The sequence below is a fragment of the Nicotiana attenuata genome, unplaced genomic scaffold (genome assembly GCF_001879085.1).
Source record: "Nicotiana attenuata strain UT unplaced genomic scaffold, NIATTr2, whole genome shotgun sequence".
NCBI lineage: Eukaryota > Viridiplantae > Streptophyta > Magnoliopsida > Solanales > Solanaceae > Nicotiana > Nicotiana attenuata.
In genome coordinates this window covers 56,750-128,838 of record NW_017670980.1, presented here as the reverse complement: position 1 = coordinate 128,838, position 72,089 = coordinate 56,750, and the positions used below count along the sequence as shown (strand labels likewise).

Below are 72,089 nucleotides of genomic sequence, written 5' to 3'. Positions count from 1 at the left end.
TGAGTACTCCAACTCAATGAGTAATAAAAGTAAATAACAACTGAGCGGTTAGAAATCACGTAAAACATATCGTCATGCTGTATAGAAGCAAAGAAGAACCTTTAAATGGAGAAAATCAGTGAAAACTGTAAAAATCTTTAGAAAATATCTTGGCTCAGTTTTAAACCCTCTTTTAAAAATGATCTTTTCAACGGTTGCGAAAATACTTTCAAAACAATTTGTGACACTATGCACAGAAATCCGCCCCTCGGGCAATACCCTTGTTCCTGGTCAGCCACTCGGGCCCCAACACTCAATGATCAGATAGTACCAGCACAGTAGATAAATATCTCAAGAAATATCACAAACAACAAACAATGAACAAATGCATGAATGCAATGCAATGCATATGATGGTACATTCCAGTACCCACTGCGGCGTGCAGCCCGAGCCATCCATATTTATTTATCGTCGACGGCGCTCACTGGGGGTGTGTACAGACTCTGAAGGGTCTCCTACAGCCCAAGCGCAATATCAAGCCATCTCGTGGCATCAAATCTAGGCTCTCGGCCTCAATATCAATATAATACTGCTGCGGCGCGCAGCTCGATCCATGCTCATATCAACATAATACTGCTGCGGTGCGCAGCCCGATCCATGCTCATATCAATATAATACTGCTACAGCCCGATCCATGCTCATATCAATATAATACTGTTGCGGCGCGCAGCCCGATCCATGCTCATATCAATATAATACTGCTGCGGCGCGCAGCCCGATCCATGCTCATATCAATATAGTACTGCTGCGGCGCGCAGCCCGATCCATGCTCAGTCCAGAAATCATCATAAGCCCCTTGGGCATTTGTAAAACAGTAGTTCTCAGCCCGAAATATCATTTAAAATATCATTTGCGTTTTCAAAACTTAGAAGTATGGCTGAGTTTGCAAAACAGTATTTAAACCTTGGACAGAGACCAAATGATATGCAAAAATATGCTAAAACAGTAATATCAATCCCCGAAGGATTCTACAAGTCGGCACGAGGCCCCAAACATGGCAACAAGCCCAATCAACATCGATAAAGTATGTGAATCAATCACCAATATAGTAGAAATATCACTCGGGATGGACCAAGTCACGATCCCCAATAGTAAACGACCCCGCACTCGTCATAGAATGCGTGTCACGCCTCAATATAGCGTTACGATGTGAAATCCGGGGTTTCAAACCCTCAGGATATCATTTACAAGCATTACTCACCTCGAACCGGTGAAATATCTAGCTCGCGACGCCTTTGCCCCTCAAATCGGCCTCCACGCATGTCGAATCTATCCAAAATCAGAGCGAATACATCACAATAGGCTAAGGGAACATAACCCAATCGAAAAGAATCGAAAATCACGAAATTTGCAAAACCAGAGCCCCGGGCCCACTTCTCGAAATTCGACGAAACTCACAAAATCCGACAACCCATTCAACCACGAGTCCAACCATACCAAAATTACTAAATTCCGATAACTATTCGGCCTCCAAATCTTCAAATCTTATTTTTAAATCCCTAGGTCCAAATCCCCAATTTACACCTCAAAAACATGTAATCTAGTCGGATTATTCGATGATAATTCAATATTATGGAGTAGAAATAATCACAAGTGACTTACCTCAAGATTTCCCATGATTTCTTGCTCAAAAATCGCCCCAAGCCGTGTTCTTTCACCAAAAAAAAAGGTCAAAAATGAGCAGAAAACGCAGCAGCTTTATTATGCCTATTCTGGTCGCTAAAACCCATATCTGGTCGCTAAAAGTGCCGGATCTGGTCGCTAAAAGGTGCACACCAGACCTGATGCACCAGCAATCTTTAATTTCACTAAAAAGGCTCTAACTCCATCATACAAACTCGGAATTCGATGATTCTTGTTCCTATGAGTCACAAATAATGATACAAACATAGTCCTTCAATCGAAACTCAATTCGGAGCTCATTTGCTCAGTGCGATATCCATTTCGCTCGTTAAACAATTACTCATGATTCGCGTCAAAAACCCAATTGCGACTTGATAAAATTAGACCAAACTTTCCAGATCACTCCTATAATTCATTATCAAAATTCAGGAAGTCTCAAAATCAAATTTCGATCTCTAGAACTAAAAATGGACCGTTGGATCATTACATGCTTATAATCAAAACGCCAAAAATCTTTCAAAAACTCTTCCAAAACATATCCGAACCTCATGGGACCCCGACCAAACATGCCAACATACCCCATAACATAATTCAAACTTGTTCCAACCTTCGGAACGCTCAAAAAAACATCAAAACATCAAATCACCCTTGGATTCAAGCCTAAGAATTCCAAAACTTCCGAAATCTGAATTCGATCAAAAAGTCGACCAAACGACGTCCAAATGACCTGAAATTTTGCACACACATCACAAATGACCTAACAAAGCTACAGCAACTTTCGGAATCCATTCCGACCCTCGGATCAAAATTTCACCTATCAACCGGAATTCGCCAAAATACTAGTTTCGCCAATTCAAGCCAAATTCCACACCGGACCTCCAAAACCCATTCCGATCGCACTCCTAAGTCATAAATCACCTAACGGAGCTAGCCAAATCATAAAAACTCCGATCCGAGCTCGTATACACATAAGTCAACTTTTGGTCAAATCTTTCAAATTCAAAGTTTCCAAATGCAACTATTCTTTCAAATTCATCCTGATTTTCCTGAAACGTGAAACCAACGATCCATATCAGTCATAATGCATAACACGGTGCAAGTCATGCCCGAGAACTGGCGATAAAAATGCAAAAGCTCAAAACGACCGGTCGGGTCGTTACATCACTAGTCGTAAATGCAGTCACGTGGTCTCGTGGATCAGTTGTGCCATCATATTTTGGAATATCGGGCATTTTGAACTTCTTCGGGATTAGCACTAGAGCTGCACTAGGCTTCCATAGTTGTTGTGAGTACTTATCCATGTCTATTCCTTTGATTACAGGTGGAACTCCGGCTATTTGCTCTATGCGATCACTCTGCTCCTTGAGCTGCTTCTGCAAGGTTAGAACTAAATTTTGTAAATCAGAATTAACTATATTACCTGGTTCACCATCACGAGACTCGCTTGGAGTTCCACCAGTGCCTAAGTTAACGAGCCTAGAACGTGGGTTTTCCAAAGTATTCTGATTCGGAGTGGGTGTTGGTGGTGCAACTGGTAATTGGCTGGTAAAAGCTCAGAGAGCATTGCTGACTTGTTGAGCAATGAGATTCTTTAAGGCATCATCGAGTGCAACTTCAACATTTTGATTTGCCTCGAATCCGTTTGGATTTGCGATCCCATTATTTATTTCAGAGCCATTTGGAGTCCCTTCTCGTGACTGACGTTGTGAATCACGCGGTGAGGGAAGTGGGGTCTGTCACCCGTATCATTCTCTTGATGTTGAGGATCTTGTTGATTGTTGTCGTTGTTGTTCAAAATAATAAATGTTTTTGATGAAAAAATTGATTAAGAAAGCAAACAATTATCAGATTCCCGGTAACGGAACCAATTTGTTTAACCAAAAATAGTAATTTCGGTCAAAGCTTTATTTTAGAAGAACTCAGGTTACTGATAATTAATTAAAAATGAATAAAAGAAATTGGCTTTGGTAATAATAAGATAAACAGAAGAAAACAAGGTAAATCAGTATATTTCAGTGGTATTTTTTTTTGTCATTACAAATGATCCATCTTCTCCTTTTATAGCTATTTCTAAGTAATACGATTCGTTCATTCTATAATTGAGCTATTAAGTTATAAAATAAAAGTGTAAGTTCCTAAAGATGGTCATGACTATTGGTTGTGTATAGCTAACTCAATAATTGAAGAAATTATCTCAGAAGTCTTGAATCATCAATAATTCAACTTAATATTTGTTCCAGGTTTATAATTTCATAATTTTAGTTTCACGACAAAAACCTTGAAAATCAAAGTAATCTAGAAGGATACAACTTACAATATATAAGCAGGCAACTAATAATCTACGAACTTTAAATAAACACAAAAGGTTTATAATTTCATAATTTTAATTTCACGACAAAAACCTTGAAAATCAAAGTAATCTAGAAGGATACAACTTACAATATATAAGCAGGCAACTAATAATCTACGAACTTTAAATAAACACAAAATCAAAGTAGTATAATTAACAAAAAAAAAATTAAAACAATAAAGTAAGCTATTAAGAGAATCTACTATTGAAAGCTAGCTAATGAATCCACTCATATTTAGCTAAATGTATCATGGATTAAAAGTAAAAAGATCTCGTAAATTATCTTGTTATTTTTGTGCCTATTATTGATTTCTGTTAAACAATCCGCATAATTGTAATAGTGCATTGAAAACTTTTAAAAGTTAAAAGCACAATATTGAATAATTTTATATATTTTTAAAAAGTGAACTATCTATGATATTGTTCAAGAACCCGTACCTCTTCTTTCTTAAATATTTTATTTTTCCTTTACCTATTTTTTATAATTTATATATAATTTAAGTGTAAGACATATACAAAGTAAAATCTAATAAAGCTATAATATTATAACTTTCTACATATTTCAAAAGGGAAACAATTAATTAATAAGTAAATTCTAATTAATTTTAAACTCCTAAATATTAAAAAAAAAGTAATTAAATGACTATTAAATGAAGTATTTCTTATAATATTTAATTTTTACTGATAAAGAACAAGTTTGAATAAAAAGAAAAAAGTTAGTGTTAAATTCTAGTCTTTCATTCTAGGTAAATATTATTTCATTAATAATGTTTTATTGGATGGTAATATGTACTCACGTTTTTTCATTTGCTCAATATGTTATAGTGGCTAAAGGCTAAAAATTAGGAGTTCTTATTTAGTTTAATAAGAAAATACTTAATAACCAAATTTTAGGTAATTTAAGTGTCCTAAATATTAGGAAAGTAACTTAAATTATAATTGTGTCCAATATAAAATATAATTTTAGAGGATAAAAAAGGCGAACGATATTTCGCTAAGGGTCTTCGTGCTTTTAATATAGTATAGAATAGATATCTAATAAAATTTTCGGACGACCCTTTTTCTGGGGGGTTAAAAACGTAATTATATTTTTGTTTTATTATGCATCCGATACAAAAAGAAGTGCTACTACTAGCAGTGTGCAACATAGTTTCATTAAAATTCTCAAGTTTTGCATTTACGTTGTAGGATTACAAGATAAACTTTAGATGCCATTCAAGGCTGTGTTTGCTTTTGGAGATTCAATTGTGGATCAAGGAAATAATAACAATATAACGACGCTAGTAAAGTGTAATTTTCAGCCTTATGGTAAGGATTTTATGGGTGGAATGCCAATCGGAAGGTTCAGCAATGGCAAGACACCGCCGGATTTGATAGGTAGTATTTTTAAGTCGGTATTTACATTTTATAGGTTCAGTATTTAAAGTTCTTAATATTAAAATTATTGTACTTTTGAAATTCATAACCTAATATAGGTTAAAATATTACTTTACATATATTCTGTGTCAAAATATTGGATTCAGTTGAACGCCTTCTATCAATTTCAGCAGACGAACTAGGGATAAAAAAGCTCATACCGCCTTATCTAGATCCAAATTTAAAAACTGAAGATATAAAAACTGGAGTAAGCTTTGCATCAGGAGGTTGTGGATATGATCCTCTAACAGCTACTCTCGTGGTAACTTTTTACTCATTATATTATCGATTCAGTTAAAGTAATTGTTGTTATAAACGTCAATACTATACAAGAGGGGGGTGATTTATGTGGTACCTAATTTTCGCGTTAGAAGAACCTGGTTCTTCTAAGTGTTCTAACTACAGCAGTTTGCGGAATAATAAATGCTGAAAGTAAAGTGCACAGAGATTTTTACATGGAAAACACCTGACTCAAAAGGTGAAAAAACCACGACCTACTACTCAGTGGATTTTCCCAAACTCCACTAAAATCACTGAGCCAAAAACTGCATTTACAAAACTCTTTGTAAACCTAAGGATTAACTCTAATCCCAGTGTAGCACACAGCCTCAACTGTTGCGACACTTTCAAGTTAACTCTAACTTGAATACTCAATATACCTATTACAATTGCTTCTATGAAAGCTGAAAGGTACAATATGAAAACCTACTACAATTGAACTAGACTTAGAATAAACACAATGATGAAACTGGTTCTTCTATCTTAGTTCATGTAGCTTCAGACGTGCACAATTGTATCTCGCATATGTTGCTTGCAAATCAGACTTGATCTTTTTGCTCTCAAATATGCTTAACTTCTGCTTATGTGCAATCACCTGTAAAAGAGAACAATCGTATATTTATAGAGTTAGTAATCAGAGTTTGATAAGAACTCGAATTGTGGATCCTTTGACAATTCGAGTCCAAGAACAACTCTAACTCCTAATCCATATCCTTGATCCGGATATAATTCTCTTTTCATAAGGAGACTTCAACTCCTTATCCTATATGCAATCTTTTCGATCAATTCAGAAGATATTGTTGCTGATCCTTGAGACTTATCTTCTTCACGCGTATGTCACATGTGTAAGCATATCAACACTGTGTCTCACATGATGGACCTGGTTCATGACTGAGTTCATTTTGTTAATCTTCAAAACTTCGTCTGAACTTGAGCCAACACAGTGGTATTCCAGCTCCTCCTAGACCTCAGGAGCCTTATTATGCGCCACCAGTATCTAGTGCGCCTCCTACACAGGGTGCTTCCAGTGGTCAGTCCAGCAGACCCGGCCCGAGCCAGTCACAGCCGCCACGCCCTCCCAAAGCTTGCTTTGAGTGTGGTGACACACGCCATATGGTGAGGGATTGCCCCAGACTTAGGAGGGGTGCACCTCCACAGACTTCTCAGCCACAGCATGCCCCGTAGAGTTCTCAGGCCATGATCACAGCACCAGTTGCTACCCCACCTGATCAGCCAGCTAAAGATGGAGGTCGGGGAGGTAGAGGTCGCCCTCGAGGGGGAGGCTAGGCCAGATACTACGCCCTTCCTACCCGTACTGAGGCTGTCGCCTCCGATTCTGTCATCGCAGGTATTATCTTGGTCTGTCACGGAGATGCATCGGTTCTATTCGACCCAGGCTCCACTTATTCGTATGTGTCCTCTTATTTTGCTCCGTAATTGGGCGTTCCTCGGGATTCTTTGGGTTCTCCTGTTTATGTTTCTACTCCTGTTGGAGATTCTCTAGTTGTATACTGTGTTTATCGATCGTGTTTGATTGCTCTTAGTGGTTTTGAGACCAGAGCCCATTTGTTATTGCTCAGCATGGTAGCCTTTGATGTCATTCTGGGCATGGACTGGTTATCGCCCCATTATGCTATTCTTGATTGTCACGCGAAAACTGTGACGCTAGCTATGCCAGGTGTACCGCGAGTAGAGTGGAGGGGTACCTTGGATCATACTTCCAGTAGAGTTATTTCATTCCTTAAGGCTCAGCGTATGGTTGAGAAGGGGTGTGATGCGTATCTAGCTTATGTGAGAGATGTCAGTATTGATACCCCTACAGTTGATTCTGTCCCAGTTGTACGGGATTTCTCTGCTGTGTTTCCAGCCAACCTTCCGGGCATGCCACCCGATAGGGATATTGATTTTGGCATTGATCTGTTGCCGGGCACTCAACCCATTTCTATTCCTCCGTACCGTATGGCTCCTCCTGAGTTGAAGGAGTTGAAGGAGTAGTTACAGGAATTACTTGATAAGGGTTTCATTCGCCCCAGTGTATCACCTTGGAATGCTCCTGTCTTATTTGTGAAGAAGAAGGATGGTTCTATGCGTATGTGTATTGATTATTTCCAGTTGAACAAGGTTACAATGAAGAACCATTATCCTTTTCCTCGTATTGATGATGTTTGATCAGTTACAGGGTTCTTGTTTGTTTTCTAAGATTGACTTGCGTTCAGGCTATCATCAGTTGAAGATTCGGGAGCCAGATATCCCGAAGACTGCCTTTAGGACTCGGTATGGTCATTACGAGTTCCTTGTTATGTCATTTGGGCTGACTAATGCCCCAGCAACCTTCATGCATTTGATGCACAGTGTGTTCCATCCATATCTTGACTCATTCGTTATTGTCTTTATTGATGACATTTCGGTATATTCCCGGAGTCGGGAAGATCATGAGTAGCACCTGAGGACAGTGCTCCAGACTTTGAGGGAGAAGAAATTATATGCTATGTTCTCGAAATGTGAGTTCTAGTTGGATTCCGTGGCATTCTTGGGTCACGTGGTATCTAGTGAAGGGATAAGAGTGGATCCGAAGAAAGTGGAGGCAGTGCAGAGTTGGCCCAGACCATCCTCAGCTACAGAGATCCGCAGTTTTCTTGGCTTGGCGGGTTATTATCATCGATTTGTTCAGGGGTTTTCATCTATTGCAGCACCTATGACAAGGCTGACCCAGAAGGGTGACGGAAGAGTGTGAGGAGAGCTTTCAGAAGCTCAAGACAGCTTTGACTACAGCCCCAGTTTTGATATTGCCTACCGGTTCGGGGTCTTATACTGTCTATTGTGATGCCTCGAGGGTTGGCCTTGGAGCGGTATTGATGCAGAACGGTAGGGTGATTGCCTACGTGTCCAGACAGTTGAAGGTACATTAGAAGAATTATCCTGTCCATGATCTCGAGTTAGCTGCTATTGTTCACGCCTTGAAGATCTGGCATCATTATTTGTACGATGTGCCTTGTGAGATTTATACTGATCACCGGAGTTTGCAGCATCTGTTCAAGCAGAAGGACCTTAATTTGCGTCTGAGGAGGTGGTTAGAGCTGCTGAAGGACTATGATATCACTATTTTGTATCACCCGGGCAAGGCCAATGTGGTGGCTGATGCTTTGAGCCACCGGGCAGAGAGTTTGGGGAGTTTAGCTTATCTACCAGCAGCAGAGAGGCCCATGGCGATGGATATTCAGTCCTTATCCAGCCAGTTCATGATATTGTATCTTTCGGAGCCAAGTCGGGTTCTAGCTTGCGTGGTCTCTCGGTCTTCCTTGTTTGATCGTATCCGGGAGTATCAGTTTGATGACCCTCTTTTGCTTGCCCTCAAGGACAAGGTTTTGCATGGCGATGCCAGAGATGTTACCATTGGTGATGATGGGGTATTGAGGATGCAGGGTCGGATTTGTGTACCCAATGTTGATGGGCTTAGAGAGTTGATTCTAGAGGAGGCCCATAGCTCGCGATATTCCATTCATTCGGGTGTCGCGAAGATGTACCAGGATTTGAGACAGCACTATTGGTGGAGGCGGATGAAGAAAGATATAGTTGGGTTTGTAGCTCGGTGCCCTAATTGTCAGCAGGTGAAGTACGAGCACTAGAGACCAGGTGGATTGCTTCAGCGGATAGAGATTCCGAAGTGGAAGTGGGAGCGGATCACCATGGACTTCGTAGTTGGGCTCCCACGGACTTCGAGGAAGTTCGATGCCATTTGGGTGATTGTGGATCGGTTGACCAAGTCCGCGCATTTCATTCCTGTGAGTACTACCTATTCTTCGGAGCGATTGGCGGAGATTTATATCCGGGAGATTGTCCGTCTGCATGGTATTCCGATTTCCATCATTTCAGATAGAGGTACTCAGTTCACATCACGGTTCTGGAGGGTCGTACAGCATGAGTTAGGTACTCGGGTGGAGTTGAGCACGGCATTTCACCCTCAAACGAATGGATAGTCCGAGCGCACTATTCAGATTCTTGAGGATATGCTCCGTGCGTGTGTGATTGAGTTTGGAGGGTCTTGGGATCAGTTCTTTCCATTGGCGGAGTTTGCCTACAACAACAGTTATCAGTCCAGCATTCAGATGGCACCGTATAAGGCTTTGTATGGTAGGCGGTGTAGATCCCCGGTGGGTTGGTTTGAGCCGGGTCAGGCTAGATTATTGGGCACAGACTTGGTACAGGATGCTTTGGAGAAGGTTAAGGTGATTCAGGATAGACTTCGCACAGCCTAGTCCAGGCAGAAGAGTTACGCGGATCGGAAGGTTCGTGATGTTTCCTACATGGTTAGAGAGCGGGTTCTACTTCGAGTTTCGCCTATGAAGGGCGTTATGAGGTTTGGGAAGAAAGGGAAGTTGAGTCCGAGGTTTATTGGCCCTTTTGAGATACTGAGGCGTGTTGGGGAGGTTGCTTATGAGCTTGCCTTACCTCCCAGCTTGGCAGGAGTTCATCCGGTATTTCATGTTTCGATGCTCCGAAGGTATCACGGTGATCCGTTGCACGTGTTGGATTTCAGTTCAGTCCAGTTGGACAAGGATCTATCTTATGTTAAGGAGCCAGTGGCAATATTGGACAGGCAGGTTCGAAAGCTGAGGTCAAAGAACATTCCATCAGTGAAGGTTCAGTGGCGGGGCCAACCGGTCGAGGAGGCGACCTGGGAGACCGAGTAGGATATGCGCAGCCGTTACCCTCATCTTTTCACTACTTCAGGTATGTCTCAATGCTCGTTCTAGGATGAACGAATGTTTAAGTGTGGGAGGATGTAACGACCCGGCTGGTCGTTTTAAGAATTTACGCCCCGATCCCCTATTAACTGCATTACTCGTGTTTGTCTCTTCTATTGTGAGTTGCCGGGAAGATTTATTTGGAAATTCGGAGAGTTTTGGGAAACTTAGTTCCTAAATGAGAGTTTTAAGTTTTAGAATTTGGACCGTAGTCAGAACAGTGTGAAGATAGCCTCGGAATGGAATTCCGGAAGTTGGGGTAGCTCCGTAGGATTGAATGTGACGTGTGTGCAAAATTTTAGGTTATTCGGACGAGGTTTGATAGACTTTTTGATCGAAAGCGTATTTTGAGAGTTTTGAAGTTCTTAGGCTTGAATTCGATGCTAATTGGTTGATTTGATGTTGTTTGAGGTGTTTTGAAGGTTTGTATAAGTTTGTTAAGTGGTATTAGACTTGTTCGTGCTTTTGGTTGAGGTCCCGGGGGCCTCGGGATGATTTCGGATGGTAACGGAAGAGTTAGGAGTTTGGTTTGGCAGCTGAAGCTTTTCCATTGCTATTATAACTACACCTGCGGCTAGGGGACCGCAGCTGCAGACTCGCAGAAGCGAGCATGGAGCCACAGATGCGGCCACACGCGAAGGCAGCAGAGACCGCAGAAACGGAAGAATAGCCGCACCTGCGGGACCGCAGATGCGAAATCTGGGTCGCAGGTGCGGGGTCGAAATTTTAGTGAAAACCGCAGAAGCGGTTCCTTCAACCGCAGAAGCAGTAGCGCAAGAGCGGGTCTTCAACCGCAGGTGCAGATTTACTGGGCAGAAAATCAGAATTTCGAGGGTTTAGTTTCAAAAGTTAGAAAATTGATTTGGAGCTCGGGAGAGGGCGATTTTGGGAGATTTTTGAAGAGGAAATCAGTGGGTAACGATTCCTTATCCCTTTCTAGTTGTATTCCATTAATCTATTGTTAGTTTTATCGTTTAATTTCGGATTTGAGATGGAAAATTGGTGGGAAATTTGAAGAAAGTTCTTAGACCTAAATTTCGAGTTTTGATTGGGAATTTGACGTTGGATTTGGATAATTTTGGTATGGTTAGACTCGTGAGAGTATGAGGATTTTGTAAATGTAAATTTTACCCGATTCCGAGATGTGGGCCCGGAGGGCGTTTTGGTCATTTTACCTAATTTTGCGTATTAGCTTAGAATTTATTTGTAGAATCAGTTACTTGAAGTGTTATTTACATTATGCAATTGAATTGAATAGACTTGGGCCATTCGGAGTCGAATACTCGTGGCAAGAACGTGGTTTCGGGTTGATTGTGGGAGCCGGTTCGAGGTAAGTGGCTTGTCTAACCTTGTGTGGGGGAAACTCCCCTTAGGATTTGGTATTATTGATGTTTGAAATGCCTTGTACGTGAGGTGACGAGTGCGTACTTGTGCTAATTTTTGAAAAATCCGGATTTCATTAAGTCCTTAGAATTGTGGTTCCTTTCCTGTTTATACTACTTGCAATTTAAGCCTGTTGTTAGCTTAGGGAAGCATGTCTAATTGATTTAAATTGCTTATTTGTTCTACTGCCCTATTTGAATTATGTGCAGCATGCTAGGTTAGAAATGCCTGCTTTATCTTGGTGTGAAGTTTGATTGAATTGAGTATTCTTCTTGTTGCTGCTGTGTATTTACTTTGGGACTACGGGACGGTATCCCGGGAGATCCCCCTGTATGTTCACTTTGGGACTACGGATTTGTATTCCGAGAGATCCACCTGCACTTTTACATTGGAACTACGGGATTGCACCTGGTAGATTCCCCCAGTACTGAGTATTTACATTTGGGACTACGGATCGGGATTCAGGTAGATTCCCGCGCACTATGAGTTGGATTACGGGACGGTATCCCGGGAGATCCACTGGATATTTATATTTGGTCTACAGGACGGTATCCTGGGAGATCCCCGGTTGTTATCTCTGTGTGAGCTTTATTCCTTTCCGTGATTACTTGTCTCTGTTATAGCTGTTGTTGTTCTTTCTATCCTTTGTTACTTCTTACTGTTGCACTTAACTATACTGCTTTATTTGACACTGTTATATCTTGTAATTCCTTTAGCCTCAGTAGGGCCCTGACCTTTCTCGTCACTACCCGACCGAGGTTAGGCTTGGCACTTACTGAGTACCGATGTGGTGTACTTGTGCCCTTCCTGCGCATGTTTTTCATGTGCAGATCCAGGTTCTTCCACTCAGACTTATCGCGCTTGAGGCGAGGCGCTTTGTAGAGACTCCGAGGTATATCTTCCGCGTTCGCAGACCGAAGAGTCCCTTTCTATTCTCAGTACTAGTATAGCCTTTTCTGTATTTCCCTTGTTGGTAGACAATTCTGGAGTTAGAGCTTATTATGTAATCTTTTAGCTTGTGATTCATGGGATTCCGGGTTCTTGGGAAATGTTCAGTTTTTGAGATCTTGGGTTGGTACATACCGAGCGCCATCTTAAACACTTCTAAAATTGTTTATCTTCAATTTTTTATTTGTTTTCCGCATTTTGTTCCTTTTTCCGCAAATTGTTAGGCTTACCTAGTCGTAGAGACTATGAGCCGTCATGACAGTTCACGGAGGACGAACTTGGGTGGTTCCTTTCCTGTTTATACTACTTGCAATTTAAGCCTGTTGTTAGCTTAGGGAAGCTTGTCTAATTGATTTAAATTGCTTATTTGTTCTACTGCCCTATTTGAATTATGTGCAGCATGCTAGGTTAGAAATACCTGCTTTACCTTGGTGTGAAATTTGATTGAATTGAGTATTCTTCTTGTTGCTGCTGTGTATTTACTTTGGGACTACGGGACGGTATCCCGGGAGATCCCCCTGTGTGTTTACTTTTGGACTACGGATTTGTATTCCGGGAGATCCCCCTGCACTTTACATTGGAACTACGGGATTGCACCCGGTAGATTCCCCCAGTACTGAGTATTTACATTTGGGACTACGAATCGGGATTTCGGTAGATCCCTGCGCACTATGAGTTGGACTACGGGACGGTATCCCGGGAGATTCACTGGATATTTATATTTGGGACTACAGGACGGTATCTTGGGAGATCCCCGGTTGTTATCTCTGTGTGAGCTGTATTCCTTTCCGTAATTACTTCTCTCTGTTATAGCTGTTGTTGTTCTTTCTATCCTGTGTTACTTCTTATTGTTGCACTTAACTATGCTGCTTTATTTTACACTGTTATATCTTGTAATTCCTTTAGCCTCAGTAGGGCCTTGACCTTCCTCGTCACTATCCGATCGAGGTTAGGCTTGGCACTTACTAAGTACCGCTGTGGTGTACTCATGCCCTTCCTGCGCATGTTTTTCATGTGCAAATCCAGGTTCTTCCACTCAGACTTATCATGCTTGAGGCGAGGCGCTTTGTAGAGACTCCGAGGTATATCTGCCGCGTCCGCAGACCGAAGAGTCCCTTTCTATTCTCAGTGCTAGTATAGCCCTTTCTGTATTTCCCTTGTTGGTAGACAATTCTGGAGTTAGAGCTTATTATGTAATCTTTTAGCTTGTGATTCATGGGATTCCGGGTTTTTGGGAAATGTTCAGTTTTTGAGATCTTGTGTTGGTACATGCCGAGCCGTATCTTAAACACTTCTAAAATTGTTTATCATAAATTTTTTATTTGTTTTCTGCATTTTGTTCCTTTTTCCGCAAATTGTTAGGCTTACCTAGTCGTAGAGACTAGGTGCCGTCACGACAGTTCACGGAGGGCGAACTTGGGTCGTGGCAGAGTATTAGGCAACCACATGGGTAGATGACCATAATCGCTACGAATAAAAGACCATAATTGAAGATGATCAATTGTGTTCTTCGGTGTCATCAAAAGGTCATAATCACGATCGGAATTAGAAAAAGTTCAGAAGTGATTTTGATAGAGATCGGAAGTCATCCAAGAGTCATTTCCAACCTTATAAAAGAGATAACGTACGTGGACCTAAAGGTTTTCATTCATCAAAAAAATTTGAATCGGATAATAGAACGGGTAATGGTCGGAGTATCAAGGCTTTGCAACATAAAGAACCATCAGGGTTTCAGGATTCAGGGTGTCCCCAGTTGTCAGATTATAACTTCAACATTAGTTCTGTAGAATTGGTTCCAATTATGAGAAATATCAAGGAGGCAAGATTATGCCAATTCGATCAGATCCTAATCAAAGGGATCCTAGTTTGCGGTGTGAATTCCACGGAACGCATGGCCACAGGACTGGGGACTACCGGCATACCCTTGAAGAGGTTGCGAAGTTGTTAAAATGATCATCTTAAAGAATTTCTAAGTGACCGGGCCAAGAATAATATGGGAGGAATCGCGAGATGCAACAGAACCAACGAAACTAGCCACAGGGTTCGTTTAACAATAAACATGATTTTTGGTGGGGTTAAAGTAAATGGGGTGACGTTTTCGGCAACAAAAAAGACAAAGAAATCGGTGACTTATGCAAGAGAATCCAAAATCATTAGAAGATGATAAAATCACTTTCACGGAAGAAGACGATGATGACCTTATTATATCACACAGCGATGCTCTGGTAATGTCACTTAATGTTTTAGATTTAAAATTAAACATGTGTTGGTTGATCCAGGTAGTTTAGCCAAATACCCTCCAATTGAGGATTTTGGAACAAGCAGAGTTAACTAGAAATATAGTTCCGACAACAAAGCTTCTGGCCGGGTTTAACCTAACAAGCGTAACGACCCAAGGAGAGATCGTGTTACCTACCCATGCCGAAGGAGTGTCAAAATCCACCTTGTTCTAAGTTGTGGATAGTAGTAAGGGCTACAATGTAATCCTTGGCAGACCATGGATCCATGAAATAAAGGTTGTGCCGTCAACTTACCACCAATTGCTGAAATTCCCTACACCAGATGGGATCAAGCAAATTAGAGGTGATCAACCTACTGTGAGAGAAATGAATGCAGTCACCTTATCTAGTAGCAAGGCAGAAGGAACAAGCAAATATCAACTATAGGAACCGATGTATACTGCCCTTCTAGACTCGGTTGAAGTTAGTAGAGATGAGGAGACATCGGATTACTATCAGGTGCCTAGATACTTCCGAGTACTGGAAGAAGCTAATGCAACAAATTTGACTGTAGAGGAACTTGAACAAATCGCTTTTTTTCACAAAGTTCCTAGATAAAAATGTTTACTTGGGAACGAGGTTGAGTCCCCAACCTAGTCTTAAATTTATTGAATTTTTAAAGGCTAACTTCGATTGTTTCGCATGGTCTCATTCTGATATGACAGGTATTCCACAGGATGCGGTTGTCCATAAGTTAAGTTTGGACCCTAATTTCCCTCTAGTGAAGCAAAAGAAACGGATGATAGTTGAGGTCAGGAATAGTTTTGTTAAAGATAAGGTAACCGGTTATTAAATATAGGTTCAATTCATGAAGTGAATTACCCTAATTGGTTAGCTAATGTAGTGGTTGTACCTAAAAAGAATAATAAGATTAGAATGTGCATTGACTATAAAGATCTAAATAAGGCATGCCCTAAAGATTCTTTCCCGCTGCCAAACATTGATCAAATGATCAATACTACGACTGTGCATGAATTGATGAGCTTTCTTGATGCGTATTCTGGGTATAATCAAATTCAGATTCCCCAGGAGGATTAAGAATAAACCTCACTTATCACAAATTTTGGCACTTATTACTGTAATATGATGTCTTTTGGGCTTAAGAATGCCGGAGCCACTTATCGGAGGGTCGTTAATAAGATGTTTGAACGTTAAACTAGTAAAAATATGGAAGTTTATATTGATGACATATTGGTTACGTTTCTTAGTGCAGAAAATCATTTGACTCATCTACAAGAGACATTTAATATTTGAGAAAATATAACATGAAGCTCAACCTTGAAAAATGCGCTTTTGGAGTTAGGTCCGGGAAGTTTCTTAGCTTCTTGGTTTCTCAAAGTGGAACTGAAGCAAATCCCAACAAGATTAAGTCCATAGAAGATATCCTTAACCAACTGACAAGTGTGAAGGAAGTGCAAAGGTTGACTGGTAGGTTGGCGGCCCTTAGAAGATTCATATCATGGTCATCAGAAAAATGTCATTATTTCTTTTCACTTTTTTGAAAAAGAAGAATGACTTTTTCTGGACTCCGGAACGCCAACAAGCATTGAGAGACATGAAAAGGTACTTGTCCAGTCCTCCTCTAATGTCTAAACCAAATGAGGGAGATCAATTATTAATTTATTTAGCTGTCTTCGAAGTTGTGGTGAGTACAGTCCTAGTCCGAGAGGAAGAAGGTGCGCAATTCCCTGTTTATTATGTTAGTAAATACTATCAGGAACAGAGCCACATTATTTGCACTTGGAAAAGCTGGCTCTAGCTCTCGTAGTTGCCTCTCGAAAGCTTATACCCTACTTTCAATTTCACCCTATAGCCGTTGTGATGACATTTATCTAAAGGAATATCCTTCATAAACCTTAAATATCTTGTCGAATATATAAATGGACAGTTGAAATTAGTGAATTCGATATAGAATGTAAACCTCAGACTGCTATTAAGTTATAAGTTTTGGCCAACTTTGCGGCTGAGTTTATTCCGATAAAGAAACAGTTTTGGTATCGGGAACCATCTTCGGTGTATGGACTTATTTTACGGATGGAGCTTCCAACGTAAAAGGGTCCGATCTTGGGATATTACTAATCACTTCTTCGGGAGAGACCCTGAGACATGTTCCTTTGAATAAAAATCAAGCTGAGTATAAGGCTTTGGTGGCAGGACTTGAATTAGCCCGGGGACTAGGCTCTAAGGTGATTGAAATAAAATATGACTCCCAGCTAGTTGTAAATCAAATATATGGAGTCTTTGACACCAAAGAAGAGCACATGGAGCAGTACTTGAATAAATTTCAAGTTTTACTTTTTTGGTTCAAGGAGTGGTCGGTAATTCACATCCCAAGGGAAAAGAACATTGAGGCGGACGCGTTGGCCATTTAAGGATCGTCCACGAAAATAAAAGGAGTTGATTTTGGTGCAGTTGTTCAGTTGTTGTATTCAGTCTTGGACGTGGATGGGTATTTTGCGAAGTTAACTCGACCAACCTAATTTGGGATTGGAGAAATAAATTAATAGAATATTTAAAGCTTGAAACTTGCCTGAAGATTCTAAAGCCTCCCGAGCACTATGGATTAAAGTTGCTCGTTATGGCCTTGTTGATGGTCATTATAGTGAAGATCTTTCCAAGGACCGATGGCTCGATGTTTAGGGATATTAGAGGTTGATTATGTGATGAGAGAAGTTCACGAAGGGGTTTGCGGAAATCACGTCGGTGCGGACTCATTGGTTCTTAAATTGATAAGGGCTGGTTATTATTGGCCCTGGATGGAATAAAATGCAAAGGCATTTGTACAAAAATATAATAAGTGTCAGCGTTATGCGCAATTAGTGCATCAGCCAGCAGAACTTTAACATTCAATTGTGTCACCATGGCAATTCATGAAATTGGGGATGGATATAGTTGGTCTTTTGCCTCAAGGGCCTAGGCAGGTAATGTTTCTTTTTGTTTCAACTAATTATTTAACTAAGTGGGTTGAAGCAGGTGCTTTTAAAAATATTAAAGAGCAAGAAGTGATTGATTTCATTTGGGATCATATCATTTTCCGGTTTAGAGTATCAAAAAAATTACTTGTGACAATGGGGCATAATTTATAGGTTCCAAAGTCACAAAAGTTTTGAAAGGATATCATCCAAGTGCTAACGGTCAATCTGAGTCAACTAACAAGGTGATAATTCAAAACCTCAAAAAAAAATTGACCATGATAAGGCAATTTGGCCAGAAGAGTTGTCGGGAGTGCTATGGCATATCGAACAATGGCAACGTCAAGTATAGGTGAAACACCTTTTTTCCTTGTGTTCGGTGCGGAGAAGCTTTGATTCTGGTAGAGATTGGGAACCGACCATAAAGTACTCCTAGGCAAACAAGAAGGAGAATAATGAAGCAATGTTGATTAAGTTGGATTTACTTGAGGAGCGTCATAATTTAGCATATGTGATGATGGCGACACAGAAGCAAAGGATGGAAAGATACTATAATCGCAGCAAATCTTCGATATTTTAAAGTCGGAGATCTAGTTTTGCGGTAGGTGACCCAAAGTACCCTAGATGTCAATGTTGGAAAACTAGGACCAGCATGGCAGGGACCTTACATGATTTCATCTATAACCGATAAAGTTTCATATCAGTTAAAAAATCAAGATGGAGTAAAATTACGAAGCAATTGGAACGTGATTCACCTCAAAAGGTATTACTGTTGAAGATCCTTGATTATACTAATATGTGCCGCACTCTTTTTTTCTTCGTCCAGTTTTTGTCCCAATTGAATTTTTCTGTAAAGGTTTTTAATGAGGCAGCAATGTGAAGCATACTACGAAGAAGTATCGTCGACAACAACAAGAACTCTAGTTCGAATTCTTATACTTCGCATTCGAACACTAGGGAACTTGTAACAACCCAATCGCTCGTTTTGAGCACTAGCTTTCCTTTCTGTGCTTCGAGATTTTTTCATAGCTCTATTTGATGATTTATAACTTGCATGCATGGTCCGTGTCAATTTTTGAAAATTTTAAATGTGATTTTTTAAAGAAAATGTGATTTTGACTTAAAATAAGGCTTGAGTTGACCACGGTCAACGTTCTTGGTAAACGGCCTCGGATCGGTATTTTGACAATTTTGGTAGGTTAGTATGATGATTTTGGACTTGTACGTGTGTTTGGTTGGGGTCCTAGGTGACCCGAAGCCGTTTTGGCACATTATGTGAAAAGTTGGAAAATGAGTTTTTAACTTGAAAATCTTGAGTTTTGATGATCGATTCTTGATATTCGATGTTATTTTAATAATTTTAGGTAGAGAGCGAGTTCATATGATGTTATAATAATTATGTGAATGTTCAGATTGGAGCCCAAAGGGCTTGGGTGAGTTTTGGGATAGCAGACTGATTTTTAACTTAATAGGTTGTTGGTGTTGCTGATCTGCAGAACTCGCATTTACAAAATTCTGATTGCAAACGAGAGACTCGCATTTGAGAGATAATGCTCGCATTTGCGAAGTCAGGTTCACTTTTGCGATGTGGGTGGATTTTGCATTTGCAAAGATTTGGTCGCATGTGCGACCCTGCGCATATGTGATGGTCCACCCGTTCGCATTTGCGATCATGATGTCGCATTTGCAACAACAGAAGAGATGAGGTGCTAATTGCATTTGTCTTCAGTTGTCCTCATTTGCGGACATCGGAATTGCCAACAAGGCTTCGCAATTCCAATACCTACAGTTGGGTAAAAGTGGAGAATTCCGGAACTTAGTTCATATTACACCATTTTTCAAGCCTACACTCTATAGAGGCAACTTTTAAGAGAATTTTCTTTCCAAATTCATTGGTAAGCTTCTTTAACTAGTTTTCAATCAATTTCAACTACTTTTTCATGAAGGATAGCATCAAATCTATGAATTTCAAAGTAGAAAATGAGGGTCGTGGGCAGAATTTAGAAATTTTGTAAAATTGAGATTTAGACCTAAAATTAAGGTTGAATTTCCAACAAATCACATATCCGAGCTCTGGGGGTGAATGGGTAATTGGCATTTGGTCCAAATCTTAGAATTCGACCACATGGGCCCATGTTGATTTTTTTGTTGACTTTTTCAATTATGATCAAAAGCGAACATTTTTCATTCTTGGAAGTTTGTTTTGAATTATTTGAACGATATTTGAATAGATTTGATTGGTATGGAGGCTTGTTCTATAGGGAAAGTTATGGTTGATAGTCGACTTATTTTCGGAATGAGGTAAGTGTCTTGCCTAGCTTTGTTGGAGAAATTTTTCCTACTAAATGATGTTGTTTGCTATATGTGGGGGTGGTACATATACGAGGTGACGAGCATATATGCATGTTCCAGGGTTTCGATGCTCGAGAAGGGGAATTATATGCTTCTTTGTGCCTTTGTTGAACTTGGTGATCCCTTAACTTATGTTTCATTTATTCAATGACTAATAAAATCAATTAACTTTATTAGAAATCATGCTAGAATATATGACATCTTAAAGAGGATTTAATGTGTTGTTTTGAGATTCGTTTGCATACTTAACTTGATCGGAGTATCACGAACCTATATCTATACTCGTTATTGGCATGTTACTTGAGCTTCTTTATCCGTTATAAGAGATGATGATTGGTTCCTTAGGGCTATATTTGGCACGATGGACATTTCCATGCGGTTGATATGACGTTGGCACGATGGGTATTGCCGTGCGATGTGAAATAAGATTTGGGCGGTTGGTTGTTACCATGTGAGAACAATGGAAGTTGGATTCTTGTTATAACTACTCGTTCGTTAAACACATACATGCTCTTTCCTTAGTTTCTATTAATGTTGGATGTTTTGTATGTTACTTTTCTGTTTGTGTTCCTTATGTAGTTACCTCTGTGTTTCCCATTTGGCATGTTACTGTCATAGCTATGCTTTTACCTTATTGTTACTGTTACTCCTATGCTTTTACTTAATTTACTTTTGCTACATGTTCTCTTCTAATGTATGCCTTTACTTGTTTGTAGCTCGTACATGTTATATGCCTCTATTTGTTATGTAATTTGCTTATTAGATGTCTTGACTTGTTACATACCTTCACTTACTACCTGCCTTCACTTGCTATATGCCTTTACTTGTTTCATGCCTCCACTTGTTACATGATTTCACTTATTACACACCTCTACTTGATACATGTTTTAACCTGACGTACACCTTCCTCGTTTCATGTTCTACATTTCTTTGCTTACCTAGGTTGGGTGAATTTTAGATTGGTTGTGTGTTATAATTTGTAGAAGCTTTGCCTTTATATATGGGAGACTAGCTCTATGATGTTGTGTTGCTCATTTTACTCGGTCTGTGTTTGTATTCCCTAGTTGAAATTTGTGTGTTCGTTTTTTTGGTGTTACGTTGTGAAATTTGTCGTGCTTGGTTATTGTTGAGCGATTTCATGTGAACAGTATATATATATATATATATATATATATGTGTGTGTGTGTGTGTGTATTTGTGTGTGTGCGCGCGCGCGCGCGCGTATGTGTGTGTATTGATATTGGATCGGGTTGCACGCCGCAATAGTGTTTATTGATATTGGGATCGGGTTGCATGCCGCAACAATATTTATTGATATTGGAACCCAGTTGCATGCCGCAATAGTGTTTATTAATATTGGGATCGGGTTGCACGCCGCAACAGTATTTATTAAGATTGGCATCGAGTTGCATGCCGCAACGGTATTTCTTAGTGATATTTGGTTATGATCATTGCGTGTACTTCATGATTATGGTTTCCCTTGTAGAAATGGTTATGAGGTTATGTCTTGTTTGCCATGTCTGTTAGCTTGCTCCATGGCTCCCCAGTTGATGCTCTTACCATTATTCGACATATCTCTTGCCTTATTGTTCCTGATTATTATCTGCACAAATACTTAGTAAGTGAGTATCTTTAACTTAAAACTTCGTCACTTCTTCACTGAGGTTAGCCAAGATATTTACTGAGTACATGGGGTCAGTATTACTCATACTACACTTTTGCACCTTGCGTGCAGATCTAGGAGTTGTGTAGTTGCGGAAGACAAAGCCTTGCATTAAAAATGTACCCATGTTTCAGATTCAAGCTACCTATTGTTCATGGTAGTTTAAAATTCAAGTTCTGTTTATGTAAACTTCAAACATATATTGTATTTATTGCTCACATCAATTTTGTAAATCTAAATCATAGTGACTCATGACTTGTACTACCGGTCATTAGGGTAGTTGTATTGAATTTTGTTGTAGTTTCAATTATTTATATTATTAATTTTTTAGTTTAGTTGTAACTTATATTGTTTGACTTACCTAGCATATTGGGTTAGGTACCATCATGACTTAGTGAGATTTTGGATTGTGACAAAACTATTGTATATTAGAGCACTAAAAGTGCCATTATAATTGGGGTCTGTAAGAACAGGAAGTTGTATCTTGTCAGGACAGGGGACTACATGATTAACTCTATAGGAATAAGTAGTACAAGTTAGCCACATGTATTGGCATCTTTATTCACTTAAGTGGATTTTTTCTCATGTAAATGTACTTTTAGAAATGGAAGGAATAAATTAAAGTCCTTTTGTTTTTATCTTGTTTCTTGTCCAAATGATACAATATGATCTTTTTCATTTAAAAGTTAGTTAAAATTCAAATGCTAGTGTCGGAATAAACAGGAGACGTCCTCTTCAAGAGCACCTTAAATATAAGGGCCCTCTCTTATGAAATTCTCATAGTTAAAGGGTAAAAATCGGAAGTATGAATGCCAAATATTAATATCAGATGAAAAAAAATTACCAAACTTTATCACTGGAAAGATATCTTTGCACAAAAGTTATGTAAAAGATGTCTTTTATTGCTCAAAATGCCGAACTCAATAGAGGTTTCGCCATATTTACAAAAACAAATTACAATAATTTGTTCTATCAGCAGATTCCGAAGGACAAAAAGTCTCTACTATATCTTTTGAAGATGAAGGTTATTCCGTATCCGGTCCAACACATTCATCCTTGTCCTTATTTTCTTCTTTTTTAGCTTCCTCTATGCTCGAAGAGCTTGAAATAGTAGGCCAGGAAGGAATGTTATCGTAGGTGGTTTTCTCCAAATTGAGAGCTTCAGCAATGCAGTCGTCTATGTTAGGAATGCCTTTTTGGAATCCTCGAAAGTCTTCCTCCTCGTGTGATAAATTGCATAAGTTTTCTCAAAAAGGAAAGAATCATCTTGATCCTAGAGTTTAGATTTGAGATTTTTGATTTTAGACTGCACCCGGTCATTTTCAGTCCTCGCGTTGTCATAGGTCTGGCAAAGATTAGTATTTGTCTTTGCGTATTCACGATTTTTCTCCATGAGCCTTTCCTCTATTTTTGCTCTCTTTTCCTCAGCCGCAACAGCTTTCCTGATTTTGGAATGCAAGTTTGCTCCCAGATTATTGATTTGTTCCATGGAAGCAGACTCACATTCCACCACTACAGTCACAACATCCTGCAGCTCATCCCACATGACCTTCAACTCCTCAACTTCTGTATGCAGCTGAGTGGCCTCTTGGCCATGAACCATTCTTTCATGCTCGGATTTCTCCAACCGGGCTTCAAGCTCGTCCATCTGAGAAAGTCTTGCCTCTAAAGCCGAGAGGCGCTCAGCAAGTTGATCTCATTCAGCAGCAATCTGATCCCACTCGGCAGCAAGTTCTTCTTTTGCTTAGATCATCTTCTGCAAGCCCTTGGAGGCAATGAGTTTAGCCTGAAAAGTCAAAAATTAAAGTTAATGGAGATAATGGTTAGTAAGAAAAATGGGAAAGAGGTGAGTAAGATGATATCTGAGCAGCAAAGTTCATGTTGTTATTGATTAGACATTTTGCAGAAAGAGCCCCTCTTCCTCGGTCCTTCTTCGAAGCCAGAGGCTTCAAGTAATTGGCAACTCCCACCGGCTTAGAAAGTAAGTCACACTCATTCAAAATCGAAAGAGTGACACTATGTTTACCATCAAGGTTTCAGATGGGTGCCGAAAAAGTTCTCTCAATGTTCCCATGATCAAGTGACCAAGGGGAATGAACATCTTCTATTGTTAAATTGGGGCCGGTGGTGAGGCAGAAGCTGGTGGTGCAGCAGCTAGTGTTGAAGTTGCAGGTGGAGGAATATCACGGGAGGAACTCCTGTGACCGAAAGCGACATATGGGACTCGAAAATGGGATTAAGCGTTTTCAACCATTTCTGACTCCAAAAAGAGTCCTTGGATAACGTCTAGTTTTGTATTCGGTTGAGCTAGAGAAGTTCCTTTTCTTCTCCTTCTTTAAGAGAAATTGCTTCATCATCGTCCTCGGTTTCATCTTCATCAAGGACCATTGTGGTCAGTCCTACTGGTTTCTTTTATTGGAGGATTCTCCTAATTCTCATACTTGGAGGTACGTCTTCTTTTTGGTGTTTTCTCCTTAGGCTGGGGACTTAGGGAAGAAGGGCCTTCACCGGAAGCAAGAGCAGCATCACGAGCCCTCTTCCGGTCAATGGCTTCTTGAATTTGTTGACGAGCTACCCTTGGGTGATGGGAAAACTCGATGGCAGGGCAGATAGAAGACCCCTTCGGAAGTCTTACATATGTTGAAAGGACGTCAACAAATTTATACTGGATCACGTTGAATATTAGAAAGAAAAAGATGAGGTTTTACCTACCAAGGTTCTTGGCCTTCGTGTTGAATTTGGGTGAAATTTATTTCAACTTACAGGAGTCCGGTGTGAAAATATCTACAAAAATATTGTACCCATTGGGTTAGGTTTTGAACCATTAGAGGAACCCAGGGGGTAGCTGAAACGAGAGAAGGGAAAGTTAGCAAAGGAGAGATTTTTCTTTAACGTAGTGGAAGAGGGATATTCAAAATACTTATGAGTGAAGTTCTAGGATTCATGGATAGGAGGTGCTTTCGCCGGTAGAATATCCCCGGTAGCAATGATAACGAACCTCTACATCCAACCACGATCGTTTTTAACATCAACACTGGTGACGATGGCATGGTGACCGCGTTTGCTAAGTTTGATCATGCCTCCACAGAAAATCTTTGGGGAGTAAGGTTGATCAAATGAGCAAGAGTGAGGATTTCACCGGCCCGGGAGCACATAAACCGAAGACAAGCTACCGTTCGTCATATCAACGGACCTACCTGAGCCAAACAAACTAGTTAGTTGTGGTAAAACTCTAAAATGATGGAATCGATTTCTCGGCCTATTCTTAAAGTGAAAGGGTACGTGTAAATGTACATATACCCTGGTTTGATGAAGGTGACCCTTTCCACTTCATTAGGGGCTAAAACTTCAATATTTTTTCAGCCACAATCTTCTTTCATAACAAAGATATTAGTACGACGAATGAAAGAAGCATATCTATTGGCGGGCATGTTCATGTCATTTTTAGGGTTAGGGGGTTCCTGTTGAACCTGGAGATATGTGTCATAATTTAGTTAAGAGGGAATGATTGTTCTAGTAGTAGAGGTCTAGCATCGGCTACCTTAGGTTAATTCTTCTTGGATGGGCCGCCATCGTTGAATGATCTTGAGTAACCAGGGGAAGAGATAGTTGAAGACACGATGATAGAGAATGTGAATATGAAAGTTTTATTGAGAAAGAGAGGTTTGCAAAAAAGCTCTAAGGAAATTCGAATAAGAGGAATAGGTAAAAGTGAAAGGTAAAAATGATGATGAGAAGTGGAGAAGTTTATAGGCGGAAGGATACAAGGCTATCATTACCTAGGTAATTGGCGATAGTATTTGCCCAATCGCGGGATAACATGTGTTCGACTCATTAAATACAACGAGACATGCGTCCTTTCAAATGTCAGAAACGTACAGGAACTTTCCGCCAAGAAAAGAAGTCTTATTTAATTCCCGGTAACATAAATTTTAGTCACCGAAAAGTAGGGGGACTATCTATATGGGGTAAAATTAATGAATGACAGGTGGATGCTCGTCGAGTTGACACGTGGCAGTGAAGACAAATATGATATAAATCAGCAAATAGCTGGCACCGGTTACAAACATGTAACTGGTGCTGAGTGAGTTCCGAAGGCGCTGGAACCGGGGATGAAAGTTTAAAAAGAAGATATCGGTTGGAAAAAGCAGCATTCAATGAGTAGTCATTACAAAGAATCTTTGCATTTATGCTCAACCGTAATGCAGACATCAAGAGAGATCTTTATTCATATTAAAAAAAATAGTTTGATTTAGGGATTTTGTCTCCCTTAACTGAGCTATAAATAGAAAAATTTGCACTCATTGTACACATGAAAGATCTGTACGCACGAAAGGCTAAATTTACTCTATTAACAATATTTTGTCTTTCTGCTATATACATTGTTCTTATTTTTGCTTCCGGAGAAGCTCATTTGACAATCAGGCTTTTATTTTTTTCAAGTTTCTTTAATTAATTTATCTCTGTTCTTCGTTATTTTATATTTTCGGATCAAATTAATTCACGTATCTATAAATCACATTATAAATTCAACTGTATCATTTTACGAGTAAATATTAGAGTGCGTAGTAAACACACTGACTTGAAAACATGAATCTGCCTGTCTTTATTTAAGCTGAAAATTGCATTAAATTAAAGCAGACATATATGCCAATTTCTAACATATTTTAATTATGCTTCGTATGTTTTGGTGCCAATACCACTTTCTATTGTGATTACGGCTGCTGGTGGTTGACGTATATGCCTCAAATCACACGAACCACTCCTTATTGGCAGTTCTAATAATCTTTAAATGGAGATATGCTCTCTTTAAGATTAAAAATATAGACATACATACAAACATAAAGGTGAGCAAATCCATCAAACATATATAAAGTAGAGTTGTCTTAAATAGGAATGGTTGGATCCTTGGAACATAGGCTTCTATATGGATTATGGAATATCACATACTTGTATTAATTCCATTTGAAATGACCATAACGCCCATTTTTATTTAGTCCTTTGCCATAGCGTATCCAACACTAATACTTAAAAAAAAATTTAAATTGTGTCGGAGAATCGAATTCTTCTAGCTTCTCAATGGCTTCAGTTTCAATTTTGAAGGCACAGTAACCTGCTAAAAAAATTCTCTTTTTTTCTTAAGCTCCTTATCGAGTCAAACTATGTCACATAATTTAAGTGAAGATACACTAAAATTGAGCAACGGTGTCGTCCCGGCAGCTAACTTAATTAATTTTAATGAAATTATGTTTGTTATCATTTTTACGACGTTAATTGCCTAAGCATCCTGCACAGTCTATTTAAGAGAACAGGAGTGTGAGGGGAATCCATTCTATTGCTTGAAAATCATCACATGATACTAAGAAATCTTATCTTCTATTGGTGATTCGTACATGACAACTTTTAGCACAACTAAATGTCGAGGGATTAAAAGGCAAGAATATTAAGCGAACATGTGAGAAAAAGGTGGTCTAACACCCACGATTCTGTGCCTTTTGAACCAATTAGTAATATCAATTAGTGAAGAATAAAATGTAGGAATTTTTATGTCTAGTCACTCTCTTCGGCTCTTACTAAAGAAGCATTATAGTGAATGGCCCCTTCTCCATTCTCTTTTGCTTGTATTACAAGCTTCTTAGTTTCTTATTTTTTATTTGAACTCACTTGAAAAAAATCAAGCAAGAAAAGAAAAAGAATTAAGTCTGTCTTAGTATCTTGTACTGCTACTTCTACAACACTACGCCTCTGAAATACACTTCGGAATTTCAGAGGTTGAAATTTCTTATGTTTCATTTCGGAGGCATCATATAAACGATACTTCCATATAAGCAGTTATTAAATCCTAAGCTTAAAACTACTCCGAAAACCCAAACAATATTCCCAAATGTAAACCAGATCATATAAACAATAGATGTAGTTTTATCTAAAAATATTTCAGAACCAATACTTGTAAAAACATGACCCAGAACCGAATCCCATTGCGGCATAAAAAGGTGTTCCAAAAATTGCTAAATGAATAAGATATAGCTGTGTTATTTATACACTACCAAAATGAAGGATGATGTCATGGAGGAGCAAGGGAGTCCGATTAGCCATCTTCCATATGAATATTCTTAGCTGACACGACGAGCAAGAGTCAAGGCACTGAAATTGAAACACTACTAGTCAATGAATCTACCACAGTAGAAGATGAGCATAGTGGTTTATCATTTTACAGCAGAATCACCTTGACAGTAGCACAATGAAATAACAGGTGTGGAAAAAAGATTTGGCAGGTTAAAAGAGCTCTCCCCTGGGTAAATACTTACCCACACCGGGTGTTTACACCAAACTATATTAACTCACCATGGTTAATTAATTTAATTAGATGAGAATGCATGTAATTTACTATGGTTAAATGATTGAAGTCCATATGCAAGACACATGTCATATATCTATTGGTTTGGTGTAAACACCCGGTGCAGGTAAGTTTTTACCCTCTCCCCTGAGCCACATTGCTGTAATCAGCTGAAATAACAAAATACAACTCATTTGAATTACCGCTGCAAAAAGACTATCTATTAATCATGTTCCCTGGGAATATCCAACTATCAATAAACAGATACAAGCTTAACTGTTAGTTGCTTCCACTTCCAGACAGTGTTACATCCGTATCGTTTTCTTCTGAACTAAATTTGCTACAATGCTCACTAAACCTAATTATAACTATAACCAAACAATCATAAGGGGGCGAGGAAGGTGGCAAAAGAATAAGACTACATGACGAGATATATTACATGGCTAATTCTACGTATTAGCTAAATTGACGAGGTCAAAAGAGAAGTACAGTGTAAAGGGAAGAAACATTGTACTATCTGGACGTCAGTTATCCCGAGGCATCTTTGACCGTGGTTTCATACTTGCTCTCCGAGCTACATCCCATGCCTTTTGGGGGATTGAGACGCCAGCCTGAGATGCAAAAAATGACTCGTAGCCGGGTGAATCAAAGGCAAAACCAGTGTGTTTTGATTTCTGTCCAGGCAGTTGCCTTATTGCATAGCTCCTTTCTTCTTCTGGTGTAAGCTCATTTCCAATCTCCAGTAACCCCATCCTACTGTCGATCTCATGCCTGTGGATTTCCTGAACAATCTGATAATCATAAGGGAAGAACCATCTTTGAACCCTGAAAAAAGCAGCTAGTAGTGTTCAGCAAGAGTAGAGTATCGATTTTCAATCAATATAAACAAATAAATCCAAATAAATAATATTAGAAGCAAGAGCAAAAAGGTGATCAGAGATCATATTTTGAGCTTTGATGAAGACTTTTTTACGGAAAAGGAGAAATGGAGACGCTTGTGGCATGATGAAAATGTGGCTGCACTGACACAAGACAGGCTGCAAAGACCTTCTTAAGAAGAAGCTGAAGCTTCTGTCAAACAATTTAATGGTAATAAGGCCCCTGGGCCGGATGGTTTCAATATGTTTTTCCATCAGAAGTGTTGGCATATTCTGAAGAAAGATATTATGAAGGCTACTGAGCATTTCTACCATGAAGGTACATTTGAAAAGGAGCTTCCATGCTAACTTCATTGCTCTCATTCCAAGAAAAAATGTGCCACTTAAATTAAAGATCTCAGACCCATAAGTTTGCTTGGGAGTTTTTACAAAATATTTCAAAGACTTTGGCTGAAAGATAGAAAAAGGTGATTAACAAGTTAATATGCAGTAATCAAAATGTATTTATAAGTGGGAGACAAATTTTCGATGCAGCACTTGTAGCTAATGAATGCATTGATCATCACTAGAAGAGAGAGAAAGCAGGAGTTCTTCTCAAATTTTGAGAGAGAGAGAGAGAGAGAGAGAGAGAGAGAGAGAGAGAGAGAGAGAGAGAGAGATGGAGTTATTTGCAAACTAGACGATCATGTAAGTTCAACTTTCCTATTGGTGATTATGAGACAAATGAAGTTTGGGGAGAAATGGATACAATGGATTTCCACTTGCATCTCTAAAGCTAGATTTTCTGTGTTGATTAATGGAGATTCTGAACGTTTCTTCAAATCCAGTAGAGGACTAAGCGAGGAGATCCATTATCACTCTACCTATTTGCCATGGTAATGGAAGCCTTTGGTTTGATGCTTAAAGGGGCAGAAACGAATGGGGGTATAAAAGGCTTCACCATGGAAGGAAATGGAGAGAACAGGTTGGTTGTTTCACATATATTATATGCTGATGACACATTGTTGTGTGAAGCTGATAGAGATCAATTTCTACACTTAAGGGTCATTTTGTTGGCTTTTGAAGCTATTTCTGGCTTCAAAATAAATGTGGCCAAAAGTAGTGTATATGCAGTAAACCTGACGTTTTTTCCCATTCATTTGCGCCTATTTCTCATTAAAGTCTGTGCTTTATTAGTGCTTAGCGCTTAAAACCCCAACAGAGCTCCGCACTTCTCTTTTAATTTTTCACCTTTGATAACACTGGATCCAAGGAATTAGCAATGAGAAGTTTATGCAGCAGGATGAATCCAAGTGAAAAACAAATTTTGTAGTAATCTATAAAAAGCTAGCATTGGCCCAAGCCACTTGCAAATGGTTCAATTGCATGTATATTCAAGCTTAATCAAATTGGCAGGAAGGTCCCACAAATGAGATCTATTGTTTTTATGCACAAACAGATTTTATGATCACTAGTTACCAAAAAAAAAGGATTTCATTTTCACTAGACAATAATATTTCCTTCAGACAAAACATATTTAGCTTGACTTGACAAAATTGAAACACAGTCCAGACAAATCCACAATACTGAAATGCCTACAATAAATTTTTTGGACAAATAAAATACCTATCATAATGTTAGGTACCAGGACTTGAAAATTAACTAAAGAAACTTACCCCTGATAAATGAAATCGCCAAAAAGAGCAGCAACAGGTACGAGAAGCAGAACGAGATAGAAATAAAATGTGCTCATCAAGACATAGATGACCAAATAGATATTCTTCTGCGGTGAGATAGGAATATTGGACATATTAGTATATGCATACTCACAAGAATGTAGTAAATTATTGACCAAACTCACCTGCTCTTTTGGCAAGGAAATACCCGAATAAATAAAGACAAATATGAACCACAATAATATGCTCCCTCCAACGGTAATGTGATGCCATCTTGTAATTGTGTTGCACATCATAAGCAGACGCAAATTGACAGTTACAACAACACAAGTGAAAGCCATCGTACTAACATCCCACAGGCCAAACATCTTGCCAGATGAATTCATGCCCTTCGTACTCGAAGCAATCACAAAATAATACAACACCAATGATTGATATATTGCAAAGAAAGCCCAGATAACCACAACTCTCCATTTGAAGAAAGTATTTCTTATTCCTTCCTTGTATAACTCAGGATATTTTTTGGAGAGGGAAGCACTGACATCCTAAATACGAAAAAGAGGTGTAGCAATAGCCAAAAAAGGAATAACATAATAATCAGAAAAAATGCTGACTTAATTGCCATCATATGTTGCTGAGAACTAACAAACTATAACACATCACATACCTTCTCAAAAAGCCCAAGAACAATAACAGGGAGAGCTGTGAACATCACATTATAAAGAGACTGGAACCAATCATCATAGAACCTTTGACCGGAGAATCCAGTCCGGAAGGTAAACCAAAACTGAGTCAGGGTAAATGTCAGATTCTTGTAGTAGAAATATGTGACGACCTGCATGTAAAAGTTCTAGATCACTTAATTATCCTAACAGAGATCATACAGTTTTGTGCACAAAGATAATATAAACTTTTAAACCTTGCATATTCTCAGATATGACCAGCGTCCATGGACAAGCAGTAAATCAGCGAGAAAACGGAACTGAGCTACTGCAAAATCGCTAGCCATAACTGCTTGCATTCCCTCCTGTCCGCTTATTCCAACACCAACATGAGCAGCTTGAATCATGCTCACATCATTAGCTCCATCACCAATGCTGAGAGTTATTCTGTTTGCCCCCTTCCTAACCAAGCTTGTCACCTGAAAAGCAGTGGAAGAAGTTGCTAAAAACTGTATCACCTAGAGGATTTACAATCAAAAAGCCCATCCTAACTTCAAGAGAAATTACAGAATTTTAACTTGAAGAATTACACTGTTGAATTTAGAAAAAACCACAGTGACACCTGAAGAAACCTAATTTTTTCATAATGAGACCAGAAACTCAAAAAAGAAATTTCAAAACATTAAATATAGGAGATTAACGACCTCTTCTCTTCTTACTTCTTGGATAAGTTATCTGAGAATAATGAGCTTTTACTATGAAGTCATATAGCAACAATATTTTGAGAAAGGTAACATATAGGGTAATTTTATATCAACTCTTGAAAAAGAAACAATTTGATGAAGCCTAAAACCAAAAGGTGCATAGATTCAAAAAACTGCTGTTTTCTGCCTAGAATTCAATTATGGGATAAAAGGTAAAAAGATGGATGACTCCACCCTATATGTTCAGTAAACCAAGCATGATAATTTGAAGAAACCACAAGCCAGCTTGACAATTCCAAGACTAATGATACTGCAACAGGAATAAATGAAGTGATCATCCATATTAAGTCACCCATATTCAACAGACAAAAATGTTCAGTTATAGAATCACAAAAAGGTCTAAGATTAAAGTTACTACGTTAGTAACCATTCAAGGAAGACCACCTACATGACCTCACCTGTGCTTTCTGCAAAGGAGAAACACGGCAGCAAACCACTGAACTGCAATTCAAACTTAAATTCAACAGCACTACACGAAGACTCGGGTCTAATGCATACATCAAACACTTCCCATCAATTATTAGTGCTAATTTTGGTCCAGATACAGAACGAAGATGCTCTTGCGCTTCCTCATAGCATCTTTTTAGCTCGTTCTGCACTGTTTCTTGCATAAAACGAGCAAGCTCCACCTGATCGCCCTGCGAATGAACAGAAAAAATTGTTAAACAATGCATATTTTGTAACTGACAACCAGGAAGATTGAGAAGTACTGCTCACTCTATCTTCCACTTCTCTGATTGCATCAGTTTCTGAACTAATGATAAATTGTTTCATGCTGTTATTTATCAACTTGCACGCTGCAACAAATGCAAACGAGACTATGATAAGGTGGTGCAAGTTGAATCAAGGTTAACAAATAATAAACTGCATATCATCAATGCTAAGTGCTAACCATAAGCTATATTTATTGCTGTTTCCAATTTGTCACCAGTGAGCACCCAAATCTTAATTCCAGCCCTTGAAAGCGTCTCTATGCACTCAGGTACACCTTCTTGAAGCTTATCTTCTATAGCAGTGCATCCAATCAAGACAAGATCCTTTTCTATCAGTTCTGCCACCTGTAAGATGCTAAATGCTTAGACTCTTTTCACCACCAATAAAACCTCGGCATCAACAATGACGAGAGAAGACTTCCAAGTTAAAGCACATAATAGTGAGAGTAATCACAACTATGGAAATATCAACAATAATCATCCAATATACTACTTTGATCCATTTATATTCGGTGTATTCAAGAATATTGTAATCCAAGACATGGATAAACCATTTATAGTAAACCATTTAATAGTCAGGTTTTATGCAAGTGATAGCTATATCATCCAGTCTCTAGATCACAGTTGGCAAATCAATTTTAGATGCGTTATTCAAGTCAGGAACCAGGGCCCAGAACAGGAATCCTAGAAGCTTTGGATAATATGGACTAGACAGTTCAACACAGAAGCAGTGTGTTTGGGATCACAAAGTGACAAAAGAAAACCACCCCTCTTTAAAAAAAATGGTTTACTGATGAGCATATTAAGGATAGAACGAGCAAATCCAATGTAAATAAGAACTTAAATGCGTATGGAAATAATTGCACTCTGCCACGCAAACTAAAATGACATCACAACAAAACGGATGAATAAGTCAAGACAAAAGTCAATGCCAGAAAGAAAGCACAATCAGAACAATTGAAAAGCTGCAAATCTGGAAAGAAGATATAAACTTTAAGGGCAATAGTTCACACTATGCTCACCTCATCCAATTTCTTCTCACGGTCTCGGAGAGAAGATTTTGCTTGAATGAATTTCTCATTCCATTTTTCATACATATCAGGGGTTAAATCTCTATAAGCCAAGCAAAGTGTCCGAAGTCCAGCAGCCCCAAATTGCTCCAAGTGTTCCCTAGTTCTTTTCCTCAAAGCATTGTCTCCATCTTGCAACCTCTCATAAATTACATTATCTGCACCCTGAAATAAGTAGGCTTTATGATAATTTCTTACTAAAGGAATCTCCTCAAATGCATCGTTCCACATTAAGTGCCTACCTTACAGTAGAGAACCAATCTGCCTTCAGGATAACGACATACAACAGACTGGCGCTTTCTCGTACTAAACACAAAACGGAAGGATAATAGTCAACCTCGTTAGCATCATGCATGTAATCCCAACTAATATACAAGTTAGAATGTGCTGACACCTGTTGAATTCGAGAACATTTAGAATCTCATAGGGAACATCTTGAATCTTCCCCATCTTCTCAACATGTGACTCGCGCACATAAATCATAGTTGGTGTACGTCTGCAGAAAATTTTTATTCATGATTACCAGTAACCCAGCTAAAATAGAAAATATAGCAGAAATAGTGCCAAAAAGCAGTATGATTAACTCTTTCCAGAATCTTATACCTTGCAGATATTTATTGAATAGTTCTAGCCCCAATTACACAATGGCCCCTTTTGATAGAAAATGCCTTCTTGCTAACCATTGCACAAACTAATTTTTCTTTTGTTGTTTTAAGTTGATCAATCACTCACCAAAAAGCCTACTAAGTTCAACCGTCGTTGAGAAAATAAAGCATGCAATTTAGAGGTAGCTCAAAATGACTATATATATCTCAAATATCAGCAATAATTATCAACCCAATATATTACTTCCATCCATTTATACCTCCCATGGAGCTGGCACCAGGATGGCATCCTGCTGAATAAAATAAGTAAATAACAACGGGAACCGGACACTACAGTAGCTTTCTGATGAAAACTTTTCTCCTATCAGATACTGACTCTATATCGGCACTTATTCTCTTTCACATGCCTGAATAAAATAAAAAGAGGAACCAGATTACAACAGTGTCCCTATGACGAGTGCTCTCCCATCAGATTATGACTACTTTCACGACTAAAATATGTAGATAACCGTATTCCTTATCAAAAAATAACTGTACTCCTAAATCTTCCAACCTAGTGGTGTATGTTAGTAACCTTCAACATTTATTTCATCGACGAAGTTTCAATAAAGGGAACCTTATGGCAGAAGACAATGTAAATGTAACAGAAATTCCAAAGAGACACACACTTGTAAAAGAAGAAGCCAAAGTTTTTTGCTGCTACAACCAAAGCAGACTCATCTGGGGATGCCGCTTGATATCGTATTTTTTCTGGGTTCTCTTCTCCTTCGGGCAGCACGGTATGGCATATAGCAAGGCATCTGAAAAATTCCTGAACAAACAACCCTAGCCTCATTAAACTAGCCATCTATAAGTGCTAGATAAGCAAGTGTGTGACAGTTTTCTCGCAAGGACAACTCAATATGAAGGTGATAGTTCACAAACAAAAAGATACCCTGCGAGTTTAAACTCCCTTCATCCCCTACATAAAATTCACCTTTCCTTTTGCAAATAAATTTCACTTTCCCAAGAAAGATAGTTCTATGATAGGTTATATGATAGAAGAATTTATATTGGACCCACTTTAACTCTTGTATAGTAATTTTCTCTATTCTGATACTAAACAATCAAAAAAGCAAGTACGACCCCACATTTTCCCCCAAATTAAACCAAATAACACATATTTCAACTTCTCTTAATAACCATACAAAGTCAACATGGACACTGAACTTGGAAAGAAATGGAAGTTCACACCACAAAGTGCTAGACTATTAATTGAAGGCTTTAGGTTATAATTGTGGGAACCACTTCATCTAACAGTAGCAAGGGGACACCTTTATATTTGTATACACCGCCTCACGCTATGACCTAATTGTTTTTTCTTGTACCAAGCATGTGGCAAATATTTTGTCAATGGACAGTGGTAAGAAGCAACCTAGAACCTGTGTTTGCTCTGGTATTATGTGGAACTTTGTGATCTGCCTCTTCTAAAGGCTTAAGGTCAGAGAGGGATATTTTATTCGTCTGTTTTAAGTCTATACAGAGATAACTAACCTCAAAAAGAAGAACGGCAGAGAAAAAGATAATAAGAAAATAAAAGATTTTCACTACTAGTCTAGTATTACTTAAAGATTTGGCTGAATTTGACACCACAAACTTCATAAGCATGAAGGGAAAACACTTATGATTGAATTTTTTTATTAAAAAAAAATAGTTCAAAGACAGCAATTTTCTTTTCTTTTTTTCTTTTCAAAAAAAAAACTATGATATTTGATTGTTCAAACGTGACAATTATTATTATAAAAAAAAAAACTCATGTTATCCTTTTATTCCAAACATATAATTATATATTTACCCTGCATGAATCAGGATTAGGCTCATTTCTCCAGGCACCTCGCATCAGTCGAGCATCATCAAAATTGAAACCTTTCTCTCGTGCCTCGGTTGATGATTTCTTAACCTGTAACAATTCTCTAGATCAATGCAAGACAGAGTCATGAATCTGTTTGATCTTGCTCAAGAGTATATTTACCTCAACTTTCAGCCCAATTCGCTGAGCAGTTCCCATCTCAATTTCGCTAACACCAGTGCCATATATCTCTCCACCGATTGAACACTTAAAAAACTCCATCAAATTCCTCGTAAGAGTTCCAGTTTTGTCAGAAAATATGTATTCCACCTGTCCATAGAGAAGTAGCTAGTGGCTCAAGAACTCATTTGTTAAGAACATACTGCATACACTAGCAGAGGGTAAAAATTGAAGCAAACATTGTCGTTTCCTTGTTGTGCAAAACCACGGTTTATGTTAGTGCACGTAGAGAATGTCTAAATAAATTAACTTCAACCCCTTCGAAATAGCATAAACAATTACCTGCCCAAGTTCCTCGTTCAAATTAGATGTCCTAGCCTGTGCAGGGGTGTTGCTCTCAGCATGGTACATGTGCAAGTCGTTGTTGATAAACTTATTGGACTGTATAAATTTAATCATCTGAAAGTGACAAAAGAAAGTAAGATGAAAGCAGATGGAACATTAAAATAAAAATCTGCAAAGCACCAAAATAAAAGAACAAAGAAATTGCCATTAATCTACCTCAACAGAGACATAGAGAGAGATCGGAATAATCGGTGAATAGAGAGTGATTAAGGTGAACATGGTCAAAACTGCAACCTGAGCAGACAGCAAAAGAGTAATTGGAGACACAAATAGGCAGAAGTGCTGCACAGACAAGTGAAAAGATAAACATGCAAGAATCTACACGATTACCACAAATCTATTGTCAGGGTTGGATTGTGGGTCTGAATTTTCGCTACTTCCAAACCGCAAATAATAGTACTTCTCATTTATGAAGATACCACTGCAAAATTCCAAGCAAATCCAAAATTTTCAGCATGGAGGAAAACGTAACAGAAGTTCTAAAATAGCAGGATGGTTATAGCAATTGATCGAACCTGCCTATGGCTCCCAAGAAACACATGCACAGGAGAGCACTAAAAAGAGCGATAATAAGTTTGTCAAGTTTCTTCTCCAAAGTGCTTCTTTTGGAAGGAATTTTCATAGAATTCATCATAACCTGTAGTTAAACCATGGTTGGCAGAAGCAACTGAGAATAAGAACCAAAGTGAAAAGCCAAGTAGCAACGGCCACAAAGCAAAGCTATGTAGAAACAGCAATATAGAATATCATATTAAACAAGGTTGCTACTGTAGCTTTATAACACTAGAATGCAGCAAAATGGTTCGAGAAAACATCATTACTGAATAGATGATGACATTAAACCTACTTCTTTGAAACATTCTTGACAAGAATGCTATCAATAAATAAACGTATGCTGCACCCACACAAAGAGAAAACAACAGGAAGAAGGAAAGGGAAGAGAAAAGGGTAACTTATGAGTTAAATTCAGATTCAATACCTTTGTTTCATGCCCAGTGAAAATGACAGCCCCAACAATGTATTCAGTGTTTCTCAGACTGCACCCCTGGAAGAAATACAGCGATATCAAGAAGAAAAGATGAAGTAAAAATTCACCAAATGTACTATAAATTAGAGAAGAAATATCACAACTTAGCGGACAAAAGTTCAAATATAAGTCATAAAAGGGAATGGACAAGAATAGAAGGTGAATAAATGGCCAAGATCAGATCATGGTCTGCTAGGATATCTGCTTGAAGATGCATTTACCATGAACTATAACTAAGACACAATGTATGCAGTATTTTTTCTCTTAATCAGTATATACCAGTTCAATCTTTAAAACCAGAACCATAAAATAAACAAATGGGGAAACAACATAAGAAATACATACCCGTAAAAGAAGTTGATTTGGACTGAGTGGCAAGGTTTGCTTTTGAATTATCAAATTGCCAGTGAATGTGTACAGTGAGTTATTAGGTTGCTCACATTGTACTTCACCTGGTTAAAGAGAAATGCAAGAGAACGTCAAGCACACAATATTATCAGAGCAAGATCTTCCTAAAGTTGCAATCAGATTGGTCAGGCCTCTACAGAAAAAGCATTTGATATTTGTCATCATAATTCTGATATACAATAAGCAAGAACATCTCTTCTGGGAAGCATCAGTGAGAGATCATGATACACATGGTTGCACATCTTAATTGTGTTTAAACAGCATCCTTCATTAACATATTTAGATAAGTGAATATACATTTTCATCAAATGTAATAGTCCGTGAACAATGTCTTGACTTGTGCACTTCATGCTGAGATCTGAAGATTTATCGACCATATATGAACTTAGATGTGAAGTAGTTGTAACTAAACTGCAATTACTGGTGTTATGAAGTGCATTTTACTTTTAAAAAAACCAGCTATAGAATTTGTCCGCTAATAATTTGAGTCCTAAATTTTCATGGACTGAACACAAATCTTACACGTCGAAGGATATCTATCAAGCAGAAACCGTAGGAAAATCTGGAAAGAAGGAATTCAGCACATCTATTTCAGGCTATATGCTACAACTAGATCTTCCAATGGATTTGAAGTAATTTCATAGCACTTGTACAACCAAATGTCGATAGTACATGCATTGTCTTGCATAAATATTTGATTGGTCAACAGCAGTAGAGAAACCAAACCTTTGAATTCAGATACTTTCTCAGGAGACACATAATCCCAGGTCTTCTCCAGTGCTTTTCTAATCTTTAAATTAGTTTCACCATCCAAATTCGCCGTCTGAGGAAATCCATGTACCAGTTAGGAGAGAACATGATGGACGAGATGAAAACCAATACATTTATTTCTGACATTATCCAAGTACCTCTTTTCCAAATAATTTAGAGCAGCCAATCTTTTATCACAAGTAAAAAGAAATCAGATAAGGATCAAGTACAACCTCAATGTAGCAGACTCCATCTGGGTTTGTGCTGGCAAGAAAGATAAGATCTGCCGGGAAGAACTCATCCTGCTTAACCTGCAAGAAAAAGGGCAGCTTGTACAACCTTACATTCTTCGAACAATTTTCTTCAGAAGCTTGTATAAAAATTCCTTCAAATTGCAAAAACTACTTTTGAGGAACCGAACTAAAATCCTTCCCAAATCAATATTTAGGGAGGAGTGGGTGGAAAGCATTTTCTATTTGTGAAGTGTGCATCCAAAATGTCAACCACATCAGTGATGGCCTATCCCCGCGCTGAAAGGACAATGCAAGCTGAACAAGCAGACTGTATTGATCTTACAACTCCCCAAATTCAACAACAACAACAACAAACCTAGTGTAATCCCACAAGTGGGTTCTGGGAAAGGTAATGTATACACAAACCGTACCCCTACCTTGTGAAGGTAGAGAGGCTGTTTCTGATAGACCCTCGGCTAAATTCAACAATATCCAAAACTGTAAAATTCTAAATAACTAGTGGTCCATGCTCCTCAAATTCTAGAGCTTAACCCATCGTTCAAATGAATGAAATAGCTCAGGCTTATCCCTTGTTTAATAATAAGAAAGACAGCTTTATTGAGTCGTTGCTACCAATTCAATACCATGAGGAGCCACCGCCACTGCTTTATTACTGGGATGGACTTCTTGAATAAGTATTCTCTTATTTATTTAACACAGTTTCGGAATTTTCCCATGAAATGAACAGATGGTCTGCAGCACAGCACTGCACCAAGTAGTGATTTGCCAGAGATGTGCAATTAATGGAAAAGTAAAAATAAATACTCTAGCCAGCATTTAAAAGGACATATAACCACACCAACTGTTCTCTCTTTATTCTCTTGAGGGACAAAAAAACATCCAGGTACTTGATAGGAAAACTACCATTTTTGATTCCTCTTCAATGTTGTGGGCTCAAAGCCACGCATTTAAAAGGACATATAATCACACTAACTGGTGTCATGACCAGACATCCAGCTCCTAAAACACCATGGCAAATTTTGGCTTCTATATAAATTAACCAAAGAAGCAAACGCAGAACAGCCACTTCTGTATTTTAATTTTAGCTAATTTTCCACAATAACCAATTTGAACTATGAGCTAAACTTCTTGTGCTCTGATGCAATAGTTCCAGTTACCTCAGTTACCAAGACTGCCCAGTGGAACTGTGTCAGTAGGGGAGGACAGCGACATACTTCAAATGAATTTCCCAAAATATACAAAAAGCATTTTCCACTCTGGTATCTTATACTCACACCCTTTCTCATATAACATATAGCAGTTGACATAACAAGCTAAATAAAGATCCTAGAGAAAGTTACAAAGCATGTAAATGGATGTTGATAATGAGAACCAAAACAACTGATATGAAATGGCAAAACCATATCCTGATCATCCACTTTACAAGACACGATGCAAAAGAAGAACCAAAGTTCAAAGACCCCATTACACACTTATACTTACTCTCACAATATCTCCAGCCTGCAGCTTCTTCCATGGGACATTTACCCATTTCTGGTCTTGCAACATGTCTATGGACGAATTATTGATAGACATGTCATTCTGAAAACGCTTCTGTTACAAATAATAAAGGAAGGAACAAGAAAGGAATGCATAAGCAAATAGTTCCAAATCAAAAGGGGAAAAGGATAAAGGTGTCAATAGAAAATTACTCTATTTAAAGAATATCGTACATATAACAGTCAGTTTAAGGACCAAAGGAGAAAGAAGGCAATGAAGGAAATAGTACTCACCCAGTCCTCCCAAGCCTCCTTAATTAGAGAAACAAGAAGCACCAAGCTCAAAGGAAGCACATTTGTTATTGGACTTACGGGACTGCATTCAAACAAGATTCTTTTTTCAGGTGCAAATCATGAAAAAACATAAATGTCATTAAAATATAAATTAATTTCGTGAAATAGTTTGCAAGATGACTTATAGACCAAGACAACAAAAAAAAAAGGGAAATTTTATTACTTAATGTCAACGGCCAAACAACCTCCAATAGCATCACGCATCATTGACCTCTAATCTAGTGTAGATGCTTAACAACAAAAATACCCTCACTCTCTCTTCTCTCATTTACAGCGCAAATAATGCATAACGGAGAGAGAGATAATAAGAGTAAGCCACATAAAAACATTAGATAGTAGTAATTTATACCTGATTGGAGTGCATGACAAAATTGAGATCATAAGGAAGTAGAGATTAGCCACCCGCCTGAACTGTCAGCATAAGAAGAAGGGCACAGAAATAAGATGAAGGACACAGAAAGACAAAGATTGAACAATACGGATGCATGGCCTCAAGAAAAATTTTCATGCCAAATACCTTCTCCCAAAAAAAAGTCATGCCTAATTCAAATTGAATCCACTCGTGATATGTAAAATGATTTAACAGTCTGACACACTAATAGACTACAATTCATGTCGTTGTTCAATAAGGTAAAACAACTTTATTACTGATGAGAAAACCTCCCGTATAAGAATTGCATACCAAAGGTAGAGAATCTACACAAACACAAAAAAGAAAAAAGGGATGACTGTCTACAAGAGACACCTTATTTTCTATACAAACTGAAACCTCAAGGGTGGACAAAAAGAAACTAGCGATAAAAATATATTCCTCACATATATAAAATCATGTTCTAGTGTTCTATCCTTTCAAAAACTCTCTTATTTCTGTCCTTCCAGAGATACACATCAAGGCTAGTGGAGCAACATCCTAAGCTCTTCATCTTTTCTACTTCTTTTAAAGGTCCAGCTAAATAGTTCCCCAATCACTAAGTCTGCCATCGTCCAGTGTAAACCAAACCATTTCAAAATATCTCACTACAGTCGAGATACTACTAACAGCGCAAAAGGAGAGAATCTATGTCTTCGCCGAATTTTTACACATACAACACCAACTCTTTCTCAATTTTTTGTTGTCAAGATCACTCCCTTTGCCTCCGTACAAGAAAAAAAAAACACATTTGTCTCCCAGAAATCCAGACCGATAGGTTTGAAAGTGCAGGTCATTAGTAAAATTATTTTCCTTATCAAAAAAAAAGGTTTGAGAAGGCAGATCCTTCTACAACCAAAAGCTCATGGTAATATGACTTAAAAGAGAACATTGTATCGCATTCCAACCCCCATCTACCAGTGTTGTCAAAGGCTCATTTGAGGCACGCTTAAGCCCTGAGCTCAGAGAAGCTCAAGGTAGACGCTTCGCCTCGTTTAGGCTGCATTTCAGTGTAGGCAAGGCACTAACGCGTGCCATTACCCATAAGTTCTACTTTGAATAGAGCGGTACTTAACAATAAATATCACTGGCCAAAAGATATGTTAATTGTAATCATTATAAATGAAGTTGTTACTCTTTTTTTGCATTACATATATATGTTTTTATTCTTTTCTTCGTTACACCTTTTTTAACCGATGTCCTCACTTTAATTGCACTTTGCTCTTAGCTGATAGAACTAGAGCATTTTTAACATTTTTCGCCTTTGACAAGACTGTCATCTACACAAGTCTTAATTGGCTAGCACTATATTATGCTTGTTAAACATTTTAAATTTCGTTATCTTCCCATCCTAGAGATCCCTCTTAACTCTAAATCCATCCCAATGACCCCCCCCCCCCCCCTAGACCGAAAAATCATCCTTTTGTGTTATACGGTCATCTCTTCCTGGCGCAAACTATGCAGACATTTAAAAATGTACGCCTCAATGTACTCTCACACACCAATGGTGCCCTGAAAAACTGAACATTTTTCCAACCCCAACCCTGAATACAATATAGACATTGTCATTACATCCCTTCATGATAATTCCTCTCCATGCCGCACCGAAAATGAAGAGTAATATTTTCAATCTTCCAACTCCCTTCACAATTCTATAATTTTCTGCTATCGCAATCTTCCATACAACATGCTCCTCAATCCCAAATCTCCATACCTAGTTTCTCGATATAGCCGTGTTAAAACAGAAAGATCTTTCACCCTGAGGGCTGAGAGTTTGAGCCTATTTTTAACTCCATTTAAGGCTGAGAGTTTGCACTCTTTTTCCAATTTTCTTTAAGCAACGATTATCCTTCTTTTGCTTGACTAGAGGCCATCAATCACCCTAACATATAGACAAATTGGCCTAACAAGCTCCTTGTGTCATAGTCTCCTTTTTTAACTTGTTTTTGTGACTTGATCTGCAACTACTCGTTACGGTTGCATCGTCATTTCAAGCAATTATGGCCTCTCTTCTCTTTCTCTACTCCACCTCGATCTCCACCTTCCCTTTCTCCCCCTTATCTCCCTCCACCATTCCCTCCCCGCTCCAATCATGAGTAGTGTGAACTCCAACATTGACCACATCTTGAAGTACGTGTCACCCTCGTTTGCTAAAATTGTTGCCAAAAATTTTTGCTTCCTTTCTTGACTACAGTTCTCACCATAGTCATGTCCATAAAACTGCAATACGCTTTCACAAAACCTCCACGTAAATGTCCAATTTTTTCAGCAAATCATGGCACCCTAATGAATATTCAACCCAGCTAGATTGACAATCATCTCCCCTTCTTCTCTTATCTCGACATCCCAAAATATTTGTCCACCTCGTAACCAGAAATAAGCCTCCCAAATGATCAAATCAACACATCATGTATATTCTTAGGAAATTTTTTCTTCTATTGTGATTCTTCCTGGGAAACTATAAACTTAGGTTCATGACCTTCCACCATCAACGGGTACCAACCACTAAGCGCATAGCCAGTCAAGCTAATGCATTCGTATATGTCTTCTATTTATACCTGCAATTCATCTAGATCTATTTGAAGCATCCAAGCATGTTCAAGCGCTTGAAGATCATATTTAATAAAACAAATATGATCACTTTGATAAGACATACCCTTCATTCTTCCTCTACGTTTTTTATGGAATCCGGTTCTTTTGGGGTACATTGAACCTAAAATATTATTTCCAAGTGAAATGCCCAATGTCTTACTCTCGAGGAAACTAAATTTGGATATACTTGAGGTAGTCACTTGACTAGGAGCACAGGTCCCAGTTATTTAGAAGTTCATCTGGGAACTAAAAGCACCTATACACTGCCATGTTTTTGTTAGGTAGAGAATGTGACTTCATATATGTAGTAGATGTTTTTCCTCTTTTTTTCGTAGCTTGACCAGGAAGCAGAAGACTATAAACACTTGTTTTGCATTGCTCAACCACAAGGCAACTTTGTGATACCTACGTCTGTTAAATCTCCAAGCCAAAATGCTGCCAGAAAAGAGCTGAAGAAGTTGTGAAAAACAATTTCTGCATATGCTGGATCATATGGATAGAAAGGAACTGCAGGTGCTTTCAAGGGAAAGCTTAAACTGTACATATACTAGATGTCTTTACTTGTTAGCGCTCTGGTATAGGTTAAAAAATTTATGTGAAGTAGATGAAATGGTAAGAATGTATTTAACACTATATCAGCTTGAAATTTAATTGTAAATGGAATCACTATTTCTGTACGGACTTGCTAGTGGTGGCATATTTTGCCGCAATAAAAGTCTTATTTACCCTTCCAAAAAAAAAGGATATAAAAGCTATCACCTGTGGCTCCCTTCCTACCAAACAGAAGCAATTGAAAATATAAACTGTCTAAATCCATTTCACAAGTCACAAGGATTAAAAGAAAAAAGGAATGAAAATGAAAGGGAATTGACTCAACAATTTGCCACTAAAAAAGACACTAAGTTGCTGCCCACCAACAACATACCCCGTGTAATCCCTCATAGTGGGGTTTGGGGAGGATAATGTGTATGCAGACCTCACCCCTATCCATGTGGGGGTAGAGAGGTTGTTTCCAATAGACCCTTGGCTCAAGAAAAGCATAAACACAACAATAACGAGAAAGGAATACGGTAATGTAGAAGCCATGAAAAGAAGCAGTAACAACAGCAAAATAATAAAATAACCGAAGAGAATAAAGCAACACATAGTACTCGAAATCTACAAATAAGAAAACGCGAGACTACGCGCTAATACTACTAGTTCGAAAAGAAGAACGCTCGATTACCCACTACCTTCCTACTCTAATCCTCGACCTCCACACCTTCCTATCAAGGGTCATATCCTCGGTAAGCTGAAAATACGACATGTCCTGCCTAATCACCTCTTCACAATACTTCTTTGGACCACCTCTACCTCTCCTAAAACCCACCACAGTCAACCTCTCACACCTCCTCACTGGGCTGGGCTTCTCCTCTTCACATGCCCAAACCAACTCAACCTCGCTTCCCACATCTAGTACTAAGTTGCTGCCCAACGAAAGAAAGACTAGGGACAAAAATATTTGATGAACTTCTTATCACCCGATAGCGTATCGAAAAAACATACTCAAAAAGTCTCATTAATTACTAAAGGAACTTATCTCTCTCATTAGTTACTAAAGAAACTAGAAACCTTGTGTATGTGTCCTCTAAATTATTTTTTGATGAAAAGGTAAGAGAGTGTCCTCTAAATTATATGCTAATATTGTGTTGCTTTCCAATGGAAGAATAAAATTAACAGTTTTTTATGAAAAGAAAAAAACTAACTGTTTGAGTTGGCATAAATACAGAAAGCTTAACTAAGCAAAATAATAAGCCTAAACAAGGCACAGGATAAGAGCAAAACCAATTTACCTGTTCAAACAACCCCTTTGGCAGGAATGTTATGACATCATACTTTGTAGTTGAAACAGAATTGCCCTGAAAACAAAAACATTGCAACTAATCAGATCAGAGCTAAAATATGCGTAGAACAGACTTGGTGAGGTACACGATTTATCTAAGAGGGACTGTAGCTACCACTTGACATTTTCCTTAATAAATCATGTACCTGCAACTTGTCATCACAAGGCATATTTACATTTGATTACACTTTACTAATCCATCTATATAGTTTGACAGAAAAAGAAACTGAACTTTCTCTTTTCTATTTTTCCTTTTTCCTTCTCCCTTAATCAGTTGACCAAACAGCTAACTTACATAACCAAAAGTTTAAGACTATATTGGACACTGGGATGTGCCGAATCTGTTGTTTCACCTTCACAGGTGTTAGGGTTTGGAAAATGTTATGTCTGAAGGAGATAAGGGAGATAGGCGTATATTAGTTAGAAATAAATAAAGACACGTGGCAAAATCAGAAGAAGAATGAAATAAAATCCAATGGCTGAGGGGAGCTCACTTCAATGGCCCAGATTAAATCAATCCAACGGTGGAGAAAATTAGAGTAGTGGAAGTTGGGCTGTTATAACCAATTCAGTTGGGCCTGGCAGATTAGTTTTTGACCGGTATTCTTCTCGCCTTTCTCAATTCTTCTTTCTAAATTCTCTTCTTCATTTCTCTTCTCCATTTCTTCTTTCTAACCTCCATTTCATTTCATTTCCAGGTTGAGCTCAATTGTGGAGTTACAATTTGATTTCCCATTCCAGTTGTAATTGTACATTGTAATAGAATTCGAGTTCAATCAATAAAAGCGTGGTTACGAAGTTCAGTGTTCCTAATTGTTTGCTTATTCAATTAGCAAGTTCATTACAATTGGTATCAGAGCCAATTCCTGGCCAGATTCACTATGACAGGAGCAGAAACTAGATCAAAGGCTACAGATGAGTCAGTTAAGAAACTGGAAACTCAATTACAAAATTACATACTGTCAAACGATTCAAAAATGGAAGAATACCGGTCAAAAACTAATCTGCCAGGCCCAACTGAATTGGTTATAACAGCCCAACTTCTACTACTCTAATTTTCTCTACCGTTGGATTGATTTAATCTGGGCCATTGAAGTGAGCTCCCCTCAGCCATTGGATTTTATTTCATGCTTCTTCTGATTTTGCCACGTGTCTTTATTTATTTCTAACTAATATACGCCTATCTCCCTTATCTCCTTCAGACATAACATTTTCCAAACCCTAACAATCTCTCTCTCTGTCTTTCTCATCTTCTTCTCTTCCTAATTCTTTTGGAATTCAACAGAGGAGCTTGAAGCTCATTAATGGAGTTTAGCTTTGAATTAGTTCTCCTTCATTTTACTCTTTCATTGTAGCTATGATTGTATTGAATCTTACAAGTAATAAAATTCTCATTTCTGCCCTAATTCTTTGATATTCTGAAGAGCGTGCTTAAGTAGTGAGGCAACAAACTGAATATCATCCCTCCCGGATCAAAAACCATAGTGTAGAGATCATTCATATATATTTTTTTGTTGTTGACAGGAACCATTATAACTGAAATCAAGCAAACAACATCTAGTTCGGGCAATTCATCAAACAACTTAAGTGTGTCATCTAACTCATGACTCCTTCCATACCAAACATGAGAGATTATGCACTTAGAGTCCTTAACACACCATCCCACCCTATGACGCTCACACAAGAGAGATTTTCGATCAACCATAAGAACAACTTGTTGACTTACCTCAAATTCGACATATTCGTCCGGCTCGTAAGACTATTCAACGTCTTCAAATGGAGGTATGATAAGTTTGTTACCTGCCTCAAGGTGCTTGAGTCTTGAAGATTTTCTGACAGAGGCATCTTCAAGTTTCAATGGTTCTACCATAGGACCATTAGGCACATCCATCTCCGGTAATTTTCTCAAGAACCCTTCACTTGATGTAATGTACTTGAATCGAAATCAAAGAATTAGGGCAGAAATGAGAATTTTATTACTTGTAAGATTCAATACAATCATAGCTACAATGAAAGAGTAAAATGAAGGAGAACTAATTCGAAGCTAAACTCCATTAATGAGCTTCAAGCTCCTCTGTTGAATTCCAAAAGAATTAGGAAGAAGAAGAAGATGAGAAAGACAGAGAGAGAGGAAAAGAGTAGAGAGAAGATATTTGGATTGTTGGGATTTTACTAAATCTTCCATAACCTTTCCGCCGGGTCGATGTGTGCATATATGAGAATGCACTGGTAGTCACGTGCTTCTCATGTGCCCTAGTAATATTTGGATTCATGACAATCCATCCCGCTTGATATTGACCTTGTCCTCAAGGTCATAGAGGAGACAATGGTCAGAAGCTAGATGTTGTCTACTTGTTAATGGCAGGTAACACAAACACCCACAAAAGTGCCAATGCCAATGAATGTAAGTGCTTCTCAAGCTCATTGCTTGTTGTAGAAACACTAGATGTTTTTGAATGAGAACTACTGTGGATGATTCAAATGTAAGTGCTGGATTTGCTCCATTATATTCCTTCAGACCTACCACTTGACTCAACATTCCAAAAGGAAGTGTCCTCTCAAATTTAGAGAACTCATTATTCGTCCACTTAAACCAGTGCTTAGAATATATCTCCAGAATCAGCGTCACAAGGCATCTCGCAGGAATTAATGAGGAAGTGCTTATATTGCTGATCTCCCAAGAAGAAGGGTTAATTTTTTATACGACGATATCCACTTTTTTGAAGTTGCTTCTTGTATTCAGTTGGAAAATGCAAAATCGCATATGTTCCATCTTGACCATGAAACCACCTCCGAGAAAAGAAAAAATCTCTCTTAGATTGCCACCTGCAAAAGAGCGTCAGGAAAGTTTCCTGAGATCAAGTGTCCCATAAACAACATCACAGTGACCATCCAAAGATTCTACAAACTCCAGATCCCCTGTTAATGTATCCCACTCATATATGCGACGTCGATCCAGACTCAAGAGCACATCAAGGACAGTATCTGCACTAGCTTCGACAAAAGTAATGGCCTTGACAAGTACTCCTTTACCAGTAGCAACCAGTAGCAACTGAACCAGATTGCATCCTCCCGGATAAAAATTCAAAGTCATTTTATCATCTCTCTTTTCCAAACCATCTCCATTTTCTTTCCAACCATATCTAGATTGAATTACAGCTAGCACAACAGTTGTGTCCAACACAAGGTTGCAGTACAAAAAGGTATTGCTTGAGATATATTTAATACCAAGATTACTCATCCTTATCTTACGAAAGAGCTTTAGAGTATCTACATGTGAGACATTGTGAGAAAAATTAGTGAATAGCCATTCCCGTGAGACAATATTTTTTTCCACAATACTATTGATTAACCTCATTTCACAAGTCAGTTCCCAGTTTAGCACACATATAAATGCAGCCACACATTGACTAGAACAAACACGATCAAGTCCCAATACAACCACACCTTTGTAATTCAATAAGGTAATCAACTCATTAAATAACTCAAGTTCAGCGCCTTGTTGGTAATCTACGAAATTGAGTGCCCAAACATACTGTAAAACAGGGCACCTTAAACTAGATGGATCTTTATACTGTAATGTCAATCTTTTTAAAAAATATGTATACTGTTCATTTCTACTATCCAATACAGGGAACTGTGTGGGTCCAGTATATACTCTAAAATTGATTTGAGATCAGGATATCATCAAATCAGAATGGGGGAAAGGGACATATATAAAACAGCATTCAGGACCCATTTATGGCATTATGAGTTCAGAGTTATGCCTTTTGGCCTAACTAATGCCCCAGCCACCTTCCAATCCTTAATGAATCATGTTTTTAAACCCTACTTGAGGAAATTTGTTTTGGTGTTCTTTGATGACATTTTAGTGTACAGTCCTTCTGTTACTATTCATGTGGATCATCTCAAAAAAGTATTAGAGGTGCTGAGGTCAGAAAGGCTCTATGCCAAGATGTCAAAGTGTTCATTTGGGCAAACCAAGGTGGACTATCTAGGCCATATCATATCTGGGGAAGGAGTGGCTATTGACCCTTCTAAAATTAAGGCTATGTCTACTTGGCCTGTGCCAAAGTCTATTAAAGCTCTAAGAGGTTTTTTGGGGCTGACAGGATACTACAGAAGGTTCATTAGATCATATGGGATTATCAGTAAACCTCTAACTAATCTTCTGAGAAAGAATGCTTTTCACTGGAGTCAAGAAGCTGAACATGCATTTGTCCAGCTTAAAGAAGCCATGACTACTGCCCCTGTATTGGCCCTAGCTGACTTTACCAAACCTTTTATCATAGAAACTGATGCTTGTGCAAAGGGTATGGGAGCAGTGTTAATGCAAGAAGGCAGACCTATTGCTTTTTTCAGCAAAGCACTAGCTCCTAGACATTTGGGACTGTCAACTTACGAAAAGGAGTATATGGTTGTACTATCTGCTGTAGACAGATGGAGACACTACTTACAGGGCAACCATTTCATTATTAGAACTGATCATCATAGTTTGAAATTCCTACTAGAGCAGAGGGTAATTACTGCACTACAACAGAAGGGTTTGACTAAGCTTTTGGGATTGGACTATGAAGTTTAGTACAAAAAAGGAGCTGAAAACAGAGTGGCAGATGCCCTATCTAGAAGAATGGAGGAAGAGCCTACACTAAATGCCATTTCTGCAGTAGAACCTACATGGATGAAAGAGATAGAGATGTCATATGAGCATGATCCAGCAGCCTTACAACTCTTAACTGAGTTGATTACAACTCCTGGGGCAAACCTAAGTTCACCTTGACTCAAGGGGTCATAAGGGTTGAAGACAAGATCTATGTGGGCAGGGGAACTGACCTAAGGCTTAAAATATTTGAAGCCTTACACCTATCACCTTTCGGAGGCCACTCTGGTCAGCAGGGCACTTATAAGAGGGTCAGTTCTATATTCTATTGGCCAAACATGAAGGTTACCATCAACAAGTGGGTCTCTGAATGTGACACTTGTCAAAGAGTCAAAACAGAACATGTCCATTCTCCTGGACTTCTACAGCCCTTACCTATCCCAGACTTGCCTTGGCAAGATATTGCCATGGACTTCATTGAAGGCCTTCCCTCTTCTAATCAGAAAAATGCTATTCTAGTGGTGATTGATAGGTTGACCAAATATGGTCATTTCTTGGCCCTAAAGCACCCTTACACAGCAGTGGATGTTGCTAATCTTTTCTTAAGAGAAATTTATAAATTACATGGACTACCTTAAACCATTGTGTCTGACAGAGACCCCATTTTTACCAGCCAGTTTTGGCAACAGATGTTCAAAATCATGGGTACACGACTCACCATGTCTACATCTTACCATCCTCAAACAGATGGTCAGACTGAGAGACTCAACAGATGCCTGGAGTCCTATCTAAGATCTATGGTGTTTTCAGACCCCAAACAATGGGTTAAGTGGTTACCATCGGCAGAATGGTGGTATAACACCAACCATCATAGCTCACTCAAGGTGACACCTTTTCAGGCACTCTATGGATTCAGTCCTCCACAAATACCACTAGGGTCCCTGCCTCACTCAACACACTCACAGGTGGGAGCATGCATAGCACAAAGACAACAGATGCTGCAGAACCTCAAGGATAATTTGGTACAAGCTCAAGCTCGTATGAAGTTCTATGCAGATCAAAACAGGTCTGATAGGTCCTTAAACGAAGGAGAATTGGTCTATCTGAAACTACAGCCTTACAGACAAGCATCGGTGGCTATGAGGAAGAATCTAAAGCTTTGTGCTAAATACTACAGCCCATATACTGTATTAAAGAGGGTAGGTGCAGTAGCTTACCAGTTAGATCTACCACAGGGGTCTCAAATCCACCCTGTATTTCACATCTCGCAGCTGAAACGGCGCGTGGGTCCAGCCATCATTCCAAATTCACAGCCCCCGGTCTGTGACAGTGATGGACGCGTCTTGGTTCAACCATTAGCGATCTTGAAGAGAAGGATGGTCAAGTTCAATAATGCTGCAACGGTGAAGGTTTTGGTGCAATGGACCAATTTAAGTGAAGAAGAAGCAACGTGGGAGGATTGGGGTTACATAAAAGGTCAGTTTCCGGCGTTTGCTGCTCAGTTTCGACCTTGAGGACAAGGTCGATTTGGACGAGGTGGTATTGTTAGGGTTTGGAAAATGTTATGTCTGAAGGAGATAAGGGAGATAGGCGTATATTAGTTAGAAATAAATAAAGACACGTGGCAAAATCAGAAGAAGCATGAAATAAAATCCAATGGCTGAGGGGAGCTCACTTCAATGGCCCAGATTAAATCAATCCAACGGTGGAGAAAATTAGAGTAGTGGAAGTTGGGCTGTTATAACCAATTCAGTTGGGCCTGGCAGATTAGTTTTTGACCGGTATTCTTCTCGCCTTTCTCAATTCTTCTTTCTAAATTCTCTTCTTCATTTCTCTTCTCCATTTCTTCTTTCTAACCTCCATTTCATTTCATTTCCAGGTTGAGCTCAATTGTGGAGTTACAATTTGATTTCCCATTCCAGTTGTAATTGTACATTGTAATAGAATTCGAGTTCAATCAATAAAAGCGTGGTTACGAAGTTCAGTGTTCTTAATTGTTTGCTTATTCAATTAGCAAGTTCATTACAATAGGACTAGGGGTTTAAGGAAATTAAATGAAATTCAGAAATATCATTTCTTCTTTTTTTATTCTTTGTGTGTGGAAATAAGCACACACCCAAAACACACTTACGATGATCAAAGCTTCAGCAAACACGGAAGTAATTGAAAAAAAAAGAAAAAATCAAGGACTACTTTACTTCATTATAATCATGCACATTATAGCTACTATACTAGCCCGTAAAACTACATTAATAGTGTAAGCAATCTTTCTACTCTGTCAGTTTACATAAATTAAACCCAAATATAAAGAGTTTAACTTACATTTATTAACAAAAATTAAGATTCTCCTACACTATCGGGTTATTCTTCACTATACATTTTGCTCACAAAAACAAAAAAATTCAGCAAAATTTGTAAATATATAAATATTAATACTAAGTCGCTGCACACTCAGCACTACTCCGTATCCAGTGACTTAAGTATAAAATTTCAGTACCTTGAATTTGGCAAGGGCATTAGCTTCACGATCATTAACGAAGACAGTACGATGACCGGGTGCTTGAGGTTGTACTCCACCAAGACGAATGCTTCGAGAAGATGAAATACGATTAAGTATCGGTCCCGATCTAGATCCTCTCCATCCTCCTCCGGCCATTCTGAAACTTCTTGTCGTTGTCGCCGGCCGGAACCGGAGAAATTACTCGCACGGCGATAAATTATTCTTACTTATTTTTGTGTTTTTAGTTGTATTTAGTTGAAGGTTTAGTTGAATGAAGTTAAAGAAAAGCTTCGAAGAATTGACTTCGGTAGAACTTCTTCATCTTCTTTCCTCGTTTGAGTGGGGAGATTTTTCTGACAATATTTTAATCCGCGTGAAGAAAATAAAAATTAAATTCTAATTCGCCCATGGAGGCTGCACGTGAGAGAGCAGTTTTGAGGCGACGACGGCGTTCCGAATTAAATGTACTTTTTTATTTTATTCTATTTTGTCGATAAATTTCAACTGTTCGACGGTTTATATTATGACGCACGACGCCGTGTTTTGTAGTATTTGGTTTTGTATGTGGTTTTCTTCTCTCTTTTTTTGTTGTTTTCGTTTTTGCTTTTTAGTTCGAGTCACCCCAAGAGAAAGGTGGGAGTTCTTGGAGAGAAGGGAGCGAGGGTCAATCAGAAATGTCCTCTCTACCCCACGGTAGGGATAAGGTTTACGTACATACTACCCTCCCCAGATCCCACTAGTAAAATTATACTGGATTGTTGTTGTTGTTGTTGTTTTTTTTCCATTACATAGGGGATTGGGGCAACGAGAAGGCAATTGAAAAAGTAGAAATAGAACTTGCGCCTATAGTGAAATACTTTTGTGAAATTTTTTACCGATATCACTGGATTTTATAAGGCTTGACGATAGAATTTATATGTCTTGTATCTATGTGGGGGGAAGTGCACGGTTGGCCACTAATAACACATGTATTTAGTTTTAAGCCACCGTTTAAAATGTCTTTAGTCTTTAGCCACTGCTTTAATAAACTTTAACTGACCGGACGAAAATACCCTTCTGCTCATGTCCTTAACTTTTGTACTTAACTTCAGGACTTCAGGACTACATGTCCTTAACTTTTGAACCTGGAACTCTAAGTTCAGGATTTCAGGACTACATGTCCTTAACTTTTGAACTTGGAACTCTAAGTTTAGGACTTCAAGACCAAGCGTCCTTAACTTTTGAACTTGTAAGTCAAAGTTAAGGACCTATTGTCCTTAACTTTTGAACGTGTAACTGTAAGTTAAGGACTGTCTGTCCTTAACTTTTGAACTTGGAATTCAAAGTTAAGGACCTACTGTCCTTAACTTTTGAACTTGTAACTGTAAGTTAAGGACTGTGTGTTCTTAACTTTTGAACTTGTAACTATAAGTTAAGGACTGCGTGTCCTTAACTTTAGAACTTGTAACTGTAAATTAAGGACCGCCTGTCCTTAACTTTTGAACTTGTGTCCTTAACTATTGAACTTAACTTTAGGACTTCAAGACTATATTTCCTTAAAACTTTTGAACTTGAAACTCTAAGTTCAGGACCAAGTGTCCTTAACTTGTGAGCTTATTAGTGTAAGTTCAGGACTAATTGTTCCTAATTTATGAGCTTGTAACTCTAAGTTAAGGACTACATGTCCTTAACTATTCCGATAACCTCCCTACTTCGACGACCCTCCTCCATTTTTTCAAACAACTTGCAGCTCCCACTCTCTCTTCTTCACACACACTTTTTTAAGCTACATACCTATTTTTTCTCAATCCTTATCTTAACAAGAAAAGTCCTAAAGATCAAACAAAACAGTAGCAACGTTTTCTTCTTGAGAAAGTAAAACAGTAGCAACGTTTTCTTCGGAGGAATCTCATTTGGAGACTAAATTTGTCTTACGCGAATCACAGCCATGACAATGAAGACGATAGCAAGCCCAAAAGTAAGGAAAATCCCGCCGATCATGAAAACATAGAAAGGGTAACACCGTCTTTTCATATTAATTTTAATAGACTAGTGGCTACTTTTGCTCAGCATTAAAAATACTGAATAAAAAGTAAATACAACTTTAAAAAGTGGCTACCCCACACAATTTTTACTATCTATGTTGTGTAGACTAAATTTTATAGGTGGTCATTTAACTTTGTGTTCATTATACAAAAGCCATTTTTCTTTTTTTAGTACGTGAAAGTCATTCAACTTTGTGGTCATTACTCAAAAGTCACTTTTCTTTATTTTGTTACACAAAAATCATTTTACTATGCTTTTGTTATCATAATTGTCACTTTGACCAAATTTTATACAACTTTCACTTGAAAAGTCTATTATGCTCTTGACAGATAAATTCTCTCATTTATGTAATACCTTCTATATTATATACTACATAATATATTTTTACCTAGTATTTTACTTATAATTAAAATAAATTTTATATTATTTTACTTATTATTTTTATAATATATCCGTACATTTAATTTCTCTTAATGTTAATTTTTAAAATATATAGATAGATTATTAAATTTGTCAGTAACAGTACTACGAACAAATCTCAAGTTAACGTTCCTAACCATACCTAATGAAATATTTTTAACGAAAATTATAAAATCGAAGCTCTCAAACTTATCAGCCAAGCAACATTCGTTAATCTAATAAATAAAATACTCACATTTATAACATTGACACATCAGACTAATACTTCAAATAAATAATATTAACAGATAAAGCTTTAAATACTTAATATTAAACACAAATATATTTTAGTTTTTTAAGTTTTACTGACTACAAAAACTTATTTGTTAAACAAATATATTTTTATTATTTTAAATAAATACTAAAAAATAAATATTTTTTGTCGTTTGTATAATTAAAATATGTTCATGTTTGAATATGATTAAACAAATTAAGTTTCGTGGGAAAATTAAATGTACAAATATTTATAAAAATAATAAATAAAATAATATAAAGTTATTTTAATTATAAGTAAAATACCTAGGTAAAAAGATATTATATAGTATATAATATAGAAGGTATTACATAAATGAAATAACTATAATGTCAAGGGCATAATAGACCTTTCAAGCAAAAGTATTATAAAATCTGGCTAATGTGACTATTATGATAACTAGAGCAAAGTAAAATAGTTTTTGTGTAATAAAAGAAAAAAATTTCTTTTGGGTAATGAACACAAAGTTGAATGATTTTTACAAAACAAAAAAAAGAAGTAACTTTTGGGTAATGAACACGAAGCTGAATGACCACCCATAAAATTTCCTCTTATTTTGTAGCTCGTTGGTGTTAGAAAAAAATTATCCTCCCACAATAAGTTTGAAAAAAGCTGAAATATTTTTAAAAATGAAGGCTATTATATATAAGGTAAAGAAAAAATAATTTTTCTGTTTCGAAAAGTGAATATACAATCTAACATGACAAGATTAACCATTTATATAAATAGATTGAATTACATGCAAATCATGTGTCCCATAAATGGTTCTTTTGCTATTCTTTTTTTTGTTAAACATTATATTCTATTGATACCAAAAAATATGTACAATGAAGTTCGAGGAGTAGATTTGACTAGCTACTCCACATATACAATTAGACACTATTACAATCTCCTATGTCTATCTAGCCTATATTCATTACAGCCAGAAACATAGTATCATTCGATCATTACATCGAGGATCATCCAGTGGTATTTTAAGCAGCTATCTATGGAAAATAATTTAACTGCTGTAGTGCTCTATTCCATTTGGCTATGTCCCTTCCTCTAATGTGGAGGTGCAGTACTATCTCCATGCAGATACTAGAAGCATCAAAACTAGTGTGCTCGAATCTGACTTTGTTTTTTTCCCTCCAAATCAATGCAACAACCATTACAAAAACACAGCTGGCAATGACATTTGTTCCTGATTTGCTCTTAGCTTTTTTGTACGCCCATTGTAATTCTGCATTCCAATCACCAATATTCTTGTTATACCCCATCATGAACATAGGCTGCACCATAGTTGCATTGTAATTTTACAGTCAAAGAACAAATGGCTAAAGGATTCAGGACTGTGTCCACAAAATGCATAGGCTGAAGGAACTTGGATGCCAATTTTCAACAATCTTTCCACTGTGGCTAGTCTATTGTGTGCTGCAAGCCATAATGTAAATTTATATCCGGGATGGATGTTTGAGTGCAACAACAGAATTTTTCATTCAGCTCTAGCATATGTTGGTATCAGCTTCAGATACATCTGTTTTATCTGCAACTTTGTACCAGTGCCCATTGCTTGCAGTCTGTTGTGAATGCCTCCTTGAAGTTGTTGGTGCTCCGTAATCAGGCTCCTGTTGTCCAATATCTTCCTCATCACCCAAGAAGCATTCTTAGGGATTGGCATTATTTCCAGGTCCCTATTTTTTCTTATATAAAATTTATGCACCTACAGTATCCATAAACAATTCTTTTTTCTTGTTATATCCCATAAATGCTTTATAATTGCTGCTTTATTCCATAGTTTTATGTCCAAAATAATTAAACCTCCAGTTGTTGCTGGGCTGCATACCCTCTCCCATGCCGCTAGTGCTTTCCTTGAGATAGTAGCAGCACCAGTCCATAAAAAGGTCCTACAGATTGTCTCAATCAACTTCATGACCTTCTTTGGAAGTAAGAATATATGTGCCTAGTAAGTTTGGATATAAAATACTACAGCCTTTATCAATTGACATCTACCAACATGGGATAGTAGTTTAGCTGACCAACAAGTGATCCTTGCAGTGATCTTTGCAATGAATGGTAGATATTAGTAGACAACCATCTTTTTAGAGTCCAAGGGAATCTTCAAATACTTGAAAGGGAGCTTTCCTTTAGTAAGCCCAGAGAAGCAAGGACCTCCTGCCTCAAAGATACTGAAATTCCAGCCATGTATATAGCACTTTTATCCACATTAGTCTGTAGTCCAGAGACTACTGAGAACCTGTAAAAAGCAGCATTCAGGATTTTATAGACTCAAGTTCAGCTCTACAGTGCATAAGGAGGTCATCAACAAAGCATATATGAGTACTATTTAATTTCATGTATCTAAGATGGAAGTTGAAGTCCCCATTCTTGTGTAATCGGCCCAATTCTCTCCCCAAGTATTCCATTACAGTGACAAACAAGTATGGAGACATTGGGTCTCCTTGTCTAATCCCCCTCTTTCCTTTGAAAGGTAGGGTCAGTTCTCTATTAAGCATCAAAGAATAAGAAGCTGTAGTAACACAAGCCATTATCCACTGCACAAACTTGAAAGGATAGCCAAGATCTATGAGCATCCTTCTAAGGAATCCCCATTCAAGAGTATCATAAGTCCACATTCAGTACACATCAAGGTGAGATCCCCTTCCTGGAGTAGTCTTTAAACAGTTCATGACAAAACAAGATATTGTCTATAATACATCTGCCTTCAATAAATGTTGATTGGGAATACACATTCAATCCATCAAGTACAGTCCTAATTCTTCTAGTGGTAACTTTAAAGATGATCTTATATAAGGTGGTACAACATGCAATAGGCCTGTAATCCTTGACTATTAAAGGTGCTGGCACTTTAGGCATCAAGGCAATGGCTGTAGTATTATCATCACAGGTAGGTTACCTGTAGTAAAGAAATCTTTTACAGCTGCAAAAAGATCTTTCTTCACTAGGTTCCTGTTCCTAGTGAAAAATTCAATAGGTAAACCATCAACATCTGGTGCTTTATCCCTGAGCATTTCCCACACCGCTGCAATAATTTCCTCATCAGTTACCTCTTATATTAAGCTCCTCTGTTGTGACATAGTTAAACATGGTCCATCCTTGATGATGATTGTGTTTGCACAAGGCAATTCAGTATCACCATCAGCCATCAAGGACCTAAAGACACTAATAAACTCCTGTCAACCAGCTTTGGATCAGTCACCTTCAGCCCTGTTTCAGTATATACAGAGCTAGGTATATCGGTCCCTTTGAGATCCTTGAGAGAGTTGGTGAGATGTCCTACAAGCTTGCATTTCCACCCAACCTATCAGCGGTTCACCAAATGTTCCATGTTTTTATGCTCCGGAAGTATTATAGAGATCCGTCCTACGTATTAGATTTCAGCTCAGTCCAATTGAACATGGATTTGACTTATGTTGAGGAGTCGGTAGCTATCTTTGACAAGCAGGTCTGGAAGTTGAGATCAAAGAACATTGCTTTAGTGAAGGTTCGATGGAGGGGTCATCCAGTCGAGGAGGTGACCTAGGTGATCGAGCACGACATGCAGAGTCGTTATCCTCATCTATTCATCACATTAGGTATGTCTTTATGCACATTCGAGGATGAAAGTTTGATTTAAGAGCGGGAGAACATAACGATCCAACTGGTCATTTTATGTATTTGCATTTTGTTTCCCTTTATGATGCTTCACTCATGTGCATTTGTTGTTTTATGACTTGCAGGGTTGGTTAGTTTCGTTATGATTTTTGGCGAATTGGACCCTTTGATTCTTGGCTTAGAAGCCTAAATTGATTAGAAGCCTAAGTTGGTCCCGACCATACGCACCTGCGGGACCAATTCTGGGGTCCTGCCTTCGCTCCTGCGTGTCTGCACCTACGGAGAATCTTTGCTTCTGTGACTCCTGCATCACCTGCCCAAGTCCTCTTCTGCGCCCAGCTGCCCGCACCTGCGAGCTCGCAGGTGCAGAATAATTCCTCGCACCTGCGCATCTACCCAGCCTCAGCCCAAACTGTTTCTGCGACACCAAGGACGTTTCTGCGGTCTCGCACCTATGACCAAAACCACGCAGGTGCGATCACACCAGAAGCTTTAAGCTTCAACAACTCCTTACGTCCAAAACTCAATTCGATTTCAATCTGAATCATACCCGAGGCCCCCGGGACCCCATCCAAACATACCAACACATCCTAAAACATGATACGAACTTAGTCGAAGCCTCAAATCACATAAAAAACATCCAAATTACAAATCTCACTCCAACTCAAGCCTAATGAAACTAATGAACTTCCAACTTCTAAAACTAATGCTGAATCATATCAAACCAACTCCGATTGACCTCAAATTTTGCACACGTCATAATGACACAACAGACCTACTCCAATTCCCGTAACCAAAATCTGAACCAGATATCAATAAAGTCAACTCTCGGTCAAACTGTTCGACCTTCCAAACCTTTAACTTTCCAACTTTCGCCAATTCAAGCCAAAGTGACCTACAGACCTCTAAATCAATATCCGGACATACTCCTAAGTCCAAAATCACCTTGCGAAGCTATCAGAACCATCAATACTCCATTCTAGAGTCATCCACATAAAAGTCAAACTTTGGTCAACCCTTTCAACTTAAGGTTCCAACCTTAGGACTAAGTGTCCCAATTCACTCTGAAACTCACCCAAAACCGAAGCAACCACCCCGACAAGTAACATAACAACATAAAGGAGGAAATAAATAGGGAAATGGGCTATAATACTCAAAATGACTAGCCGGGTCGTTACATTCTTCCCCCTTAAAACAAACGTTCGTCCTCGAATGAGTATATAGATATACCTGAAGTGCTGAAAAGGTAAGGATAACGACTACACATATCATGCTCGGTTTCACAAGTTGCCTCCTTGATTGGTTGACCCTTTCATTGAACCTTCACTAAAGCAATGTTCTTTGACCTCAACTTTCGAACCTTCCGGTCCAAGATGACCATCGATTCCTCAACATATGTCAAATACTTGTCCAGTTGGACTGAGCTGAAATCTAATACATGTGTCAGATCATCATAAAACTTCCGGAGCATAGAAACATGGAACACCAGGTGAACTGTAGATAAGCTGGGTGGCAATGCAAGCTTGTAGTCCACCTCCCCCACTCTCTCAAGGATTTCAAAAGGACCCAAATACCTGTTACACCCCATGTTTTCGTATGTGAGATTACGTCGCAAATCAATTGATGTAAGCTCAGAAATGAGATTGTCATTAAAAGTACATAAAGTAAGTTAATCATGTTATCTTGGATGTTACAAATCTTCAAGATCATGGATAACAAGTACCAAGAGGTTTGAAAGGCTTAGAAGCTAAAGAAATTGAAGAAAATAAGTTTCATCGAATGTCGACAAGTTGGGAATGTCATAACATGTACTTTTGGGGTGATATTAGGGTGCTTAACATGATAAGAAGGTTATGTTATGAGTTATTTTAGTCGTATTATTGTCTTGTATTACATTTTGAAGTCAAGCGAGTTGTGGAACAAAAGTTGGCAAAGGTCATCACAAGTTACATTTATAAATATGCTGAAAATTAGATCAAATATAGTTGGGATTTTCTCCCAATATACTAGGAATTATGGGTGATTCACCTACCAAATAGAATATCTACGAGTGTAGTTTATAACGCATTAAACTGTTCACCGATACGATATCGGAGTAGATAGATATTTGCGTTTTTGCGAGATCGTGTAAGCAGCTCCCATTGGGACCCACTTAGGCGGTAGACGACCCTTGAACATTTTAAAGGGCTTGGACAACTCATTTTTGGTCATTTTCGACCAAGGACAGTTCCCAAAATCTCTCAACACCTCTCTAACAGTTTTCCAAGGTTCCAAGTCGAATCCAAGGGGGTTTTACCTAAACCTAACCTCAAAAGTTAGCCTAAGTGAAGAAGAGAGTCTCTATGGTGTTGTGATGTGATTAAGGGTGCTTGTAAGCTAAGGGATGCTTTGGTTCGAGTTTTGTTCAGATTATTTAAGGTATGTATAACAACTTATTTCTTGGGATTAATCTTATCTATATGTTCGTTAAGTTACTTGGATGAAGAATTACAAGATAAAACTTGAAGTTGTATAAGAAGTTGTTGTCTCTTATTGGACTATTTTAGAGTTGTGTATATGAATTCATATGGATGGAAATCATGGGAAATAGCTTGGTTATCATGTTATTATTGTTTTTATGCTTGTCAATATGTTTATTAGGTTGATGATGTTGTAAATAGGAGAAGAAGCAACCACACAATACCTAAAAGTTGTTCATTTCGTTGTTTTATTTGTGGGCTGTTTGATGTTACTTTTATGATGGATATAAGGATGGAATGTCATGTCAATATATATGTTTATATGTTTGACCTATTGATGGTGTTGTAAGTATAGGGTAGATGGGAAAAAGAGTTGGGGTTTGGTTCCAATCCAAGCTTGCCGCTCGTCATGTTAAATAGTAGTTTTGTGTGTGATGTTGGTGCACTTGTTGTTGTGTTGGATTGATGTTGTTGGGATGTTGGGTGTGTTTTGGTGCTGAAGGTATATAGTTGAAGGGTTTACATGTTCTTGTTATTTTTATGGACTTGGGGAAAGCAAGGTAAACAAGGGAGATGATGTCCGTTTTAATATAAAATAAGCATGTCATTCGTTCTACGATAGTTGCATCATTCGTAGCTTAATGATAGTATTATTATCATTGTTGTAGATTAAAGTGCAACGAGACGATTTCAACATGGTTATTGGATAGACTGTCATAAGGTATATTAAGGCTATCCCTTCTTTCCTTTTGGCATGATCCATATGATACAACGAAACGAGCAAACACGCAATTTTCACAAACGACTCTATTCTTAGAAGTATTAGGGTTGCCTATATTCTTGATTCTCCATATGTCATACTATTATATAATCTATTCATGGGTCTCAGAAAATACGTAAGTTGATAAAGTTTATTTCGTGATAGTAACCGAAGGCATATTAATCTTATGACATCCCGAGAGATCTTATTGACTTACTTCATTATGCATTGCATTCATTTATACATGTATACTGACCCATGACCCGATGGCATTATATATGCATATATTATATGTACATGGGGTATGGGGAAAGGTTATAATGTTATATACGCACCACCACCTGATCAGTTGGTATACGTTGATGATTTTGCCCATAGAGTCTGAGCTGATATGATGGGATGCCCTCAGAGGCTTGATGATGTTATGTACGCATATACCTATGCATTATATGACATTTATACGCACATGCATGACATTATAAATGTTTCATGATTCACAGAGCTATTCAGACTTATGGGTTGAGTGCTTTACTCCATGTTTCTTTCGTGTCTTTTATATACTACTATTCATTCCTTACATACTTGGTACTTTATTTGTACTGATTTGCCTGGGGGTGCTGCGTTTCATGCCCGCTGGTCCTGATAGACCGGTCGATAGTCCTCCTAGTAGGCTATCAGCTCAGTGGAAGGTGTTTGTGCACTCCACTTGCTCCGGAGTTGCCTATTTGGTTAATATGCTTTGGACATGTATAGATTGGTATGGTGGGGCCCTGTCCCGGCCTTTATAACGTGTATGCACTCTTAGAGGCTTGTAGATGTATGTCATGTATATGCATGATTTTATGGCCTTGTCGGCCTATGTTTTGAGTGTAAAAAAGATCATTTCGATCCTATAGGCCTGTATGTCACATGTAGAAGTTTGTATATCTCGTTGGGTCATCCTATGTGGAGTATTCCCTTATGTTTTATTCTGGTTATATCATGACAGCCCTTTTGGGCCATTTACCCATGACGGTATGATAAGAAAAATACATTACATTGGTACTCGATTTGGTAAGGCATCGCGGCCCATCGGTTTGGGTCGTGACAAAAGTGGTATAAGAGTAGTTCTGTCTTAGGGAGTCTACAAACTGTGTCTAGTAGAGTCTTGTTTTATGGGTGTGTTATGCACCACACTTATAAGCAGGGTGCTACAGGGCATTCATGACCGTCACTCTTTCTTCTTATTGTAGATCATGTGGTAGAGCTCAGTTGTAAGAATTCAAAATCCTAAATTATATTTTATTCGTAATACGACGATACCTACATCCATAAAGATAGTTGGTAAGAGATTGAATGTGGTTGTGGAAGAGTTGAGTTAGAGGAACTCGATTTTGCATCATGCTTATGATGAGTAAATGTGAGGCCTTCAGCAGATTAAGTGTGTACTAAGACGTGTAAGCTTCTTAGTAAAGAGCCCCAAGGCATGAATATCTATCCACCTATATGGTAAAAATCAATAAGAGAATTAGAAGGTAGATACAAGTTTCAACAAGTAAAAGAAGAAAGGTGAAGAACCGTACGAGGTACCCAGTTAATGAAGATTATCAGTATTTACAATTCAGGCAGAGAAATATAAGCATTTTGAGTTACCTTCAAAATTAACAAAGGAATGAAAAATTGGCCACACCCAACTTAGTTCTGCCCTATGAGAGCTAACAAATATAGTTTAAGAGAAGGACGGGATATCAGGATCTAGCTGGGGATAGAGAAAACCAAAATGGTGGATGGACTATTATCATTAGATAACATTTCTGAAGGATAATGCAAACATGGTAATAAATCCCCTTGTGAGACACCCAGATGGTGCAATCTAGAATAGTACAGTCAGATATGAATACTAGAATGTTCAGAAATTTCAGAAGATAGGCAGTGGAATCTTAGAAGGGATAAATATTTAGCTTAGTATGACTCTCGCCCTAGTAAAAAAAAGAGAGAATGTTAGGCGTCCCGAAGAGCTAGTGAGAGGAAGCAAGGGAAGCTAAAAGTGAAAGAATGTTTTGTTGAAGTTTTTAGAATAAAGTGATAGATAGAAATATTAGCCGGAGAATAAGAAGAGTGTAAATGAAGCATTATGAGTAAGATGTGATAAATGGGTGATAACGGTAAATCAAAATATGACAAAATGGAAGAGTCTATAGTCAAGTGAAAGAAAAGACAAGAGGTGACATGCCTTGAGACAATAAAACTATATAAGCCATAAAGTCATACCCTCATTTCGAGAAATGAGTTAGTGACTGGAACATGATTACCAGAAGTCTAAGTTAGATCCCTAGAGTAATAGAAACCAGTATGGGTTAGTGAACAAGATAAACTGAACATGAATTAGGGATCGAAAGATTTGATAATATTCGGCATCATGAGAATTTCAGAGATAGTATTTCGGCAATAATAGAATGGACAACAAAGGAATAACCTTTAAAGTTCATTTAGGAAGATGCTTTCCTAAAGAAATCACTGTGAGTAGAGTTAAGCTTAAATGACTAAGTGTGCCAGTTACACTAGGTGTCACCCTTGTGCATAAGGAATTCAATTATCCCTTACAGAAGGGTTACCGTAAGGCGAGTAAAGGTCATTGATGATGTGAAAAGACACTAAAGATAAAGAGGTTAAACATCTCTAGGTAGATCGTGTAGAACTAAATCTTAGTACTCCCCTGGGGGGGGGGGGGGGGAGATGGTATGATATGGTATTAAGTCGGAGTTATGTGGTTTAGGTAACTATGGAATGGTAAAGGAAGAATGTGGTAAAAAGGCAAAAGGTATGAGGTTGCATTTATTGAGATTCTATAGATATGTCGCGACTCTAGAACATTATGCAAGCACGGCGTCAGGGAGAGGCAGTAAGAGTTCCCGACTAGGATGTTATTGATAAATAAGTGCGAATGGACACTTGATACATCAGGAGCCAGTGCGAGAGGTAAGTTAAGACAAAGGACATATCCCAAGAGAGATTACGTGGAATATAGATATGAGAATGGATCAACGACTAGTCTGTAGTTGATTCAGGAAGAGCCTAATTATGGTTAGACAAGAGATCATATATAAATCAACAGATCATGCAAGATAAATGTAGTGAACCCCAGCATAGGGAATTCAGTCTCGCAGATACAAGATCGCAATCCTTGAAAAATTTTCAGATAGGAGTTGGGGTAGTTAAAGGTACCGTTTAAGTTTTACGAAAATAAGAGAGAGTGCCACTAAGGAGACAATCAAAATTTGAGTTCAAAAGTAACCCTACGAGCACAAGGGCACGGAGGTATGTAACTAAGGATATTTATAAGCGAGTAAGAACATCAAAAACTCCTTTGGGTATACTATATAACAAGCTGGCAACTTTACAAGAGCCAGAAGGTCTCCCTACGTACCACAACAAAGGACTAGCTGAGGAAATAAGGAAGAAGGTTTCACCTTAAGCAGAGTGACCTAAATAAATAATGGTCTTGTAACAACAGTCTCACTACAATATCGTATGCACTCTATAAAAAGTGGCACCTATTGTGACTAATGAACGAGAAGTAAAATCAAAAGTAATATTCAAGATCATATGGGTTGCATGGAATTCCAATATGTGTGGGCACTAAGATAAGCCAAGTATTCATGTAACAAGTGGCAAAACGACCAGGAAAAGTAATTGCTTATATTTTAAGACAACTGAGAAGGCATGAAAGGAAATCTATGGTGCTAGCAAGCTAAAGGAAGGTGCGAGTAGTATAAATCGATATGTGTAGGTCGCAAGCTCAAATATAGTAGAGCGACAAGGTTTGAGATAGATTTGAGTAAGAATAAGAAAAGGTGAGTGAGGAGGTGACAAGAATAGGTAATGCCTGGAATTAAGCCCATCAAAACAAGAGAGTTGGGAAGTTATAGAAAGCTCAGTATAGCCTGAATGAACTCAAAGGAGTTTAAAACAAGGAGCATTTAGAAGCGATGGAATGTTGTCTTAGTAGTAAAGTAAGGGTCTAATTGTGATAAATGATAAGAGGATGACGTTTAGGCCTTTGATTGAGTATTGATTTAAAGAAAAGGTATTTAATGAATTGCACGGGATTAGAATACCCCATAAGATGAATTATGTTGGGATGCTATAAAATACGGTTATTGAAGTATAGTATCATCCATAGGTGGATCAGATAAATAACTTTAGATATTCCCCGATGAGACGTGACCCCAAGTGACAATATATTATGTAAGAGGTTTCAAGTTATTAGTGGTAAATTATGTATTAACACTAAGGTGAGTTAACAATGGATGGATAAAAGTTACAAAGTATGAGATGGGATTAGGACATCATTATTAAGATGAACATTAATGAGGAAGAATTAAAGGACTTAGATTTATACATATAGGATAAGCAGCGAGAGAGTAACCTGGAGTTGGGTAGCAGACCTCGGTAATAACAAAATGAAGTAAGAGTTATGGTATAGTATGACCTACCTAATTGTAGTAACGCCATAAGAAATAGATAACCGAGGCTATAAAACAAGATATAACAATGGTTGTAAGTTCGATAAGGTACCGAGCGAAGAACTTTAGTACACCTATAGATTCCCAGAGGGACAACTTGTCATAGTTCTGTATATGTTCATGAAGTGAGGCCTAGAGATGGGCTAAAAGCTGGGGGAAAAAGAAGAGAGAGTTGCATAGGCTCACAAACAAGGAAAAAGTCGTACAAGCTGTATGAAAGAAGGTAGCAACAGTTACGAGATTGAAAGAATTCCGACCACATGTCGTGGTGTGAGAAAGAGGCCTAAACGGGGGAATGCCATGGCCTTTGGATTTATTCACAAAACATATGCCTAGATGGAAAGGACAATATTAGAGTATTTGTAATAGCTATAGGTTATGAGGCTGATAAGCGCATCAGTAAGAGGGAAATGATGTTACAACCCATGTTTTCGTACGTGAGAGTACATTGTAAGTCAATTGATGTATGCTCTTAAATGAGATTGTCATTGAAAGTACATAAAAGTAAGTTAGTCATGTTATCTTCAAGGTTACAAATCTTTAAGATCAGGGATAAGTACCAAGAGGGTTGAAAGGCTTAGAAGCTAAACAAATTGAAGAAAATAAGTTTCATCGAATGTCGACAAGTTGGGAATGCTATAACATGTACTTTTGGGGTGATATTAGGGTTATTAACATGATAAGGATGTTATGTTATGAGTTATTTTAGTCGTATGATAGTCGTGTATTACATTATGAAGTCAAGCGAGTTGTGGAACAAAAGTTGGCAAAGGTCATCACAAGTTACATTCATAAATGTGCTGAACATTAAGTCAAATATAGCTGAGATTTTCTCCCAATATACTTAGAATTACGGGATTATCCACCCACCAAATTAAAGATCTACAAGTCTAGTTTCTAGCTCATTAAACTGTTCATCGATACGATATCAGAGTAGAGAGATATTTGCATTTTTGCGAGACCACACAAGCAGCTCCCAGTGGACCCACTTAGGCAGTGACGACCCTTGAACATTTTAAAGGGCTTGGACGGCTTATTTTTAGTCATTTTCGACCAAGGACAGTTCCCAAACTCTCTCAACACCTCTCTAACAGTTATCCAAGGTTCCAAGTTGAATCCAAGGGGTTTTTACCTAAACCTAACCTCAAAAGTTAGCCTAAGTGAAGAAGAGAGTCTCTATGGTGTTGTGATGTGATTAAGGGTGCTTGTAAGCTAAGGGAAGCTTTGGTTCTAGTTTTTTCCAGATTATTTAAGGTATATATAACACCCTATTTCTTAGGATTAGTCTTATCTATGTGTTGGTTAAGTTATTTGGATGAAGAATTACAAGATAGAACTTGAAGTTGTATAAGAAGTTGTTGTCTCTTATTGGACTATTTTAGAGTTGTGTATATGACTTCATATGGCTGGAAATCATGAGGAATATCTTGGTTATAATGTTCTTATTGTTGTTATTCTTGTCAATATGTTGAGTAGGTTGATTATGCTGTAAATAGGAGAAGAATCAACCACATAATACCTAAAAGTTATTCATGTCGTTGTTTTATCTTGTGGGGCTGTTTGATGTTACTTCTATGATGGATATAAGGTTGGAATATCATGTCAGATTATATTTTTATATTCTGGACCTATTGATGGTGTTGTAAGTACAGGGGAGATGGGAAAAAGATTTGGGGTTTGGTTCCAATCCAAGCTTGCCGCTCGTCGTGTTAAATAACAGTTTTCTGTGTGACGTTTGTGCACTTGTTGTTGTGTAGATTGATTGGTGTTGTTAGGATGTTGGGTGTGTTTTGGTGATGAAGGTATATAGTTGAAGTTTTTATGTGTTCTTGTTGTTTTTATGGACTTGGGGAAAGCAAGGAAAACATGGGAGATGTTGTACGTTTTAATATAAAAAAAGCTCGCCATTCGTTGTACGATAGTTGCATTATTCGTAGCTTAATGATAGTATTATTATCGTTGTTGTAGTTTAATGTGCGACGAGACGATTTCAACATGGTAATTGGACCGACTGTGAGAAGGTATGTTAAGGCTATCCCTTCTTTCCTTTTGGCATGATCCATATGATACAACGAAACGAGCAAACACTCACAAATGACTATTCTTAGAAGTACTAGGGTTGCCTATGTTCTTGATTCCCCATATGTCCTATTATTATATCATTTGTTCATTGGTCTCAGAAAATATGTAAGTTGATAAAGTTTATTTCTTGATAGTAACCGAAGGCATATTGATCTTATGACATCCCGAGAGATCTTATTGACTTACTTCATTATGCATTGCATTCATTTATACATGTATATTGACCCATGTCGAGATAGCGTTATATACGCATATATTATATGTACATGGGGGTATGGGGAACGGCTACGAATATACGCACCACCACCTAATCAGTTGGTATATGTTGATGATTTTTCCCATAGAGTCTGAGATGATATGTTGAGACGCCCTTAGAGGCTTGATAATGTTATGTACTCATATACCTATGCATTATATGACATTTATACGCATATGTATGATATTATAAATGTTTCATGATTCATAGAGCTATTCAGACTTACAGGTTGAGTCCTTCAATCCATGTTTTTTATATGTCTTTTATATACTACTTTTAATTCCTTACATACTCGGTACTTTATTTGTACTGACGTCCCTTTTGCCTAGGGGCACTGCGTTTCATGCCCGCAAGTCCCGATAGACAGGTTGACAGTCCTCCTAGTAGTCTATCAGCTTAGCGGATGGTGTTGGTGCACTCCACTTGCTCTGGAGTTGCCTATTTGGTCAGTATGCTTTGGAAATGTAGAGATTGGTATAGGAAGGCCCTGTCCCAACCTTTATGACGTTTATGCACTCTTCGAGGCTTGTAGACATATGTCATGTATATGGATGATTTTATGGCCTTGTCGGCCTATGTTTTGGGAGTACAAATGATCATTTCGATCCTATTGGCTTGTATGTCATACGTATAAGTTTGTATATCATGTTGGGTCGTCCCTGTCGAGTATTCCCTTATGTTTTATTCTGGTTATATATGGCGGCCCTTTCGGCCCATTTACCCAAGATGGTATGATAAGAAAAATACGTTATATTGGTACTCGATTTGGTAAGGCATCATGTGCCTCCGTGGCCCATCAATTTGGGTCGTGACAATACCTAGGGCTCAACGTGCCCTTCTTACCGAATCTCATCACACCCTTCATGGGTGAAACCCACAGCAAAACCCTCACTCCCACCATAAATGATACATCATGAACTTTCCGATTAGCATAACTCTTCTGTCTAGACTGTGCTGTGTGAAGCCAATCCTGAATCAACTTGACTTTCTCCAAGGTATCCCGAACCAAATCAGTGCCCAACAACCTCGCCTCACCCGGCTCAAACCAAACAACCAGAGAACGACACCACCTCCCATATAAGTTCTCATAAGTAACAGTCTAAATAATCAATTGGTAGTTGTTTATGTGGGAAAACTCTACAAGCGGTAAGAACAGATCCCAAAAACCCCCGAAATCCATAAGATAGGCATGTAGCATATCGTCTAAGATTTGAATGGTGCTCTCAGACTGTCCGTCTGTCTGGGGGTGAAATATTGTACTCAACTCAACCTGTGTGCCAAATTCATGTTGCACAACACTCCAAAAATGTGATGTGAACTGCGTGCCTTGATCGGAGATAATGGACACCAGTACACCATGAAGGAAAACAATCTCACGAATATAAATCTAAGCTTGCTGCTCTAAAGAGTAGGTAACCACAACCTGGATGAAATGTGCGGACTTAGTTAAGCGGTCCACAATAACCCAAACTAGGTCAAATTTCTTCCAAGTCCGTGGGAGCTCAACAACAAAATCCATGGTAACACACTCCCATTTCCACTCGGGAATCTCAAGTTTCTAAAGCAAACCGCCCGACCTCTGATGCTCGTACTTCACCCGCAGACAGTTCAAGCACCGAGCCATATAATCCACTATGCTTTTCTTCATTCTCCTCCACCAATAGTGCTGCCTCAAATCCTGATACATCTTACCGGCTCCCGGATGAATGGAGTATCGCAAACTGTGGGCCTCCTCGAGGATCAACTCACTCAACCCATCCACGTTGGGCACACATAGCCGGCCCTGCATCTGCAACACCCCATCATCTCTAATAGAAATCTCCTTGGCATCACCATGATGTACCATGTCCTTAAGGACCAAGAAATGGGGGGTCGTCATACTGAGATGTGCTCATACAAGGAAGACCGAGAAACCCGCAAGTGAAAACTCGACTGGGCTCCAAAACATCCAATCTCACAAACTGATTCGACAATGCCTGAACATCCAATGCTAATGGTCCCTCACAAACTGGAATATATGCAAGGCTACCCATACTCTCTGCCTTCCTACTCAAGACATCGACCACCGCATTGGCCTTCCCGGGATGGTACAGAATAGTGATATCATAGTCTTTCAACATATCTAACTACCTCCACTGTCTCAAGTTATAGGTCCTTTTTCTTAAACAAGTGTTGTAGACTCCGATAATCTGTGAATACCTCGCAAGACACGCCGTAGAGATAGTGCCTCCAAATCTTCAATGCGTGAACAATAGCTGCCAACTTTAGATCATGAACATAGTAGTTTTTCTTGGGGCTTCAGTTGGCGCGAAGCATAAGCAATCACCATACCCTCCTGCATCAATAAACATCCAAT

The 72,089-nt window shown here is 38.3% G+C and overlaps 1 protein-coding gene across 1 annotated transcript; it reads right to left on the bottom strand.

Annotated features, from left to right (window-relative positions):
* Positions 1-28,525: 28,525 nt before the first annotated feature.
* LOC109244996 (phospholipid-transporting ATPase 3-like) lies at positions 28,526-53,704 on the bottom strand. The gene is made up of 27 exons (XM_019412169.1): positions 53,338-53,704; positions 46,191-46,256; positions 41,707-41,768; positions 41,298-41,379; positions 41,008-41,118; positions 39,505-39,582; positions 39,248-39,344; positions 38,459-38,565; positions 38,066-38,131; positions 37,602-37,723; positions 37,417-37,507; positions 37,243-37,320; positions 37,024-37,140; positions 36,685-36,831; positions 36,508-36,612; positions 35,342-35,484; positions 34,463-34,564; positions 34,311-34,374; positions 34,021-34,233; positions 33,178-33,343; positions 33,003-33,082; positions 32,684-32,923; positions 31,779-32,000; positions 31,527-31,694; positions 31,045-31,404; positions 30,860-30,966; positions 28,526-29,151 (listed from the first exon to the last, which is right to left on the bottom strand). The coding sequence occupies exons 1-27, from the start codon at positions 53,494-53,496 to the stop codon at positions 28,851-28,853; spliced, it is 3,654 nt and encodes a 1,217-aa protein (XP_019267714.1). The 5' UTR covers positions 53,497-53,704; the 3' UTR covers positions 28,526-28,850.
* Between the last annotated feature and the right edge of the window lie 18,385 nt (positions 53,705-72,089).

Bases quoted from the DNA above. Each gene is read 5' to 3' on its own strand.
- LOC109244996 (XM_019412169.1), bottom strand. From the start codon at position 53,496: ATGGCCGGAGGAGGATGGAGAGGATCTAGATCGGGACCGATACTTAAT. The intron at 37,508-37,601 runs GTTCGATCAATT...GGAATTTTGCAG, and splicing joins TTCTTGGGAGCCATAGGCAG to TGGTATCTTCATAAATGAGA. The intron at 35,485-36,507 runs GTAAATATATAA...TTGTTTGTTCAG, and splicing joins CTAATCCTGATTCATGCAGG to GAATTTTTCAGATGCCTTGC.